Source organism: Mus caroli, chromosome 11 (genome assembly GCF_900094665.2).
Source record: "Mus caroli chromosome 11, CAROLI_EIJ_v1.1, whole genome shotgun sequence".
Classification (NCBI taxonomy): domain Eukaryota; kingdom Metazoa; phylum Chordata; class Mammalia; order Rodentia; family Muridae; genus Mus; species Mus caroli.
The window spans coordinates 85,258,833-85,330,921 of record NC_034580.1 but is presented as its reverse complement, the minus strand read 5'-3'; the positions used below and the strand labels follow the sequence as shown (position 1 = coordinate 85,330,921).

The 72,089-nt window shown below is 42.7% G+C and overlaps 1 protein-coding gene and 1 non-coding gene across 3 annotated transcripts; one reads left to right on the top strand and one right to left on the bottom strand.

Moving 5' to 3' along the window:
* The first annotated feature begins 44,118 nt into the window (after positions 1-44,118).
* Positions 44,119-44,307, top strand: LOC115032743. The gene has a single exon (XR_003838348.1). It is a non-coding gene; the product is annotated as a U2 spliceosomal RNA (small nuclear RNA).
* Positions 44,308-44,474: 167 nt separating this feature from the next.
* Positions 44,475-51,051, bottom strand: Tmem100 (transmembrane protein 100). 2 transcript variants are annotated; one of them, XM_029483188.1, is made up of 3 exons: positions 48,004-48,290; positions 47,672-47,809; positions 44,475-46,125 (listed from the first exon to the last, which is right to left on the bottom strand). In XM_029483188.1, the coding sequence occupies exon 3, from the start codon at positions 46,049-46,051 to the stop codon at positions 45,647-45,649; it is 405 nt and encodes a 134-aa protein (XP_029339048.1). In that variant the 5' UTR covers positions 46,052-46,125; positions 47,672-47,809; positions 48,004-48,290; the 3' UTR covers positions 44,475-45,646. The 2 variants fall into 2 exon arrangements, with proteins under 2 accessions (XP_029339048.1, XP_021034007.1); XM_021178348.1 differs by lacking the exon at positions 48,004-48,290 and adding an exon at positions 50,650-51,051 and having other exon boundaries at positions 44,906-46,125.
* Positions 51,052-72,089: the final 21,038 nt, after the last annotated feature.

Below are 72,089 nucleotides of genomic sequence, written 5' to 3'. Positions count from 1 at the left end.
TATTTGTAGAATGAAATAACAATTTCCTTACCTTTTCTAAACACAGGAAGCTGGTATCTATAGCTCCGTCATTACTGCTCAACATCTGATCTCACATACCTCTAGTCAGGCTGTGAGTTAAGAGATAAAGTCTCCTGGAACCCTGAGAACTTAGATCTTTGCATGACCTGGTGAAGGGGGTCAGGGTTCAGTGAACTGAATAGATAATCAAAGGAAGGAACTGACCTCTGGGTTCATAGACTTGGCTCTGCTGCATTTTATGTTATGCTGTGGGCCGTGTGAAGGTGAAGCCTAACCTAAGAATCTCCCCAAGTATTGATCTAAGACCTCCTTCTTTCTGCTTTCCCCAGGGTACCAGCATGCCTCAGTTTGTCCCTCTCCCCTACCTTTGTTCTGTCCGCTCTCTGACCTTCTTATCGTTGAAGGGCTACCCAGCCGCTCTCTCCCACCCCTACCCTTGGTTTCACATAGAACCCCACAGAATGGCTTCTGCTTTCCAAAACTCTCACAACTTGTTTTTTTTTCACCATAGGGAGGGAGAAGTTGTACATGCAGAGGACCAATGGGGTCGAAAAGTTGGGTGTCCTAAATGGTGATTACCAACTATATAATCTATAAATATTCTTTACTTACATTCTTCTCTCCTTCCGGTAGCTGTGAAACTAGAGGGAAACTCTGCTCCAGGGAGTTAAGAAAATTGAACGCAAGTAAATGCACCTCCAAATCCCTGAGACCAGGAGAGCAGCGAATGGACAGTAGCTGGCTCTGTTCTCCCAGCTGAAGCCTGTTTCCTTCGAAGCTTTTAGGTCTGAGTGATCCCCGTACTTAGACAGAAAGATGGACCTCAGATTTCCCATACTTGATGCTCATTCCTACTCCTCAAAAGGGCTCTGATGTTCAATGTCTAGTTTTAGGGCTGCTAGAATACCCTGAAGTCTAGTGAAGACCAATTATTTTATTTCTGGTTGGAAATAAATAAAAAATTGATATTTGAATGGGATGCAACTCTGAGAAATAATGATAAAACTGTAAGAATCATGGTTAGGAAAGAAACAGCCATGCTGCATCAGTATGTCGAATAGCGTAAAGAGAAATGCTGTGATTGCTTTATTTTAACCAGTTCTTTAAAGATGTATACTGCCTCTGCTTATACATAATTTTTGATCTAGTAGCTAGATCCAAGTGGCTCTCTCGTCCTTGAGTCTTTCTAAAGAGTAACGTGTGTTCTTTGCTTATTGGCACATTAGACATGTGGGTGCACTGGGAAAGAGGAGCCATTTGACAGATTTCTAAGGAAGTCAGGAATGCATCCCAAAACACAGAATCAAAAGAACAAGCCAAAAGAGCCCAAGTTTTCAACTGTTTAATTTTATCTTCTACTAGAAGAACAATGACCAAACAAACTCCCATATCCATGATCCTTAGACACAAGCAACATTAGTGTCTCTTGCCTCTACTCCAGCTTTGCACCAACATTCATTGTATCTATGCAGCAGACATTTATCATATGTGTGCCTTTGTGTGGATGTGTTTGGGAATTTTATGATCAAGTGTTGAGGCAAATGTTATTGGTGTCTTTATTATGGTCATAGATGTTTTTGCGTTTTGATATAAATAATTGATTTGGAATTTGCAATTTTGTCTTCCTACTATGTTTGGAAATGACACTTGCATAGAATGTATGGTACATGTTTTTGCCCAGAGGTAGGGCAATTCTGCTCTGAGGTCATAGCCCTCAGAGTCAAGCTACTCTCTCTGTGCCCCCTTGTTTCCTGAATGGTACCTTGCTAGATACCAGAACTATATTACCACTGAAGACAGAATTGCTGCTATCAAGAGTAAAGACTAAAGGTAGGGGTGGGAGAGATGTTTAAAAGAGCAGTTTCTATTCTTACAAAGGACCAGAGTTTGTCTTTTAACACCCACACTGTACAGTTTTCAACTCCTTCCTGGGTAGCTGCACATATGTGCATATATACACATAGTAACCTACACATATTCATAAGGAAAATTTTTCAAAAAATATAATAAAAGGAATGAATCTGAAGATCATTGTTTGCATTGGGCACAGAGTCTAGGAAACCATCCACAATAAAACATTTAGCAAAAGGATAGGGTCTATATACCAAGAGTCTTAAAATATACAAAAGAAAACAAAGCCATGCCATGTGTTGGAAACACAGAAATGGCCCACGTGAGGATTTTGTAGCTTTATTGGCCTGTTTATCTGAGTATTTGTATATGTTTTCCTCTGCTACCATGGATGGACCATTGTTTTAGAGTTCCTAAGCTTCTTAGAGTCCAACAAGTATGAGCTGTGATATAACTAATTAACCCTTCCGACACACCCTACAAGGATGTAGCTGAACCTCTCTGGTCTGCTAAATGCCATTCATGCTTTTAAAAAATTGATAGATTTTATATATATATATATATGTTACTTTTGTTAAACATATGAGTACAGCAGACCCCAGGCCCACATCTTTCTGCTTGCCTCTGCTAGAGCATCAGAGATGCTCCATTCAGGATGGTGAAAGGGGCTTGGTGACACTGTGGCAGTTGTATTCTTAGCCTTCAGGAGGCTTCAAGAGGACCTAACCATCAGGATGCAATTGAATCTTTATACAAACATTGGACCAGATACTCTGGCCCAAATACTTCTGGAGTTTGACAATGAATCCCTATGTTCACCCTGTTAGGAGACTTGGGCATCAGGGAATACTTAAGGTGTCAAACAGCACAGACAGAAGAGTTTGAAGAATAATTATCCATCAGAAAACTTGTCAACTTTGGGTAGGTTCTTCTTATTCAAAGAGTGGTAGGAAGTGGGTTTATGATAAAGAGATTAAAGATGTTTGTATTTGATGCTATCAGCTACCCCATAGCTACCAGCTACCACACAACTACCAGCTACCCCACAGCTAGCCCATCCTTACCCGGGCTGGTTCTCAAGCACCCTCTTCAATGTGCATCAAGGCAAAAAGGCACATTGCTGGAGCAACACAGTTTGAGAAGACCTCTCTTCAGGGAAAGCTAGACTCCTTTCTCTGCATTCTGGGTACAATGCAGCCAAGGCCTAACAGAGCAGACATTCCAGTTTCCTTAGCATAGCCATCCTGGTTGACTAAGACCACCCAAAACTCAAGTCATTTCTTTTTCTGTCATATCTTCTCATCCTTCTCCTCTCCTGCCAAATGTCTTCTTTCTTCCAGATAAGGACATGCACTCAATCCATGCTAATCTATTTACATAGCATCTTGTCTGGAGCACATGTTGATCTTTCCAGACTAGTCTCAAGTCTCCCTTCTTCACTATAGGTATCTCAAGAGCTGGCCTTAAGCTGGACTCTGAAGGACAGAGATAATGCAGTGGTTGGAACAATGGGGTAAGAAGAGGAAGGGATGAGTGTGGATGGATAGATGCCAGGACTGTAAGAGTTTTATCTGGAGCTGAACTTGTGTATTAGTCGTTATACTCAGATCTACACAATCCTGTTTACTGAATGCATCTGTTAGAGAGGAAGCTAGAGCTCAGAGGTGAGATGGCTTTTTCAAGGTCACATTAGTAGTTACTAAAAGCCAGGATCGGGTGGGTTTACAGTGACATCGGCAATTCCATGGCTCACATAAGTGCTGGGGAAAGACTCCCTAATCACATGCTTCTCTGGGGATCACTGTTGATACAGTCATGTCCCTACCCAAGTCTATTTGGCCTCTTCTCAAAGCTGCCTACAGCATCTCTTGCTGATGCCCCATTTTCTTTTGCAATAAAGAATCCTAGTTGGGAGTGGGGAAGCAGGGACTGACATTGGTGATGAGCTATGGTTCCCCCAAAGTGGGCTTGAGTACCTTTTATTATCCCTGTTGGTGAGGAAGGGACTACCACCCATGTGTTATGAGGGAGTCCAATACTGGAAAGATGAAAGTGCCAATTATTAGCCACAAGTACTGAACATCGGTCCGTGCTGTCTATACATGGGCAGGGGCACATAAGGAAACAGAGAACAGTGTGTAGAAGACCTGTTTATAGACTCAAAAGGGTGAGGTATCACAAGAGAGCATTCTGTTCTATCATCAAGATGTCTAGGCACAGCAACAAGAACAAAGGACATTTCCATTTATATTCTTGGACAATCATTTATGAAAAGTCTGAGTCTAAGAGTTGCTATAGGCTGGTGGACATTGGAGGACTCTGTTGATGTTTTCTAGAGATCTCAGCCAAACTGTCTGAAATAAAGTGTAGACTTCATTTTGTCTTTGGCTCCATTTTGTTCTCTTCTTTATCCAGTACAGAGTATGGAATGTAGGGGGCTGAGCATACTAGAGAAGCATTCGCCCAGAGAGCTGTAATAATCCCTTTTGGACAGGAACATTTTACTATTGAATGAATGAGTACTGCCATCACCACTAGCTTCATTCATGTCATCAAAGAGGTTGCCTTTCACCAGAAAGAGAAGTTCATTTCCTAAGAAAAATGACTTGCCTTAATTTTAAATTTTATTTTCAAATAGATATCATAGCAGAGACTTGCCACTTCTCCAACATTTTTAGCCATTCCTTATCTTACCGTAGTGGTAGAGTGGAGATCAGGGCTATAAATGAGTCTCCTCATGTAGATCTGGTCCATGACAAAGGAATAGAAATGCTCTAGAATGAAGTGGGACAAAAAATTTGAAGTTTAAAGATGAGGGAGAAAAATTAAAGAAAACAGTGAGGTCTTCCCACCAAAAATGAATCTCTAACTCCAGTTTCCTGTCTCTAGAGATTTAACTAGCATTGGAACAGATGCCCACTGTGTTTGATTCAGATCCACTAGTAGGATGCTCCATCAGGAGCAGACCTGGGGCCCAGGGCTGATGAGTCAGGGAGAAAGGGCTCTTCTTTTCAGAAGGAGGGATCTTTGATCTAGGACTGCCATCACAAACTCTTCACGAAATGACTTCACTTTTAGCTAAATATGGGTCATGCTCTCACCCTAGAGGGACTGTTGGGAGCATTGTGCTAACAGAAGAATTCAGTTTCTCCTGAATTGAGAAGAATTCTGTCTTCTGAGCATCTAAAATCTCCCCAGATCTGGACAACCTTCACAAGGAGTTCAGTTTTCTAAGTTTTGCTCCCACATGTACTCTGGGTCTTGACTCTTCTTTGTAAACCTCTAAGTCTACTTCAGTTTTCAATAGTTTGTCTTTGTTTTTCTAATTCACACATACACTGAAGAGAAAAGGAGGCCAATATTTCTTGACCCAGTGGATGGTGACTGTCAGTGAAACCAGGCACGGAGTTTGGAACCAGACATGGAAGGAGTCTGAAAAGAAGGGCAGCAGAGAATTGGCAGCCATAGTCCCAGGGGCAGATCTGAGCAGCTGTTCCCTGCTTCTGCTTGGGAAGACTACCAAGGGCTTCTTGCGTTATAAGCCTGATCAATCACTCAGTCTAGCATGTGTTATGAGGATGTAATCCTGCCATTGTATAACAATGCCAAAACAAGGGCTAACAAGAATTGAGGAACTGGGGAACCCTTTGAGCCCAGTGTCACTGATTTTACAGATAGGACTACAAGGTTCAGTGGGAGAAAGGCGCTCTGCCCAAGAACTGACAAAGTAGAAAGTGAGGATTAGGTCTCGGGCAACCTGAGATCTTGTTGGGGTTTGCATATGAAATGTCCCTGGATGACTTATGTATGTTGAAATCTTGGTCCCCAGCTGGTGGAACCAATCAGACAGATATCATTATCTCACAAAGGCTCTAACCTAATGAATGGATAAAATCGCTGATGGAGTTGTAATTTGATGGTGTTATTGGGAAATTCTAGAAAGGGCTGGTTGGAAACAATTTGCTCGGGATGAGATTTTTGTGACTGGTTCCTTCCTCAAAGGCTCTTTCACTACTGACCACTATGAAGGGACTACATTCTCTGTCACATGGGCCTGCCACCATAATGTTCTGCCTCCCCCTAGGCTCTAAAGCAATGGAGCAAGTCAAGTCAAACATGGACTGAGATCTCTGAAACTAGGAATCAAGTAAATATTTCTCCCCTTGAGTTGCTTGTTTTGGTTATTTTGTCACTAAAAGGCCGACTATGACAATGTTCCCTCTTTTTTTTTTTTTTTTCCTGTATTTGTTTTGAAACAGCTGAGGCTTTAAGTATGAAGAGTCAAAGTTTTCAAGATAAAATGAATACACCTTCAATTGCTGTTTTTGTTTGTTTGTTTGTTTTGTTTTGTTTTGTCTCTACGTATTCACTTTACAGCCCACTCACTGCCCTCCTTCTGGTCACCCCTTCCCACAATCCTTCCTCCTTCCCCACTTCCCCTTCTTCTCTGAGCAGGTGGGGAGCCCCTAGGAACCCCTCCCCCACCTGGCACTTCAAGTCTCTGTGAGGCTAGGCTCTTCCTCTCCCACTGAGGCCAGACAAGGCAGCCCAGCTAGAAGAACATATCCCGTATGCAGGCTTCAGCTTTTGGGATAGCCCCCGTTCCAGTTGTTCAGGACCCACATGGTGACTAAGCTGCACAACTGCTACATATGTGCAGGATCATGGTCTTTGGCTGGTGGTTCAGTCTCTGAGAGTCCCAAAGATCCAGGTTAGTGACTCTGTTGGTCTTCCTGTGGAGTTCCTATGCCCTTTGGGACCTACAATCCTTCCTCCTATTCTTCCATAAGAGTCCCCAAGCTCCATCCACTGTTTGGCTGTGGGTCTGTATCTGTCTGAGTTAACTGCTGAGTGGAGCCTCTCAGGGGACAAGATGCTCCTGTTGGCAAGCATGACAGATTATCATTAGCAGTGTCAGGGATTGGTGCTTGACCACGGGATGGGTCTCAAGATAGGAAGAAGGACACAAGTAAGGATGCTTGAGTCTCACTTGGAAGGAGGAATGGAACAGTCATGGAAGGCAGATGGAGGGAGGGAACTGGGTAGAAGAGGGGATCGGAAGGGGAGAGGGGTTCCGGGTCAGGTGTGGGTAGGAGCAGGGTCGGGTATGGTCCCTCTTTTTAAAGCCTGTCTTGGTGAGTCCACTAGCACCCTTTACTCTGATTCTCAACCCAGGGTCTCAGAGGGAAGAGGATTTGCTAAGGTCCTTGGGGATATGACTCAGGGCTACAACTCATGAACCGTGGAGGGATGCCTTCTTCCCTCTGACCAGGAGAACCCTCTATCTAGATCCTCATCAACAGGGAAAAAGGATTCAGCAAAGTCTTAACCCAACCTTTGCCAAAACTCACCTCTGAGATGATCAGTACACATTGAAAGAAAAATTGAGGGAGGGAAGAAGAGAGAACAGGAAAGTCGGGTTGGGGAAGGAAAGGGATGGAAGGGGAGAGAAACTGTTAAATAAGAAACAGAATTGACTGTACCAGAAACTCCTCATCTGAGCATTACTTGAAGTCACTGCATGTTCTAAGGAGTCAGAGACTAGGTTACTTTATGCAGGACTTCCATTTGCAATCTTCAAAATCAGGAGGACCCAGCCCTAGCCAGCCAAGTAGTAAGGCGGGGGTTCTCAACCTCCCTAATGCTGTGGCTTCCTCCCACTGTGGTGATCCCCAACCATTCAATCACTTTCATTGCTACATCATAACTGTAATTTTGAAACTGGTAGACATCATAATGTAAGTATCTGTGTTTTACAGTGGTCTTAGGTGAGCCCCATGAAAGGATGTTTGACTGTCCCCCCCAACACCCCCTCCCCCCACACACAAAAGGATTGTAACCCACAGGTTGAGAATCTCTGTGCTAAGGGACTATTCAGACCCTCCTTTCCTGCCCCTGGACAAACCCTTTCCTAAACACTCCATCAACTGTGCCAGCAATCCTGTTCCAAACCCCAACTGTGTTTGGGCTCAGAGAAAATGTTGCAGGCACGAATTTTCTATGGGGAATTTTTTCAGCCAGAAAGGCTGCAGCGTTTCTGCCTTCCAGCTTTTTACCCAGATGTATTTCTTAATGTGCTCCCTCCTGCCATGGGCTGCCTCCAGCTTTGATTCACAGAAGTCCCTGTGTGCCTTTGAACGTCAGATAGCTTCCAGAACTCGTCTCTGTGCTGCGACAGGGCAGCAGCATTCAGTAACAATGTCATGGGACCCCATGAACAAAAACAGCCACAGAGTTGACAGTTGTGACAGCGGCTACTTTTTTCTGATCTTTTCCACAGTTTACCCTCTGGCTCCAAAACACTTGCTATTTTGAAAGTTTGGACACCTCTGGAGCCTGTTTGTTGTTGTTGTTGTTGTTGTTGTTGGTGGTGGTGGTGGTGGTGGTGGTGGTTTGGTTTTTGTTTTTCTTCTTGTTGTTTTGTTTTTGTTTCCTGAAACTAGTGGTGGTCAGAGTCAAGGCATCCATTTGCTTAGGCTTGGAGGACCTCATGAGACAGGCAGATGGGCTTCCCAGAACGCAAGCGCCAGGGTTCAGAGGTCTCCGTTTGTTTGTGAAGATACAGCTCCTAGCCTATGACTTGGATTTCTTCCCCCACAGGAAAGGATTCACTGGGTGAGAAGCAGCAGCAGGAGTGGAAGGGCTGTTGGTGAATAAAGCTCTGCTTGGGAAATTCTTTATCTCTGACACAGGAGAGGGAGGTAGGCAACAGACTGGCTCAGGAGGACTCTGTGGAAAGCCTAATTGTTCAGTGTTTCATGCTCATGTGCTGCATTGTGGATTTCAAACGGCTGAAGTGCAGCTTGCTCTTCTCATTAAGCTCTCATTGAACCCCCCCTCCCAAATATTCCCTATCACGGGGACCAGGAACTCTCCCTACTTCCTTGCAAATGGTGTGGGTTCACATTCCCTGCCAGGTGGTGGAATTTGTCAAGTAAGCCTCACAATTGCTTCCCAAATCTTTGAAGTTATGTCAACAGCTCTTATTTTTCCTTCACAGTTAGAATTACAAGGTCAAATGACTTCTTGGGACTGTGTATTCTGAGTCCATGCTAGAAATGAGACACCACCAGCTATTTGCAGCTGGTCAATTAGGAGCGAGGATGAGATGGTCACTTTCTTTGGGGGGGGGGGATAGGATGCTCTGGTAGGTTGCTCATGCCCCAGAGGATGGCCTCATATCCATGTACATACAGTGTGGACTGCATATGTCTGGACTTTTGAGTAGTGATGATGATGGTGGTGATGGAGATGGTGATGGTGATGATGATGATGATATAGGATGAAGTCTAGTGGGAGACCAGTTGGAAGTCCCAGGTGAGGGTGTTAGAAAGAGGTAGTAGGGGCAGCTATGATTAAAATACATTGTCTGTGATGGTTTGTATATCCTTGGACCAGGGAGTGGCACCATCTGAAGGTGTGGCCTTGTTGGAATAGGTGTGACCTGGTTGGAATGGGTGTGTCACTGTGGGTGTGGGTATAAAATCCTCACCCTAGTTGCCTGGAAGTCAGTCTTCCACTAGCAGCCTTTGGATAAAGACATAGAACTCTCAGCTCCTCCTGCGCCATGCCTGCCTGGATACTGCCATGCTCCCACCTTGATGATAATGGACTGAACCTCTGAACCTGTAAGCCAGCCCCAATTAAATGTTGTTTTTTTTTTATAAGACTTGCCTTGGTCATAGTGTCTGTTCACAGCAGTAAAACCCTAACTAATACATTGTCTAAATTATGAAATTTTAAAAGAATAAATACAAATATAATTTTTTTTAAAAAATGAGAAAAATGAGACCTGGAGAGATGGTGCAACCATTAACAGCACTTGTTGCTTTTTCAGAGGACCCAGTTTGATACCCAGTAGCCACATGTTAGCTCAAAATCCTTCATAAATTCCAGTATCAGGGAATCTGATGCCTTCTCCTGACCTCCATGGGAACCAGACAAACATAAGGTGCACACACATTCATACATACATGCAGACAATACACTCATAAAATAAGTATTTTTAAATATTTTCATAATTAGTATAATATATCAACACATAATACACATGTTATAATATATAATATTAACATATCAATCTGATTAATCAATATATTTTCTAATAGATTATATTATAATACATATTTTATTTGATATTATAATATAGTTAATATATTAATGTAATATAGTGTTATTGTTATTATCATAACCATGACATGTAGTACTATCAAATATACAGATTTTCTAGTATGTGACCTGCCTTGAATGTCAGGATTGTGGAAAGACAGTAGACATGACTGTCCTCCTTTTGAAGTCTTTAATGATCCCTAGGCACAAGATTTTTGCTATATAATAGAAACTGAGTTCACTGAGAGCAATATCCTTGGATCCGAATGTGTACAGAGTGTTATCTGCGAAGAAAGTGACGTCTAGCAGCCCCTCCGTCACATTCCCTTCTTTCCTTCACTGCCATTTGAGCCACTTCCTCCCGCTGCTGCTGCTGCTGCTGCTGCTGCTGCTGCTGCTGCTGCTGCTGCTGCTGCTGCTGTCATCCAGCCTGTTTGGGTTTACTCTTCAAAGCATCTGGGAACTCGCCCTGCCCTGGAGCGACTCCTCCTCCGTGTGCCACTTTACTACAGTGTGTGGAAATAGCAGGCTACACACAATCCTGTGAGCTGCACCACGCCTGGGCTCCTAACTCAGCTCAGCTCAGGTTGCCAGCATCATTGCACCACACTCTGCGGTTCAGCTTCCCTTTCACAACGTCTGACACCCCTTCCAGTAACCTTCTCTCCTCTGCAGCTCCAGTTGCTCCCAGGCCCTCTCCACTCCCAGCTACCAAAGATAAACAAGAGTCCTTCCAGAAGAGCCTCAACCACTCAACAACAACAAAAAAGACAGGTTACCCCTCAAAGGAAATAATTCTTGATTTGGCAGACGCTGCATTTTGACCAAGTTCCCAGCCATAGAGTTTTTCTTCCAAGGCATGGACTCTAGGCATGGGGGGAGGGGGGTGGGTGGGTGGGGGAATCAAAGAAATAGACTGCTATTCAATCTTTCATTGACCACAATGCTCTCGCCTTTACAGTTTGTTTGTTTGTTGTTGTTTTGTTTTTTTCCATTTCACACTTACTCATTTTGTCTGTGGCACCTGTGTGGAGGTCAGAGGACAACTGTTCAGTTCTCTTTTTCCCACTCTGTACCCACTAAGCCATCCCACTGACCCATGGTGCCCTTTGTAGCATAGCTCTCTCACTGGGGAAATCGCTGTTTATCACCCACAAGTTCTCAACTTTTAACATACAGAGGACCCCAATTACCCAGCCTGTTTGAACGGCAGACTCCATCTTTGCATTGGAATAAAATCTAATCGAGTGTGGATTCATAATAGAACTGCATACAGATATAATAGCTTCCTCGATGAAGACACACGTGTGTACATACAGAATTTTGTCAAAAATGTTTCAGTTATTGGAATTCGAATAATTTATTTATTTGTTCTTTTTAAGATTTTTTTTCACACATACAACACCTTCTGATATGGTTTCCCCTGCCCCAGATCCTCCCCACCCAAATCCACACCTTTCCTTCTCATTATAAAATAATTACAAATTTTTAAAGCATACCTGTTATAACAACTAAATCATACAAAGGTCTTCCTGTTATAACAACTAAAGGGTCTAAAGTCAAATTGATAGCCTCCTGATAATTAACTGCTGCTTCTCAGGTCTCATGGTAGGAGTTCTCCTCCCATGCCATGGTGTACACCAACAAATGGGTAACCACCCTGTTTATCATCACGATGCAGTCGAGTACTCAGTCCTAAACAAAGCATAGATCCTACTCCATCTTAGACTCAGGAAGTGTCCTGGGGTCGGGGGAGCAGAAAGAATGGGGAGAAGGTATGAGCGGTGTTGTCTCGGGGGCACAGCAATTACAATTGCAATCTCACAGCAGACATGGCTGCCTGTTCTGGGTCTCGGTCAAAAGTCAGAGACCAAGGAAAGTTTCATTCTTCCACTCTTCCCAGCTGAGTTAGTGGCTACTGGTGGATTCTTGAGGATGGTCAAATATCGTCTGTAGTTGTGTACCAATTACCAAGTTCCTGTGGATAGTTGTAAATCCATGGTCAAACAGGCATCCCTGCCTAAATTCAGTGGCCACAAAGCCAAAGATATTAATGTGGGAAAGAGCTTTATAAGAAGAATGGGCAGGAGGAGGATGGGAGAGAGTGAGGAATGCCAGTAACTGGAATGCATTATACACTTACAGGTATTGTATAAGAGGAAATTTAATTAATAAAAACCCTATGAGGGACCTTCTCTAAGGTCAAGGCGATGAGTGTGACCCATCAGACATGCTATGGACAGAAAGCATCTCACAGTTCTACTTTCTGCACACATCTAATTCCCTCTTCTCAGAAGTTACAACTTTCAAACACTTCGTTATGCATCTCCAAAATTTAGCATAGGCAGTTTGGAACACTCAGTCCCTTTCCGGTAGACACTGAATTCATCTTCCCCTTCCATTCACACTCAGGGGATGGTAGAACGAGGAAAATCCTTGTCTTTGTGAAATTGTCAGGGTCATCATGATCTCATGAAGCACCAAATAGAAGCAAGACATTTCTTTGGGGGAAAACTACCAATCACAGAAGGTCTTAGGATGGCTGAGAACTGAAGGGAGCCACTGTCATTGAAGTTCAAAGAAGGGAGCCACTTTCAAAGTTCAACTAGGTGAAAGCTGTAGCATCTTGTCTGAAAACTAGGCCCATATGTATTTACCTGTGATTGAAGGAGAATCATGTGATCATATCCTAAAGCCCAGTCAGTCTGTGGGTTAGCCTAGCCTAGTCTCCCTCTTCCTTTCCCCGTTCATTGTGGAGAGAGGAAGTAGATGAGGGCAGGCAAACATGGCAGGCATCCTAAGTCAGAACTGTAATGAATGGGATAGAGGTCTCCTGGCACCTTGTCCCCTGCTTGGTTTAGTTGATTTATGATACGAGGACATTCTATCTAAACCAAGTTTACACGTGACTAAGAAGTAAGATACGGCATCAGCAAACGTGTTGACAACGTCCTGCAAAATCTTGGGAGGGACACTGAGCACAGCACGGCTAGCTACTGCAGTGTGTGACATGCTTGGTGGTTATTGGATCAGTGACCCGAACCCAGCAGTATATGTAAGTATAGAGAGATTCATTTTTAATAATGGGTCATGTTATGGAGGCCATCAAATTCAAATCCCCCAGTGTAGACCAGGAGACTGAAGATCCAGGCAATAGAGTCAAATTCTGAAGACTGTCTACCTGCTGAGATGCCTTCTAGAGCAAAGAAAATCAACTTTTGTTTTATTAAGACTATCAACTGAGTATCAGAAGCCTACCTGCATTGTAGAGGGCAAGCTGGCTTACACAAAGTCCATAGATTTCAATGTTAATATCATCGTAACAAAATTGCCTAACTCTCTGAATAATATTGACCAACCCACTTGATATATACAAATAAGCAGCATAATCATTGTGGTTTGGACCCACTTATCACTGTCTAGACTCAAATCACCAGCCAGTGGAAAGGTTTTAAGAGGGAGAGCATTTTCTAGAATGCAAATACACATTTTTATTATCTTTTGATGATTGAGCTGGAAGTGTATTATTTCTTTCTCTTTTTCTTTTGTGTCAGTAGCTTACCATGTAGTACAGGATGGACTAGAACTTACCATGTGACCCAAAGTGTCCTCAAACTTCCAATCCTCTTGCTTTGGCCTCCCATGTGATAAAATTATAGGCAGAGCCACCATGTCTGGCACAGAAATACACTGTTTCTGATGTTAGTGATTTGCTCATAAAATGTATGCAGGTTGCTGCAAGGTTACCCTGAAAGCAGCAATTTATGCTCAGATTATATCAGTCTCAAGACTTCCTGGGATTTTAAAAGATACCCAAATTTCAGAGCCCACAAAGAGTTATTAATCCTTTAAATATACATATATTGGGCAACATGTTCTGACCAACAACTGTGAGCCATTGAAGAAATAAACTCACTCTCGTGTCAAGGAATTTGTGGTCAATTCCGAAGAACAGACAAGGGGATAAACAACTTCCCATAGCTACTGTTTTGAAAGAGATTGGAACAGTGCACTGAAGAAATATTCTCAAGGATGCCTGCAACTGTGCAGCCCCTCCCCTCTTCACTTTCACTGAGAATCCTTGATGCCAAGGTGGACGGCTGAGGATCCCTTTGGCTAACTCTCCTTACATTGATTCAGCTTATCACAAGTTCCCTAATTACAGAATCCAGCCTCTCTCCAGTGACTTTATCAAAAGAAAATCACTTCAATGGTTTCCAGGTGCAATGCAGACTGGGGTGTGGGAAATTCTGGACTAGAATACAAACAGGGTAATAATTCAAATCAGTCACTTCATTTAGCAAGGGAAGCCATATGGTCTGCCTTGGGCCTTACGAAGCATATTTGCATAAATAAAAGCCCCACTTGGAGAAGAGAAACATCTGGGTACACGATGGATTTCTGAAATCAGGGCTCCATTAACAAGGTCACTGTGTTGTGCTATTATGTTAGCAATTATCACAGAGGAAGTTAGTCTGGGATTAGGACCAGATTTTCCAAAGCTGGACTTGTCGCTACCATGGAAGTAGACTTTCCTGTTGGTGATAGAAGGATTGACGTTTAACAGCAACCTTTTGTGCGACAGCGACGGGTCTGATTATTCTGAAGTCTGACCGAGCATTCGGGTTGATTAGACAGAAGCACAGCTGAGTGGGCGTTTCCATTTCTGATGCGGTAACTGTAGCTGCAAAGTGTGCCTCCTTACTTTTAACCTGTAACACCTCTGTGTTGTGCTTGCTAGCTAGAGTAGCATCTGCAGCCGAGGAAGCATCCTGGACTGTGTCAAGCATTTAAAATTAAACAGTATAGGCTAGTCATGGAAAAAGCCCAGTGCTAGCCTTATTCGACATATGCTAAAATGCTTCTTTGTGGCCAAGTGTGCTTTGTTTCCCCTGTGTCTTATACGCACCCATTGTGTGTGTGTGTGTGTGTGTGTGTGTGCGCACACGCGTGCATGCGCGTGCACTCGTTGGGGGGAAGCACACACGGACTCATATGTGCATGGGTGGATGTGCTCGCTTGTGAAGATCGGAGTTTGTTATCAGTTGTCTTATTCAATCACTTCTCCATCTTGTGGTTTGAGACAGGTGCTTCTCATTGAGCCTGGAGCTCATTAACTATGTATATTTTCTGGCCAGTGACACGTTGGGATTCGCCGTGCTCTGTCCCCAAGTACAAGCATCACAGATGCACACAATCCTTCTAGGTTTTTCCATAGGTCCTCATGCTTGCACAACCTTTTGCCAGGGCTCTCTTCCCATCCCAGAACTAAATACTTCTCACTTTCATGCAAGCCTCTCTTCCTGTGTTGAAGGGTAAGCAGCGGGGACATCTCCTCAGTCCCTGGTCTTCCTTGTTTTCTCTGAAAACTTCTGGCCCCACTTCAGATCAGAAAACAGAAGCAATGGCTAGATCGACTGAATATGGATGGTGATGACACACTGAATGGCACCCCACAACTTGAAATCTGATGAGCCAAATGGTTATTCTGCAGAAGGGAAGTCGTCTTGTTTCCAACAGGACCTAATATCTGGAGCAGCTCAAAATGGTTAGGAAGTTTAATATTGTTTACTTTTGAGCCAACAAATTAAAGTGCTGTTGAAAACAGTTCTATTCCTCAGAATTAGAACAGAGAAACAGAAAGTTATCCAACTAGGTCAACCTCCAATGACTATTTTGTCCTCACCTTATCAAATTGCCCTGGACCACAAAAGGAGAGTTAAAACAAACAAACAAACAAACAAACAAACAGTTAGCGTGGTAACATTAATTAGATAGACTTTTGATGTTATAAAAGTTTTTTTTGTAACACTTAAAGAAACACTCCAGGCTGGAGAGATGGTCTTTCAGAGGACCAGGGCTCGTTTCCCAGCATCCACACAATGGCTCACAATTCTCTGTACCTCTAGTCACAGGGTGGTCTGACACCCTCTTCTGGCCTCCATGGGAACTACATTCAGGCAAAAAACTCAGACACATAAAATTTTAAAAAATAATGAAAATAACAATTGAAAATGAGCCACTCAGATGCCATTTTGTTTCAAGCTGGATGGTAATGCACAAAACCCAAATGTGAGGCATATTTTAGAATAATTTGACAATGCACAAAAATTGGTGATAATTTTTTATTTATTTGTTTTTTTACATTGTAGGATATAGACAAACTTACAGTCAAATGGGGAGACATAAAATTTAGCAAGGGAAGATCTCAAGGTATGACTCCATGAGTGTTTACCGCTTTTTCCAGAGGATCTGAGTTCAGTTTTCAGCTAGCATCCCTGTGTAATTCCAGCTTCGGGAGACTCGGTGCCCTCTTCTGGACTCCATAAGGCACTTGCACACCTATGGTATGCACACACACACATGCATATACACGTATAAAATAAAATAAAAACATAAAATGATTGACAAGAAGCAGATGTCATGATCCTAGCATAATCAACATTCCCACCCCACCCCCCATGGTAGTCTAAGCTTAGAGAGACTATTAATAATTTTGCTCACAGGGCAAATGCTCTTTTGACCGATGATCTGATCAGTAACACAGGCTGCTGTCTGTGATCACATTAAAGCAGGCCTAGCTGTGCTGATGACTGTGTTGGACGCTTATCTTTGAGGTCTTTTGATAGCGCAAGAAGTAAGAAAAAGGATGGAACTAGAGTAGGAAGCTTTTTCATCAGCAGCGAGCCTCAGGGAAGTCTATGAGATGCCTGGGTTTGTTCAACAATATAGCTCTAGATGACATCTCTGAATGTTGTGGCATTGCACCTTTAATACCTAGATGTGTATTAGCCAACTAATCTTTAATGAAAATAATGTTTCCTTTAAAATGGCAAATGGATCACAGGTATAAATAAGAATAATGGCTAGTGCCTTAAAATCCTAATAGCATGATGTCTACCATTGCTCTATAGACACTTCACATCTGCTTTCTACTTCCTTTGATCATCTTGTTCTGTTTCCTTGATCTATCTATCTATCTATCTATCTATCTATCTATCTATCTATCTATTTGTTATGAGAACTCCACCTTACATTTCCTCTACAGCTATTAATTTTATCCTATCTCTTCATTATGAAATGTTTGAAATATATTCTTTATATTAATTTTAGTTGTATCTTTTTAAAAGTAGGCATTGCTCAACATTATGTTTGTTCATTTTTAAGTTGACACTATGCTTTTGCTGTGTATTAAAAAATACATTTATTTTTAAATAATTGTACTTCATAGAATGTTTGATTCTACTTAAAGAACAAACATCATCTCATATAGTTACAAATAGTTGCACCTTTTTAAAATCACTAAATTCTGTGTGTTTGATAATCCATCTGGCTCAGATCACTAACGACTTCCTATTTTCTAAATGTCCAAATTAATGGCTATCTCTATGCTTCACCAACACTGATCTTTAAGTCACCAACACTATCACAAACTCATGTTGAATCTTATATAATATTCCTTCCTGGATCCCCTACCCCTGACTCCTGTTGACTCCGTAGGAAAAATAAAGTTTACAGATGAAATAAAATGGAAGCAAGTGTGTAAAAGGTGAAATTGGAGCTACGTTGTGAGGGAGACACAGAGCAGGAGCCTATGTGTGTATCTGCTCTAGGGGACTCCACATGGGAACCCCCCAAAACACTTCTAAGTGATTTATGAGCAAGATTACCCTGTGCCCAGAAGCTACTATTCCAAGAGCCACAAAATACTCTACATATATCCACTTAATTTTTATAAGAACTCCATTGAGCACATTCATTTCATGTCAGCTTGGCACAAGCTAGAGTCATTTGGGAAGAGGGACTCTCAGTTGAGAAAGTGCCTCTGTAAGGTTGGCCTGTAGGTAAGATCGTTTTCTTAATTAGTGATTGGTGTGGGAGGACCCTCCCCCCCCCCCCCCCCCCCCCGCCCATTGTGCATGGAGCCACTCCTGAGCTGGTGGCCCTGCAGGCTATAAGAAAGCAGACTGAGCAAGCATTAGGAGCAAGTTAATAAGCAGCATCCCTCCATGACCTCTGCATCAACTCCTGCCTCCAGGTTCCTGCCCTGCTTGAGTTCCATCCTGACTTCATTTGATGATGGACTACAATATGGAAGTATAAGTGAAATAAACCGGTTTTCTCCCCAGGTTGCTTATTTGCTTTTGGTCATGGTATTTCATCACAACAACAGGAATGCTAACTAGAAACACCAAGATTTGGGTTTCATTTATCACTTCTTTACAAATGAGGAAATGAATAAAGAGATTAATTTAGATGACTTCATGGCCCAGTAGGTAGGAAAGCCAGATTTGGAAACCCAGGCCTCCTGATTTCAGGGCGATGGCTCTCACCCACATCCATAGAAATGCTTCCTTAAGGATTACCAAAGGGAAAAAGAGAGAAAGATGATTCATGGGAAACACAGATGACATACTGTGGAAAACACAATGCAGATCAGGCATGGTCCCAAGGGAAGCAGGGTTGGTTTGTACATTCAGTCCAATAGCTGAGGATTAAGGGAAAAAAACTATCTGTTCTCAATAGCATCACCCCATTACCCTGAATGACAGAGTACCCTGAGGCTACTCTGGGGTGAATGACACTTATTCTAGACCTAAAGAGGGACTAGACTCTGTTACAAGCCAAAAGTTGGCAAAAGATTGTAAGGAGAACTGCAATTCAAACTAAACTTGAAAGGGACTCTCAAGAATATCCGATCATTTGGAGACAGCTCTTTAAAGTGTTCCTGATGAGGCTCCTTGGGAAGAGAGAGAGGTCTACTCAGCACTGATGCAGCTTTCTTCACAGCCATTGAACACATGCAGAAGAGCAAAGAAGATGCTGTCAACACCTCATGGAGCAATGTGGAAGATTCCAACACAGAGCATGTTGCTGTAAACAGACCTTCCAAGCAACACAGAACAGACAGCGTGGGGTGAGCTCTCAGATCTCTCTCGGCTGCCCACACATTTGTCTCCCTGGCAAATGGTCCCAGCCTTTCTCGTGTTAGTCAGAAGAAGCCATGCAGGGAATTTAAAAGTCATCTGGATACTATGGGCCCTAGTAATCATCATCATCAATTATTCCTGTAATCATTTTATCCTATAGCAGAAGGAATTGAGGACCAGTGTCACTAAGATAAAACCCGATCACCAATGTGTTAAAACCCATTTGAAGCAAATGACATGGTGTGGAAAACCTGGGCTTTGCCCTCTAATGGTTCCCCTTGGGGATCTACAGCAAGTTCTCAATGAGGCTAGTATTTGCCCAGTGCCAATTTTATCTTATAAAGTGGGAGTCATAATCCCTCTTTCCCAGCTGTCATGATGATGAAAGTACTTAAATGCACATCATTTATAAGGTCTTTAGTTTGCTAAGATTCATTTTCCTAGCTATTAATGAATAATGTTCACTGGTAGCCAACTTTATCTATTATATGAAGGCTTTGACAATAAAACCTTTTAACAAAATTTTTTGGTCCTGAATGTTCCCTTTCTTATATCTTATCCTTTTCTTTTTTTAAAAAATATGTCTTTTATTTTCTAATAGTTTTTTTAAACCACTTCCTGTTCTCTTAGAACAGTGCAAATTTCCCGTGTCCACAGCTCTCTGCCTAGGTTTTTTTTTTTTTTTTTTTTTTCCCTTTGTGGGCCTTTCTCCGGGCAAACAGATGTGTTATACTTCTCTACACAGAAGAGAAATATCCTATTCCTTCACATTCTGCTTTAATTATTGTTATCTTCCGTGGCAGAATTTTCCCTGTCCAATTAATTTAAATATTAATACAAGAAGCCTGTGATTGGACTGGGAAAAGGGAGGCGGAGCTAAGAGTTGCAGAGACAGGGAGCAACACAGGAAAGAAGACCGGAGGAAGATGGAAGCTGAACAGGACGATTCAGATTCCGCGTGGCTTTAAATAGCCACAGGTAGCTATAATATCATATAGGGATAGAATAATTGTGATAAGTTGTCTAGTCTAAGTGGGCAGCTTGTATTATTATTAATTGGCTCTTAAATTATTGTGTGGGCCTCTTGTGAGTTAAGAATTTATTGATATATAAATCTGACTGATTAATTATAAGCTTCTAGAGTTTTGATTTACTGGGTTACTGGAATTTTGGACCACCGACCACAGGAGTTAGATGGCTGAGAAGAAAGAGCTCTGAGGCAGGAGAACCAGAGCTAGGAAGACCACACAGAGGCTAGTCTAGAGGCGGCAGGACCTCAGGCAGAGTGTAGTTGAGTGTAGCTCGGGAACTTGCAGATCTTTTTATTATTTCCAGCAACCATCTTCCACATCAAAGCAGAGCTAATAAAACTGTCCTATGAATGGCTTTCTCCATTTTGCCTCTGTCATTGCCATAGTCCACTGAGTCAGGACTGACAAAGTCCTCTGTGTTATATGATGCAGTGATACCTTCTCTGTCTTCATCCAGTCTCTCACCACATCCAGTTAAATTCTCTTCTATGCTCTCCTTTCTCCAGTTTACCCTCCACATCCTCCCCAATGACTGTCTTCTAATCTCTCTTATCACCTACCTTTCTGCCTAGACTCAAGTTTAGCTTGTCTCTGTACATGGTTAAAGTTCTTGGTCTATCTATCTATCTATCTATCTATCTATCTATCTATCTATCTATCTATCATCTATCTATCTACCTATTATCTAGCCATACATCATCCATCTATCCATCTATGTATCTATCCATCCACCCATTAATGTCTCTATGTGTGTATGTGTATATGATGTATGTATGTATGTATGTATTATCTGTGTATGTATGTATGTGTCTACCATCTATCTGTCTAATCTATCATCCATCTTATCTATCTACATATCTATTATCTATGTATCTATCATCTATGTATGTATGTGTCTATCTATCTATCTATCTATCTATCTATCTATCTATCATCTATCTATCTATCTGCCATCTATTGTCAGTGCCTCCACATTGATATTCCAATCTGCATCTCTACTTTTTGAATAAAATTACATCTTCACCGGCTGAGTGAGACCCTCTACTTCATTACCTGAGAAATAACTCAAGCTGAATATAATCAAACCGAACTTATCACTCCCTACTTCCACCTGTGCCTCCCCCAAGCCCCATCTCAGAAATAGCACTATCCAGTTGTCCAAGCTAAGAGACAGGCAGGTGTCTTTTATAGTCTGTCTTGCTCCAACATGTTCCTTCGGCTTTGCTTCAGACATACACCCACAATCCATTCTCATTTTTCCATGTCTACCATACCACATGTTCTCTGAATGGCAGTAAGTGTGATGTTATGAAGACTTTGATCAGATCCTATACTTTCCTGCTTCAACCTGACAGTGGTTCCAATGCACCCAAACTCTCCCACCCTCCATGATTTTCAAGGATATCCTGACATGACTTAGCTTCTTTATTTTGCTCTGGGTCTTCATGTCCCACCATTTGTTTCTTATATCTCAGCCACTCGTGTCTTAGGTTACAAATACAAGAAAATTGTTTCTGTCTGAAAGCTTCCACACAGCACCCTGCAACCGGCTCCTTATTGCCTGGTCAGAGAATATCCTTAACTCTTCATTTTAAAGTTTCTTGTCTTCTCTCCCCTCCATTTCACTTGTATATATCTTAGCTTGAATTTATCCACTTCACACATTGATACTTTAAATTTCCTTGCTCATTGTATTATTGCCCCCACCCTGCCGCCCATACAAGCCTCTTTAGAGCAGGCACCAGGAGCCCTACCTTACTAATAATAGATAGTAGAGTGCTCACTGAGAGCATGGATGGATAACTGAAGGGATGTGTACACTGAAGAGATACAGTTTGGAATACATTGGAGGCCATGTGATTACTTTTACAACTTTCAGTACAGAGAACTTTTTATTTTCAAAGATTTCTTTGTTTTATTTTTTTGTATGCTGCTGCTTAAGTGTATGTGTGCCCTGTGTGTGCTGATACCCATGAAGGCCACAAGAGAGCATTGAATCTCCTGGAACTGGAGTTCCAGCCAGTTCTCAACTGCCCAGTGTCTGTGTTGTGAACCAAACATTCTACTGGGATAGAGCACAAGCATGCTTTCAGAATGACCCAGATATGCCTACACTGACTTATCCACCACTCAACACAATAAGAAGCAAGAGTTCATTTCCAAGAGTTCCTGGTTCATTAGTGAATGGTTGGGTGAGTTCCAAATACTTGAAAGTTCCCTGGATGCTGGCACTGTTGCAAGATGGTCCAGTCACTGGCAGTACAGAAGCAACTACACTTGCTAACTGAATATCTATTCTATCCTGGGAGCCCTGCTCAGCATTCCTTTCATGTTATCTTCTTGAATTCTCTACTCTTCTGGTATCAGCTTCCTCAGACTACAGCTGAGTAAAACATCAAGTCAATTCAAGTAAATTGGGAGGACAAATCACAAAATGACAAGGGACAAATTGAGATTTCAAATCCTGTTTTCCCTCTAATACTGCAATTTTAAGAATTAAACAATTTTCTTCAGATTGTAATAGCAGAAATGGAACTAATAAATAGTCCCATACCTCTGGTGGCAATGACACTAAGCTCCTAAAACTGCTTCTAACTTTGTCCCAACACAAGGTGTCCCAGATATTACACAGAGAAAAAGCTTGAATGGGCACCAAGAGTGATCATTAAAAATGCTTCTGAATTTTAAAAAATGAGATGAATATTCAACAACATCCTCAGTTTTCCAACACTCAATGAATATTTATCAGAGAAATATCTACGTGTGATATCTGTTAGACTTTTTTGGGGGGTGGTGGTGGTGGTGAATGTGTCACAGAAAGATACTTCATTTTCTTGAGGTTTCATTTTGAAGAAAGGAGGCTACTTTTAACTCTTCAACACTTAGGCCTTCTACTTCTGTCTCCTTAACTGCAATGGAAGTTGTAACAATAATGTGATACGGAGTCAACTGAACAGTGGTGAGTGAAGGGTCCTCCAGAGACCTCCATGGAGCTAAGGCAGCAGTGGTGTAACTACACAGTGGCCCTTTGAGGTAGGTCATTTGTGGTTTGGATACAAGTATTATATCCCTTGTCTGGCTAAAATTTGCGAATATTCCACTTGATAGTGTAGAAGGTTGTTGCTTTTTAAAATAAAATACCAATAGTTCATTTTACCAAATGAAAACTAAGGACCCAGTCACTGAGGTGAAAGCCTGCTGGCTCAGAGAGACAGAGAAAGCACCCAGATGATCTTCCCACTGACTTCCCAGAAGGAAACAGCTCCCCCTGCTTCCCCATGCTGTCTCAAATACTCTTTGACTCAAAGATCCTCCTATCTGTAAGCCGGTTTCTAGTTCTGCTTCTTGACCTACTGTTGACTTTATTTAATCATGTTTAATCTGGATTAGAGGTGTGTGCTAGGGCTGAGCCACACCACAAGTTCTTTTACCACTTCCCAATCTGTGGTTCACAATGTGATCCAATATCCTGCATCAGAAAGTCTTGGTAAACAAGGTTTAGGAAGTGGTATTGACAGGTTTGGGGGGTGTCAGAGTATAAAGGTTAGAAGAAGGAAGGCAGGGGAGGAGGAGGGGGAGAGGGAGAAGAAGAGGGAAGAGAAGGAGGAGAATTAAGGGGAGTGGGAAACAGAGAAGAAGAAGGAAGAGGAGGAGGAGAAAGATCAACCACAACTTCCAGGCTTTGGTTCTAAGCCACTGGGTGATGTTGGTTTTGTTTAATAGAAAGGCTCACAGTAGAAGACATGAGGTTTAATTGTACTTTGTCTTGTTTATGGAAATTTTGGATATCCTAAAACAGAGCTGCCTTTGAGACACTGAAGGGTAATACTCACCAGGAAATTAAAGATATAGGGTGGGAACTCCAAATTGTTTATTAAAACTGACTATAAATAACAATATACCAGGAAACTGGAAAGATAATGTCTTCTGAGATGTGAATCACGGAATTCAAGAGCCATTTAAAAAGAGAAGTTTCACACTATTTAGACAAATCTGTGGGTTTGTTGTCTCTAGTTATAATGATGTTTCTTTTGTTGTCTAAGTTTCTTCCCTTGGAAGGAAAGATCTACCTAAAACCTAAAAGGAAGGAAAACTATAACATTCAAAGCATACCAAAGTATGCCTCCCCTGCCACACACACCACCTTCTCTCTTCAGTGCTTCTTCTGTCTCCTTTCAGTGTGAAAGCAGTCATTTCCTCCAAGGGGAGAAGGTGCCACAGAAATAGAATTAAATCCTACTGACACAACCCAATGCATTTCCTCTCTACTTGTGTGCAATCTCATTTCATTTCTGCTGTGACTGAGACCTCTGGGAAAGGGTCACACAGCTGGGGTCCATTTCAGCATCACTAAGCAGCACATGCTGTCATTTGATCAAACCCAGTGCTTTCTTTGAAATTTTGTGTTGTTTCCAAGGAGGAGGGTTTTCGTGTGTGTGTGTGTGTGTGTGTGTATGTGTGTGTGTGTGAAAATGTTCAAGGTGCCATGAACCTTGAGATTAAATAGAGTAGGTTTTTTTTTTCTTTTTAATATCAGCTTTGTAGCTCTCGACTGAGGAATCTTTATTTCTCCTCCTCTTCCTTCGTCTTCTTTCCATGACTGCCATTGCAGTTGCATTCAATAAGCGCTTTGACATAGGCATGACTGTGGGAGGTGGTGCTGTGGTGGGTGTCTGCCAATGGATATGCTTTGTCCTTGTGTAACAGAATCCTAGTTTCATTAAGGACTTTCTGTGTCCAACTCCTAGTTAGTGCTGTATCAGTCTCTTTGTTGGTAAGAATGCTCAACTACCAACAGTTTCATGTGGTTCATTCCAAATCCCTTCCTCTTGGTCTTTCAACTCAGGGCAGTGAGGAACTCCTTTTGGTCAACAGGATTGGACAGAGCCTGTGTGGAAGTGGCCCTCTTCCAAATGAAAAGGCAAGGCCCATTTGTCTTTCTAGGTATACAAATGGAGTTCCTGGGATAGCCACTCACATAGTTGTGAGAATATAAGGTATTGGAGAAGTAGCATAGACAGCTAGAAGGATAATTTCCTTATCAAATAAACCCTTGTAAGTTTTCTGTTGCTTGCCAGTTTTTTGAAGCCTTTTCTGATAACACTAGTTTCTTTTGCGAACTGTCACTTTGTCTTTACCTGTTTCCGTGACAACTGTCCTACTTTGTTCAACACTCCTGGGGCTTCCTCTTCTACCAAGCTTACTAGTAGAGCTCAGTGTGTGATGGTTATTTGATGCACAGAACCCAAGGAACAATCACAGCTGACTCTTGAATGTGTGCTGTGTGTGCAGATATCATGCTAAGCCCTTGGTACACAAGGTCTCACTTCACCTTAGCACTGAATTACATAGGGAAACAAGGTCATATGGTACATGTCTTGTACAAGAAAGAGAAACTGGAAAGAGGGTGTGAGCAGTGTGCTCAAGTTGCACATCCAATGGGATGGAAGGAAGAGGATGCTACTTCCTCACTCCTGTGCCTTCAACTTAACCCACTTCTCACACTACAGCCAATCCTAGTGAGGGCTGTTCATCTCATTCCTCTGTAACTCTACTGTACAATAGAGATTTCTCCCACCATCAATACAATAGCTACTATAGCCACAAAAGGTGATTGAAGACTTGAAATATGGTTCATCAATAAAGGGTCAGAGCTCTAAATTCCATTTAGTTGTTAATTTCAACTGAATATCCACGTGCGCCAAGCCACTACTGCAATGAAGTGGTTCCCATCATCAGTTTAGATGACTGCAGCCATAGGGCCCGCCCTGATCCCCTGCTCTAGCGACATCTATTGGTAGTCCTGCCGTAGTATTCTAGATTGGCAGTTTTCTCATATAACATTTACATCCGGAGAGGAGCTCATAAGAACTGCTGGATCAGCTTCAAACTCATTGCTGTAAGAAGGACAGCGTCTGGCTTTGGTGTGTCACGTGTGTCATGTCTTAAATGAGAAGTAAAATACCAAAGTTACCATGAAATGACATTAATGAATACGTGGCACTCTTGTGTGTTGCGAAGGGGTTATACGATCACATTTTCAGATGAGTGATACAGTTTGATGTACATGGATGCTTAAAAGCTGGGATAACAAGAGATGAAAGGCAAAACACTTCATAATAGTTTCCTGTTTCAAAGCTGAAAGGTCCCCTGTATCCTCTACTTCCAGCTGAGAGGTTAGCATTGCCTACAGCACACCACTGAGCTCCCAATGGGTGGTTAGCAGTTGGAGGGCTGCATGAGGAACACGAGAAAGGGTATAAGAAAACCATTAGAGTCAAATAGCTGGAGAAGCATACGTGCCTATAAACTTCCTTCCAATGACCAGACTAGATAGTCAGAAATGGTAAATGCCATTTTAACTTGACAGCCAGTGACCTGAAACTCCTTTGCCTGCAGAGCAAACTACTTCTGACTTGGCCACTGTGGCTCATTTTAATCTAACTAGCACTCTGAGAACACAACGTTTCTCCCCACATGTTGCATAAAGCTTCCTAAGAGAAGACATAATCACATTGACAGGAATAAAAAGGACTGGGGTTTACCTAAGTGGACAAAGTGAAGTCATTGGAAATTCAAAACAAACTATGAATCCAGGAGTCCAGAGTTGAGAAGGGAAATTTTATCTAATTCGAGCCAGTTGATGTCATCATAATCAGATATGTGACTAGCCAGGAGACCAGGGGAAACAGGGGAGTTGGAAGAACTCAGATGTTCTATCTTGCATTAGGCTCAGTCTTATGTGTGCAGGATGAGGTTAGCAAGAATAAATGGACATGTTTGAGCCTTAGCCAGAACCATTTCCTTGCAGAGACGGTTCTGAAGTCCCAAAGAGGGAGCCACCGTAAGTTTAACCCTCCGGCATCCTTCTGAGTCTCTCCCTCCCCCAGCCAGATTTTTCTGTGGCCTTCCAAGCTCACCCACAGCAGCGGTGACGTCTCCCAGACTTCCAGCTCATCTGTGTTCAGGAATGGGAGGGTCGGGGCCACTGACACACACCAGTATCCTGCAGCCTATTATTTCCTGCCTGCCCTGGCTCTCCTCCAAGACTCAACATGACAGGTGGATGAAGTTCACAAGAAAGCTCAGCGATGGGCCAGTTTTCCAGGAATGTTGCTATTAACTAGATTCACAAATTCCCTGCCACCCTAGACTGAATGGGAAGGCAGCCGAATGGGACTGAGTTGGCTTTTTCTTCCTTCCTTCCTTCCTTCCTCCCTTTCTTTCCTCTCTCTCTCTCTCTCTGTGTCTGTGTCTGTGTCTGTGTCTGTCTCTCTGTCTCTCTGTCTCTGTCTGTCTCTGTCTGTCTCTGTCTGTCTCTGTCTCTCTCTGTCTCTGTCTCTCTCTCTCTCTCTGTCTCTCTCCCCCTCCCACCCACCCCAGCCCACCCCGTCTCCTCCTTGGATCCTGCAATTGTTTTAATTAGTATGAACAACTCCTTACACAGGCTTCAAGATTTTCAAGTATGTTCATGAACCAAGTAAGGAACAAACATGCTTTTCTTGTGCCTGGGTTCCCAAACTGATGGCCCACCATTGAGGACTGGAAGTGGGGTGGTCAGTGTGTGTTGCTGCAGAGCCCAGGGTTGGAGGGGGCAGGGCTTGTGGAGCTTATTGACCTGAATAGGGAGGGCTTGGAGATTATAAAAATATCTGATCCTCTAATAGGCTCATTATTCATTCCCAAGATGAGTTGGTAGCATAAGTAAACTTGCAAATGCTTCTAGCCTACTGCCTGGAGCTGGTCCACTTAAAACAAACCCCAGGCCATTGTATATTACATGCTCCACACAACAGAGCACACCCTGTAGGTTTTTGGTGCTTCCCATTGTACTGAGAAGGTGAGACAGTGAACAGGAAGCTGGGAGAAGCCTAGTCCCCGCCCTCCCGAGCTCACCATCAAGAAAGGGAGACACACGTACATGAATGAAAACATATCCAGTGATGAATGTCATAGAAGTATGCATAAATACTGTGCCACTTCAAAGGAAGGAGACACAGGAAAAGACCCCAATCATAAGGAAGTGGAAGCTACACGTATCCTATTCTGGCTAAGCAGAACCTGGAGGATCCAGGCCTGGGTGACTGAGTTTTAAGTAGTAGATCTGCTAATAGAACAAGTGGTTAGCAATGTGACTTTGCATAAATGACAGTGCTAAGACCAGAGCTGATGTCTCTTTTATATGGAGGGCTCACTGGGTGGCAAGTGATCCCCCAGAGCTTGCCCTCGCCACTATAGTTGGCATTTTCAGAAGCCCATAGGAAGACTCAATGAAGTAGAAGCTTCTTGGAGGTAGGAGGACTGCGGAGGTTTTCCTTCCTCTCTTTTATTTCCTCCTAGATCCACAGATCCAATTCTCATTCAACATACTTTCTTCCCTCTGGTATCTTCATAGGTAAAAAAGATCTTCAGTGTCACTCTTGACAAGAATGCCCATCTGTCTCTTGACTCTAATGTTTTGTTTGGTAATTTATTTTCCTCGTTAATTGTCTAGATTCCTAGAGAAGTATGGAATTATACCTAAGGCCTGGAACCAGCTGGTAAAATTGAAAGGAGCCGTGAAGGGCCCCGAAATGCTGAGAAACAGCTGTAATGTATTACATTACAGGGGAGAACAGTCGTGGGAGGATGAGATGGAGAAGGAGGTCCTAGTTGACGTGTCCGGGGACCAGGGTTTCATCACCTAGTTCACAAACTCTACGACATTTTTTCCCCCATGCACCATATTAATCAATAGTTTTGAGCTTTACCTAAATACTTCTCCAGAGATTCTGAGCGGTATTATAATGGATGCATATATGAAGTAATAACTATATTACTTCCACATTGTAAAATGTAATAACAAAATTGCTGAAACAGTTGGCTTTCTCTCTCACCAGGTTATGATTTTTGAGATACAACCAAGTGTGCTGAAAACCTCTGTGTGGGTGAGGTGCTGGCTGCAGGTCTAATGGTAGGAATTTAATCTCTATAACCCAGGTGATAGGGAGTTCTTGCTCCTGCAAGTTCCCCAGCGACACCACCACACACACACATAGAGATAGAAGGACAGAGACAGACACAGACACAGAGACAGACAGACAGAAACACACACAGAGACAGACAGACAGACAATTTGTAGAACATGACCAGCAGTATCCAAAAAGTACTGTGACAGGATCCTTAAGCTTCCACTTGCTCAAAATCCACATGAATTTAATGGGAAATTCACCACTGATAGCTACTAATGTTGCAAAAAAAGATGATGGACAAGCTCGATACTTCACATCACCTGTATCATTACCAAAAATATTAAGTCCTACTCTGTCAAGATTTTACATTTAATAGATGATTTATTGCATAATTCCTACTTAATGATAAAATGGCATATAATAAGTTGCAAACTAATATGGCAATGAAAATATAGAGGTCAACAGACACATCAAATCACTTTTTAAAGTTTTAAAGTATCTGCATGTGTCCCCATGAGTGTATGCTCCGTGTGTATGGGGACCCACGGAGGTCAGAATAGTGCATCAGCCCCCTGAAGTCAAAGTTGTAGGTGACTGTGGGATGGCTGACATGGTGCACTGGGAACTGAACTCCAGTTATCCTGGAAGAACAGCCGGCACTCATAACCACTGAGCCATCTCTCCAGCCCTTAAATGTTACCACAGAAGTATAACCAGCAAAACTAGGAAACTAGGAAATATCTGCAGGACAAATAACCCAGACAAAAGATTTATTGGCTGTGTGGAAGATTTATTTTGTCTTTGGCTAAAACATATTTTTCACGATAATTGTTCAGTAGGATGACTATAAATGTTGCTAATATATTGTGTATGACAATGATTCTGGGAGAAGAAATACAGGATGCATTTGCTGTAAAGAAATAACACATGCTAGAATATATGAATATGATTATTTTAAACGTGAACACTGCAAAATGAGCATGTGCATTTAAACAGTACAGAGTTCCTCACACTCTGTGAAATTGTTATGTGTCAGTCAAAACACTTGATAATGTAACAAAAATTGTGAGGGAACCTGAGAAATTTGAACCATAAAAATTTGAGCCATTAAAAAAAACTCAGGGAGGCAGAAGCAGGTGGATTTCTGAGTTCGAGGCCAGCTGGGTCTACAGAGAGAGTTCGAGGACAGCCAGGGCTACACAGAGAAACCCTGTTTTGAAAAACAAAACAAAACAAACAAGCAAAAACAAAAACAAAAAACCCCCAAAACAACAACAGAAAAACCACTCAGAAATGGGGATAGGGATCAAATTAGATTACCCATAGATTGAATTATTAAAGATGAATAACAAGAACATAGAAATCCATTCTATTTTAGAAATATAATATGGTTGAAATCATCCAAATGAGAGGAATTTGAAAGTCAGACTCCTGATTATCCTTGTGACCTTTTCTGTTGCCATGACAAACACCATGATTAAAGCTAAATTGGGAGAGGAAAGAGTTTATTTCAGTTCACACTGCTAGGTCACAGTATCCCCAAGGGAAGTCAGGACAGAGACTGAAGCAGAAATCATAGAAGTATGTTTCTCACTGGCTAGTTCTCTGTTTTATGCTCAGCTAAGCTTTCTTACATAGCCCAGGACCACCTGCCCTAGGGGTGGGGCTGCCCACAGTGTGCTGGACCCTCCCATGCCAATTAATAGTCAAGACAACATTCCTGTGGACATGTTCATAAGTCAATCTGATAGAGGCATCTCTTAAATTGAGGGTCCCAGTTGACTCTATGTTGTGTCAAGTTGAGGATAAAAACTAACCAGAATATCAGATTTTATGTATTGGAAATCTTAATACCATAAAGCCATGATATAACTCTTCTCCAATTTTTAACAAGTATCCTGGAAGTTTCCAAACCGAATGTCCTATAAAGAGAAATTTGACAAAATTAGAGAGTGCCAACTATCTGAATGGAATAAATTAAAATAGAAGAAGTCACTGTGTCATTCACAGTTAAAGTGTTCGTGATAATTATCTACTGGTTGTTTAGAAATAGTTCTCCCAAATTTTAACAGCATCTGAGTATGACAATCATCCTGCAAGCAGTAGCCAGAATTCTTTCATGACTTGGACTTTGGAAGAGTTCTTTAACACTCACCTCTCGAACCAAGGGTCACTCCGTGATCACATAACCATCTTTGTGAATGCTTCCTTTCTAATCACAGAGGCACGAGAGACCCAGCCAGGCCTTTCAGGAAGGGAGACTTTAAGTTGGTATCAGTTGTTACTCCACCCCTTCCAGTAGGAAGCGATGTTATACTGGAAAGGGAGCAGAAAGGTGCCGGTCCGCCAAAGGGCTGGCATGTGGCATCAGAGGGCACAGACTACAGATACCCTTTTTCTGAAGGCCTTTTCAACTGACAAGAATCCTTTCGTTTTGGAACCGAGGAGTGGAAGGCAAAGCTCACTGCCTCATGAAGCACACAGACTGGAAATAGGAAGGTCCTGCTGCAACTCCATAAAACAGGGGCAGCCTCCATGAAAATCCCTACTAAAAGCTGTTTCTCTACGAGTGTCCTTGGGATAACAGACATAATTTGTATCTAGGCACAGCTCTGTAGCGCTGTCAACCCCAGAAAAAGGAGCCTTCCAGATGAATCTTTTGCTTATCATGAGAAATTGTGGGCTTCCAATCCACCTAGAGTCAGCTCATCTCAGGAAAGGTGGGTGATATGACTCCACCCTACCCCCACCCTCAAGCCCCATCCCCACCAACACAGAACGTTCTGATGTGCAGTCGCCTTACATCTCCTATACAGTCCAAAGAGACCTCGTTATATACCACTGCTAGCATATGGACTAGCCAGATGATCCCTGCTTGTATTATGATTTTTACAAAGACCCTGAGATTTAATGTCTCAGGACTTGTCCAAGGTCACTCAGCGCAGGGCTAGAACTAGAATCCTGGTTATCTTGTTCTAGACTTTGTGCACTTAAACACGCCCTCACATATCCTTATTTGCCTTGATGTAATCAACTTGCCTTTTAACTCACAATCTTCTCCTTCCATCAATATGTGGTGTGTGCGTGCGTGTGTGCATTTTCCCAATGGTACAACAGTGCCCCCCTGAAGAAACTCTTAATCTCCACCTAAACTGTACCAATTGAAGCGTTGCCTCAGCTTCAAGAATCTTATTCAACACGTTCTCCAGGAAGCCTTTCTGGATTTGTTCTCCATTCCACATTTATAGAAGTTGGATAACATTCTACTGTGAGAGCATTTGTAACACTCATATTTGTCTCCTTTGTGTGTGTGTGCATATGTGTGTGTGCATATGTGTGTGTGTGTGTGCATGTGTTTGTGTGAGAGAGAGTGTGTGTATGTGATATGTGTACTTCTTGCTCTGTTTATGTGCTTGAATGTGCAGCCTGATGACTACAAATGTATTTCCCCAATGCTCTCCGGCCTTCTTTGAGTCCCTCCCTGCACTTGAAGCCTATTGATTCAGCTAGACTGGCTGGCTCAAAAGCTTTGGGGGTTCCATTTACTCCCACGGTTCAAGTTCAGCCTAGCTTTTTGCTTAGGTTTTGGGAACAGGAACCTAGGCCTTTATGGGTAGCATGAGACATCTGCTTACTTGTAGCATTATAGTACTTTCATTGTAGCATTATAACCATGTAACCATTTACGTACTTGGTTTAAGAATCCTGTTATGTTGCTTTTTTAATCCAATAAACCCTTAACTTTGCATGTAGCACTGACTTAAAGGTGTCTGATTGAATGTGTATGATCTGAAGCATCCATAATTTAGTTTGCCTCTGTCAAAATACACTTAAAGGCAGGCACTAGAGGAAGTTAGATGATGTAAAGGGGCAATGTTGTAATTCACTCTTGCCTAATTAACTCCAAAACTTCTTGAGAACACATCATCATCGACGCCCTTGCTAAGTCTGTTTTTGTGCAAACTGAGCTGGTTGGAAATGAGTGGTCACTGTGTGTTTTAAACATCTTCACTTTGCACAGAGGTGGTGAAATGCCTAAGATGTAGATATGTTTCTTTGCAGGGTCACTCCCAACCTTTCTTGCCTTGTGTGATTCCAGATTGGATTGGGTGTGTGAGGGGGAAAGGGCAGCCCTTTAGGGAGATTAATAATATGGTCTGAAGGAGGAAGATCAAAGAACACTCTTGGCTGCAGACCACACAGTGGCCCTCTGATCTCTGTGCTCCAGGTCCCCCCTGTAATCTCACACGGCATTTTGTGCCCTTTCCTGGGTTCCGCACGCTTCTCCACTACTCTGTCCCTACCCCACGCTTGTTCCTCAGTGGCTCCTTCTCTTGCAAAATGACAGCTCTCTTGTTCAGCTGCAAACAACTCACTGCCTAGCCATCAGACAGCACCACCAAGGACATTTTTTTACAAACCCAGAAAGAAACTGATTTTCCCATTAGTACAAAGACCTCCAGGCGACATGTGTTTTAAACATTTTGTAAATTGTTTACTTAAGTGACTGACCCCGTTGGGCTTCTCCATGCAGTTTCTAATTTCTCTAACTCCTGACCAAGTCATAAATCTCATAAAAGTTTGCCTTTAAATCATCCATTTCATGCTCCCTGGGATTTACACCAAATATTCTAGTGGTGAGTGGGAGTTAGGGGTAGGGTGAACTCACACCAGGAGTGGTCATGAACTCTTCTGTGCAATTAGGGGTAAGTCCCATAGGCCTTATGATGCCACATTCTCCTGTTTCAGTTTATGTTTGGAAAGTCTCCTTAATTCTTTATTTTTTTGTAAAAAAAAAAATCTTTTTTTCTTCTGAAAGTTTTCCCTTAAATGTTTGCAGTGAAGTTAACTTTTCTCTTTAAGAGTATGGTAATCCCCTAAGTTGCTCCTCTGTCCCTCTGTCCTTCCTGTCTTCTTTACAGCCCACCTCTGCCCTTGTCTTTTCTTGACCTAGCTTGGTGAGACAGGTGTTGTCTACCTGTCTGGTGGATCTCAAGTGCCGTCCAGGGAGCAGCCCAAGAATCTTGGCCATTACCCTGCTGGATGCTCAGACTCCTTTCGTAACCATTTAAAAATATGCCATCGTAGCTTGAGTTCCAAGTTCAAGGGGTTTATTTTCACTGGCTGCTTCAGATATCACCGCTGCTCTCCAAATAGAAGCCAAAGTGGCAGCTCGTCTATGAAAAATGTGTGGTCATCCATATCTTTATCTTTCCACTTTGGCATTCCTTCCCCATCCCCCACTGACACTCCATCCATCCCCAATTGGAATCATATCTATCTGGGAACAACTACTGACTGAGGGGATCCGGAACTTTGTGCTGGTAAACACTTGGCTCGGGACATCTTCAGTAAACCTCTTGGACTCCAATGAATGACATAGTAAAGTAACGTATTTAGTCTTCATTCTGGAGACTTCCAGCCTGCTGTTGCTGTTCTCAAGGAGGAAGACAGGCTCAAACCCCCAGTGTTTGACTCAGAAGGACAGGGTGACTTGAATTGTCGGCCACAGGTGTTTTAGCCCTTGCAGGCTGTATGAGACTTTTTCTTAAGTCTGCTGTGCTGGTGGCCTTACCACTAGACTCACAGCTTGTCATGAACAAATCATGTCCTAAATACAATTCTGCTCAGAGGGGAGCTATTCTGCACCATGCTAACCCCTTGGAAGCTATTCTTGGAATGCCATCTCTTTTCCAAACCTTGTCTCATTGCATAGATGAGAAACTTCTTGTACTTACAGAGACATTTGAATAACTAGGAAAGGCAAGCTAAACCAAAGAGCCATGGGCTAGGTAGCACTAGGTAGCACTGTGAGGGCAGACTGATTAAAAAGATTGGCTTTAGAATTGTTTCACATTCCTCTCATGTGTTGCTCAGGAAAAGGTATTTCTTTAATCCACCTTCTAGATTATTTATGGTGCTGTGTGTTTCCTCTTAATTGTCGGTTGGGCAAAGCCTTTATATTGTAAGGAGACACCCTAGCATTTGTAGTGACCTTAGGCAAAGTGATTGACACTAGATCCCAGAGTCAGATGTCTCTAGTGACGCAACTTGTTCTCCCAGGAGCAGAAAAGCTTCCTGCCGAGATTAAGTTAGAACTGTGGAAGTGCTAAAATGTGTGCTTAGCCCTCCTCTGATGCAAACGCTGCTATTATAGAGCCTAGTTGCAGAGGAGTGTAGCAACACAATCCCTGCCTCCCAATGTCTCCTCTCCCTCTGGCATTGCTCTGTGCATGGACCAGATAACTTGAACTGCGGCAGACCATATCCATGCCTCCTCCAAACTTACAGTTGTTTGTGGGTTTTTATTTTTATTTTTTTAGGTTTTTGTCTGTCTGTCTGTCTGTCTGCTCTACCCCCACACTTTTCCCTTCTCAGTTTGTACAGCAATATGATCCCAGCTTATTTAGGGATAGCAATGTCTGAGTCTTCACTGCGGATTTGCAGCAGGTAAATCAAGCCGCAATCTATTCCACCCTGGCACTTTAAACATGAGCAGCCACCTGCTTGTTTTCCTGGATAGGAAGCTGAGGTGAGCAGACACGGTATTCTTTTTCTTTTTAGTGGATTCTCTTTCTTTCCATCTCCAATGGAAACAGCTGAGAAGCCAAGAGGAATGAGTGACAGATCACAGAATGATCCATTCTAGGTCAAAACAACACAATGGCTTTCTTAACTGCATGTATCCCCAGGGTCCTGGAGTCTGCTAAGTTTTAAGGTTCCTTGGCAAAAGGGCGTATCTAGATGGTGACTGCTTCCTTGGTATTTACATAGGGATTACCTTCAGTTACTACTGATACATTAATTTGCCGCTGTTAGACCACAACTAAAGCAAATAATGTCAAAACACACATAAGGCCATGGTCATAAAAATTCTGGAAAAGAATAGAGAAATAAATAAGGAATAAGCATTCCCATCACTTCTAAGATTAAGACTCCTCTAGGTGTTTATTTCAAATAACCATGCGCTCTTGGTTCCCATTCTATCTTGATCCCTAAAGTCCTGGAATCCAAACTGGGTGGTTAATATTCAGATTGGGAAACTGACTGTAAAGGGTCTTTACTGTTTTTACAAAGATTTATGCTGGGTACGCATCTTGTGCCCATTTGAATTTATAGTACTTGGTGTGTTTGGGATGCTGATCATGACCAGCTGACCTTGGACCGATGGGTCATTGAGTGAGTGAATGCCTAGATGGGAACTCAGTTCCAGGAGGTTGCTGGCCTGAACCAGCAGCTGAGCAGCAAAGTGCTACCAAAATCTGGTAAAGAATTTGTGTTTCCTAGCATTGTGTGTATGTGCATGTGTGCATATTCACATGTATGTTGGGGTACATATGAAGGTCAGAGGTCACTGAAAGCCAGTGTCTTCCTCAATTGCTTCCCTTCTTAGTTGGGCTCTACACCCTTTTTCCAGCTGATTGGCTCACCCAGAGATGTGCCTCAATAGAGACTTCCCTTAATACAGTCAAGACATTGGTCAAAATTAACGATCACACTGTGCCTTCACTGGCGGCTTGAAGGGGATTCACGTTCTGAACTTTGAGTTCCTTGCATAGAGAACTGAAGGAGGCTGAGAGTTAAAGCACCATTTTAGGTCCCATTTATATTTGCTAGCCGGAGAGGATAGCTTAATGTTTATAAGATACTGAAACGATGTTCAGTTTGTGAAACTCTGAGGTCCTGGCTGCAAATGTAAGGGATTCAGTAATTGTCTCCTTTGATGTTTCAGTTCAGGTTTCTCAGAACTGTTGCTGACCTCAGTCACTCTTTAGCTCCCACTCCTGGCCCTGCCCTGCTTGGATTCCACTTGGGACATTTATCTTAGGGTGAAGCAGGCGATGTTTACGATATCCCAAAGGGACATGTTGATAAATGACCGAGTTCTATGTTGAGAACCTGGGCCCTGTTGTGTTTGGGGATACATGCTGTCTTAGTTAGGGTTTTGTTGATGTGAAGAGACACCATGGCCATGGCACCTCTTAGAAAGGAAAACATTCTATTGGGGCTGGCTTACAGTTTCAGAAACTTAGCCCATTATCACTGTGCCATGAAGCATGGTGGCAGACATGGTGGAAGCAGAGGAGCTGAAAGATTTATATCCTGATCTTTAGGCAGTAGGAGAAAGGCTGTGTGCCACATTGGGCATAGCTTGAGCATATCAGACCTCCAAGCCTACCCCACAGTGGCATACTTCCTCCAACAAGGCCACACCTCTTAAGAGCACCACTCCCTATGAGCCAAGCATTCAAACACATGCGCGTATGGTGGCTATTCCTATTCAAACCACCACACATGAATATGTGTGTTTTTATACATATGTGCACGAGTATGGAGGCAAATAGATCACCTTGGGTGTTGTTCCTTAGATGCTGTCTCTATTATGTTTTTTTTTTTCCCCTGAACCAAGTCTCTTACCAGCCTGGTGATCACCAAGTAGATTAGGCTGGCTGGACAGGAGCCCCAAAGATGCTCCGTTAGCCCTGGGAGACGAGTTCTACCACATTTGACATTTAAAAAAAAAACATAATTATTGAGTAGGAAATCAAGCTCAGATCCTCACGTTGGCAAAGCAAGCCCTTTCCCTACTGAGCTCTCTCTCCAGTCCCATGCCCTACTCAGTGCTGGTGGTAGGAAGTCCATTAGTTCTCTTAGTCAGTGATTCGGCCTCCTGGTCTGCAAAGTGAAACAGCAGTGGAATCCACCTCACTTCACTGTTGTAGAGGTCAAATGAGAAGGCCAATGGAAATTCATGGAGCTTGGGGTGTTAGTGCAAGTCTGACCTCAGGCAGCTGTTAAGATCATGAATTCAGCTCTTAGGCTGTAGTCTGTTTGGCTGGTTTCCAGAGACCTTCTCTTAGTGCTTCAGCAAATCCCACCTTTCTCTTCTAGCCCCTAATGCATCATCTAATACTGATAGTGGACCAGCATCACATCTGATTTGCATCCACTCACTCACGTGGTGGTAGAGGAAGAGTCAGCTGATGCAACAATTTCCCAACATCTGTACAATGAAACATCTGGCACTGAAACTGAACACATACCCATCCTCGGATCCAGGAATCCATCTGTAGGTATATATCCAGAAATACATACCCATGTACTTCAAAAGTCACACAGAGGAAATCTCATAACAGTATACTATTTCTGTTTGTGCATAGAAAATTACCTCCAAAGATAGCATTAAACACGCGTTAAGTATTTATCATCTCTTTGTCGCTCACAGTGAGTGACTTAGCTGGATGTAAGGCCATTCCTTTCCTTAGGAGGGGTGAGTACAATGCACAGGGGCTACAATGTTTGTCAGTACACATTCCTTCTTTCAGTGAGATACTTATTATTTTTCTTATGTATGAAGAAGACAAGAGTAGAAGAGGTGCCTATGTCCCATGATAGTCACAATACAGTCCTAAGTAATTCTGTCTAGTAGGTTCTCTAATGAGGTTTTAGCTGAGCTGCCTATAGGAACACAGTTATTGGAAAGTTTTATGGGAGGAAAATCAACTCCTAAGCTCACTCAACTTTAGTTGCTGGTTGGAGCCTATGCTGGCTGGTTTTATCTGTCAACAGAATATAGCAAAGAATGCCTGGTAGAGAGTTTTAATGAGAAATTATCTAGTTCAGGTTGGGCTGTGGGGATGTCTGTGGGTAATGATGTTGATTGGTAGGAAGACCCAGTCCAGTGAGGGCGAAACTATTCCCTAGGCAGAGACCCTGAGTATAACACGGGAGAAAGCTAGGTGAAAGCAAGCAAACGGGGACGAGCATAGTCGCCCTTTCTCTTGGCTATGATTAGCTGTTTGAGTTCTTTGGGGTTTTTTTGTTTTTTGTTTTTCGTTTTTTGTTTTTTGTTTTTGTTTTTTGTTTGTTTGTGTGTGTGTGTTTTTTTGTTTGTTTGTTTGTTTTGGTGTTTCGAGACAGGGTCTCTGTGTAGCCCTGGCTGTCCTGGAACTCACTCTGTAGACCAGACTTGCCTCAAACTCAGAAATCCGCCTGCCTCTGCCTCTGCCTCCCAAGTGCTGGGATTAAAGGCATGTGCCACCACTGCCTGGCACTGTTTGAATTCTTAACATGACTTGTCTGACATGATGAATGGTGACCCATAACTATAAGCTAAATAAATTCCCTTTCCCCAAGTCCCTTTTTGTGAGGGTATTTGATCACGGCAATGGAAATGATGCTAGAAATGAAACAGACTTCAGTTCTTCCACACATGGCCTCTCTTGGTTCCTGGGTATCTTTATGGCTTCCCTCAAAGCAAGCTGAGAGGGTATGAGAGTGCACACAAAAGATGCAGGCACCTAAGGAAAAGTCTCAGTGTATTTTATGGCCCTGTCTTGGAAGTGACATATCACTTCAGCCACATTTTATTTGCTACAATAGGCTGGTCCTGGAAATAGTATGGGTAGAAAATCACATAAGCATGTGAATACCAAAGTTCAGGGATCACTGGGGCCATATTGGAGGCTAGCTACCAAACATTCTATCCCTAGTGAACAGTAACTAGAAACTCCTTGAGTATCTATCCACAACACAAAGGACCACTGTATAATCATTTTTGGATGACAGAATTCTATAGAGAAGTAGACATGACCCATATATAACTATGTACAGTAATATGTGTGCAGCATATCTCACAAATACATTATTAGAAAAAGACTAGTCACAAAATACATTAATTATTCCACTTATTCAATTTTTTTAAAGAAAATAAGACCTAACCAACAGAGATTGGAGAGGTGGCTCAGCAACCAAAAGCACCGGCTGTTCTTGCAGATCTGGGTTTGGTTCTCAGCACCCACACAGCAGCTGAAACACATCTGTAACTCCAGATCCAGGAGATCCAATGACTCTTGTGACCTCTGTGGGTTCCTGCATGCATGTGGTACATGTACAAATACTCAGACCCCATATGCACACAGAAAATAAAATTATTTTTAAATAACTAAGCAGGTAGTGTTGTTCTATTAGAGTTCAAAATAATGGTTCTTCCTGGAGACATAGTTCCTGGAAATGGATACAAGAGAACTTACAGGGATGGCAATATTTAAACAATATTTCTTTATCTTCATGTTAGTGTATATTAGTTTTCTCATCATTATGATCAAACACGTGGTAGAAGCAACTTAAGGGAGTAAGGATTTTTTTTGACTCTCAATTTTTGTTCAGCATGGCAGGGAGGTATCAGAGTTCTTAGCAGTGGATCATGAGACAGAGGGTCCTTCCATCTTGGTGGATCAGGAATCAAAGAACAGGCCAGGAACAGGGCTGGGTTATAACCCCCACAGCTTACTTCCAGTGAGACTTATGTCTGTCATCTAGGCCCTGTGTCCCAAAAGTTTCATAACCTCCCAAAATGCTGCTGCCAGCTGGGGACAGAGTGGGCACTGTGAGGGACATTTCACATTCCAGGCATAGCACAGTTCCACAGGTTTGGTTTATGGGAATTTACTGAGTACCACACCTCCCCACCTATCTATGATAATTTAATAAAAAGTATTAAATGGATGTAAGGATGTTTTTATTGCCTCCTGTTGTCATTTAAAGGAGAATGTGCCCCCTCCTTCACAGGCTCATAAATTTAAATACTTGGTCAACAGGGATTAGCACTATTTGAAAGGATTAGGAGGTCTGTTCTTGTTGGAGGAAGTATGTCACTAAGGGTAGCTTTTGAGTTTTCAAAAAGTCTGTTGCAAGCCCAGAGTCTCTTCCTGCTCGTGGTGGATCCAGATATAGAAGTCTCAGCTGCTTCTCTAGCAACTGAATGCATGCTGCCATGCTCCCCACGAAAAAAGACTAAACCTCTGAAACTGTAAGCAAGCCCCAATTAAATACTTTTATAAGAGTTGCCTTGGTCATGGTGTTTCTTCACAGCTATAAGACACCGGCTTAAGATACCTTCCTTACCTAAGGGGACATTTAGGGAATTATGTTGGTTATAGAGAATAATGAAGCCAGGAGCTATATATGAGTTTTGTATACTCCCCAAATTTACATGTGAAATCCCCAGTGTGATAGTATTTGGAAGTTTGGATTTTTGGAAGCAGATGGGCTCCTGGGGATTAATCCTCTAGGATGGGATTGTGACCCTGTAGAATCTCCTCTGAGGGTACATGGTGAGAGACCTGTTTATGAACTTAAGAGAGAATGATTTTATCAGACAGAAGCTCTGTCACTGACTTGTGCTTAGATTTTGGAGGCTCTAAAACGATGACAAATGCATTTCTGCATTCACAAGCCCTACAGTCTATGGCATTTTTGTTACAATATCTCCATAGGAAAGAGACACCATATTAACTGCAGTGGTGTGCCCTGACTTGGGGTTTTCATTTCTGTGGAGACACCATGACCAAAGCAACTCTTATAATGGAAATCATTCCTTTGGGGCTGGCTTACAGTTCAGAGGTTTAGCCCATTATCATCATGGTGGGTAGCATACTAGCATGCAGGCAGACATGGTGCTGGAGAGGAGCTTAGCATTCTACATCTGGATCCACAGGCAGCAGGAAGAGAATTGACTTGAGCTTTCGACCTCAAAGCCGCCCCCCCCACATACTTCCTCCAAAAGGCCACCCCCACTCCAACAAGGCCACACCTCCTAAGAGTGCCACTCTGTATGCACCAAGCATTCAAACACATTAGTTTATGGGGGCCACTCTTATTCAGACAACCACATGCCCACCACTCATTCATCCCAGTGCTAGGCCTCCCTGGCTGTGAGTCCCTGGGTCATCAAGCCTGTGCAGCAGAGTGGAGTCCTAGCCTCACAGTATGGTGACAAATGGCAGCTGGGCCTGGGTCCTGTTAACACAGAGCAAGTAGCAGAGTCAGGAGTGATGGTAATTCCTCATGGATACCAAAATGTAGGGACTTAGGCCCTTGGAATTCAAAACCACAAGGTTGAAAATATATATATACCTAGTGGCTCTCTGCTGATTTCTACCTCAGTCATCTTGTCAGTAGAGTGATAAGGATAAAAGTGAATCAAATGACAGACAGGTCCATAGGAGAGGGGCACCGAGGAAAACGTTTCTCTCTGCTGATCTATTCATTGACTTATTCTCCTAACACCATCCCCACCCCCACTCCATCCCTCCCACCCCCATTCCCATCCCCCCGACCCCCACTCCCACCCCGAACCTTGTGTGCGTAGGCTAGGTTTATTCATCTTTGGGGAAGAGACTTCCTCCAGATGACTTTGGGACTAGACAACCTGTGGATTGTGTCAAGGTTAAACAAAGTAACTAGTTAAGGACATTCAATCCAAACCAGTGGCTGCTTGATGCTTTACTACCTGTGGAGACCCTCAGAGAGGGAAGCTGCAGTCAGTATAAGGGATATTACAAGCAGCAGTTTCAAAACTCTATAGTACATTGTTTTTAAGATGTGTTGAATTTTTAGTGTGCGCATGTGTGTGTGTGTGGTGTGTGTCTGTGTATGTGTGTGAGTGTGAGTGTGTGTGTGAGAGACAGGGGGGCACATGTGTGGTTTCAGGTGAACACAGACTGTTCTTCTGCAAGTGCTGTTCAACCACTGAGTCATCCCTGAAGCCCCCATAATGCTTTATGGGGTAGGAAATAAAAACATTTCTTTATAAACTAACTTCATTCTGAAAAGGAAACTTATTTTCTCAAGATTTCCTCGTTTAGTTTAACAGGAGAGCTTATATAACCATTTCTTCCAAGTTCAAAATCCATGATCTTTTGCCTTTCTCCCTCTTTCTCTCTCTCTCTCTCCCCCAGCCTTCTGCTTCTCCTCATTCTTCCCTTCCCCTCCCTCCTGTAATTCCAGCACCCAGGAGGCTGAGACAGAAGGATTGCCACACATTTGAGGCTAGCCTGGGCTCTAGAGTGAGACCCTGCATATATACATACTTACACGCCAGCTTGCATCATATATGAGGGTACATTTAGCACACGCTTCCCTGTGTGTGATAGAACCATTTGTAAAGCCAGATGCTACTCGAGCATGGATGGCATGCTGCAATCATGATTGTAATTCAAGTCTTGTCTAGTTTCCTTATTAGAGTTGCCATTTGCGGTGGCTTTATAGGGATGAGACCCGGTGAATCCCCAAAGTCTCTCCATATTAGGAAATCTCCATTGTTTAAGAAAAACTTAGGGAAGTGGATGGAAAGGAGGCACTTAAGACATCTCTGTTCCTTTCAGCTAGGAACCATATGGCTATCTGCAGATTCTATCCCATTAGTTCAGCAGTTAAGTCATCCCATAGGATTTCTCTGGAGACTCGGGTAGCAGCATGAGGCCCCCTGGTGGCCAGAAATAATTCACGCGTTTGCTTTTCAATCATTTTGAAGGGCTGGGTAGGCACTTAGCTCAAGAACAGAGGACCATTTCTTAACCCTAACCTGCCTTTGCCATGAAGCTGGGGAATGCCGGGTAACATATTCTTGGGAAAGTTGAGAATCAAAACGTTTTCGCTCAAGATATAAGAATAGACTGTATTTCTGGATAAACCGCTCACTCTTCATTCTTGAGTTTATTTAACACCTCATTTGAGTATTTGTTGAATTTCTTCCCTGTGCAAGCTAATGCACCAGCCAGCACACTAGGTACAACATACTGTACAGATTTGTCTAAGATGGCTTGTAAGGGAAAAATAAACACGTTTATATCGCCCATGTAATGAGAAACTGAAATTGCCATAAACGATAAGAACCAGTAGCTGGGGAAAGCACAGTGTGTTCACAGAGGAGACAGGCTTCTGGGAGGAGGCAGCTTTGGAGCCAGAGTGTTGATGAGAAGCAAGATTTGGGTAGCCTGGGATGGAGAGGGGGATGTGAAAAATGGTGTCACCATTATAAGGGAGAGAGAAACGTCTGGGCAGACACGGAGGCAGGAAAACCAGAGCCTAATGCAGGTTGGTGGAGTTAGTCTGGCTGACTCATACGGCAGGTTTATTGGGTTGGGAGTGAAAGATGAGATGTGTTTAGAGCAGTCCAGAGAAGCTTTACCTTGCCCTGAGAAGTTTCTTTATACAGCAGTTTCTTTTTGCCTGTCATGGACTTAAAAACAAAGCCAAAAACCGTATCAAGACACAGCAGTCCCTGCCCTGCAGTGAGCCCTATTAATTCACTGGCATTCAATGTTATTAGAAACATTAAGGTGTTTCCAACTACAAAAGCAAGCAAGGACTGGGGAGTAGCCAATGTCAGATGGCTACTGGCAGACTTTAGGAAGTCCCTCAATAGAATCCCTTCCAATGATCGCTTCTCGGCCTTTTGGCTAAGATCAAGTGTAGAATCCCTTCCAATGAATGTAATACGATAGGTGCCTCCAGCCTCTGCAAATATTAAGGCTTCATCCTTAAACTGTCTTCTTACTCTGGTTGAGTGAAGTTTAAAGTACAATAATGAGAAATGATTCTTACTGGAGTATATAGAATATAGAATATAGAATTGGCTAGCTCAGAACCACAGTCTTATCTTATTTGTGCAGTACAATGACCAGTGGAATATGCAACCTGTACCAGATCATAATTAAGTCAACAAGAAGCACAATGCACATTTAATAGCACACTGTTAAATCTCCTACCCCAGGCACTGATTTCCTACTGGCATTTTTAGAAACCCTTAAGAACATATTAATATATTATGTATTAAGTGTTGCTGAACTGTAACATGAGATGAAAACAACAATCTTCCAGTAGAAGAAGAAATTTCCAGCTGAGAAACACACAACTGATAATTTACAAATGAGATGAGGGGAAGTGGACAATTCAGAATAGCAACAAAAGTAATAAAGACAAGGGTGAGAAAGATGGCACTGGGGCTAAGAGTGTGCTCTGTTCTTGCAGAGGACCCACATTCTGTTCCCAGGATCGATGCCAGGCAGCTTCCAACGACCTGTAACTCCAGTTCCAGGAGATCAGGTGCCTTCTGCTGGACTCCAAGGACACCTGCACTCATGGCACAAACCCCAGCACAGGAATATACATAATTCAAATAAAATAAATCTGAAAATAATAAGGACAGCAGAAACTAGCATTTAAGAAGTTTCAGCAGCCATGAGCATTTATTATTTTGAGTGAAATACACACTGAACTTTTGTATAAAAGCCATCAAAGGTGCTAGATTGGATTATTTCAATATTAATTTAACTGTCCCTGTGTCATCTGTGTTACCTACATTTCTGTTTTCTTCTGACAGGTCATTACAACCATCTACAATTGTCCATTGTTAAAATATAAAAAAATATTAGTCTATTCTTCAAAATAAAGTACCTCTAGTGATGTTACTGAAAGTGAAAATTCTTTTAAAAGGGGGGCCAAAGAATCAACTTATTGGAAAAAATATATATGTATATATATATATGTAACAGAACTTCTTAGGTACGTGGGAATGCCAAGCCAATGTAGGCTTTTTATAACACCACTTGCCAGGGCTCTCATTATTTGTCCATCCTTCCCTTGGGTACTTTCTAAAGTGAACCAACTGTTATTTAATGCTGTGCATCTCCCACGCTCCCTAAACGTTTAACAGGAAAAGCAAGCTGATTCCTCTGTGTTAGAAATAGCCCTTAGGATTAAGTTTGTCGTTAAAGATGAGTTATTCCCTACCAAGGGGAAACCGTCTTGACCCCTCATTTTCAGTCCTCTCTATGCCCTGTTTTTCATTTTGGTAGTTCATTCGAAAGTTGAGCTCATCCCCTACCGGGCTGGTTTCTGTATGAATGAGTTCACCGAGTTAGAGCAGTGTGGGCGGGTGAGCATTCGCGTTTGCTCGTACTCAGTCTTAAGCAAACAAGCACCTCTGATTCACCACAAGAGCGGTCTGACTCTCGCGTCTCTTGACTTTCTTGTTCCTTTGTCTCACCTTCCAGCACAAGGCACTGGAGGCTAGTAAAAACAGTCCGGAGGACAGAAGGACCAGGCCGAAGATGGAGATGATGGAACCATGGGAATTAAAGCTGTAAGCCACAGCGGTGACCACAATCCCAGTGATGAAGACTACCACGGCAAAGGGGATGATGCAGCGGTAGCAGGAGAGTTCGGCACCCCCAGTGGCGGCCATCAGTTGAACCTCGCTGACCAAGGGGACCGTGGTGATCACAACTTCCCTCTTGGGGTTTTTCTCCATTGTCACAGGTGTGGGAGATTTTGGAGTTCCCAGGTTCTCTTTTGTGGGTTCTTCGGTCATTTTTTTTTTCTTCTGTGGGATTTTTCTTATCTCGCTTCACAGGCTAGATTTGGAAAGCCTGGTCAGGATGCAAGCTGTGAAGAAGAAGGCAGGAGACATCAGCTAAGATGGCAGCACCAGCCCTGCAAATGGAAGCAGAAAGGTGGAGAGGCCCCTCCTGTCCCAGGTCACCCAGGAGCACAAGCCTCACTTATTCACATTCTCCATTTGTGGGGTCTTTCGCACTGAGTGAAAGAGAGGGTGAAACAGCTATGCCCAGAAAAGGAGAAAGATAGAAAGCAGGAAGCGCTCTGCAGTATTTCCTCGACCGTGGTGGTCTCCAAGTATCTTTTATAAGTGTTCTTCTTTTGCGGATTGCCTGTGTTTTCTCTAAGCCTGGAAAAGCTGAATCCTAATCCAAAGGTGGCTCATTCAAGAGGAGACTATGCTATAAACAGTTCCACAACTCTCAGCAGCGTGAACTCTTGCCAGTTTTGCGGGGCATGACATGCATTCTTTCCAAGCTATCACCCATTCACTGCTCATGAGAGCAACGTCAGGACCAACAGCAAGTGCATAAATGGCATGCTTCTCCATCGGCTGACTCCTTAAGCAGGGCGAACCATAGAGTGTGTGCTTGGGACCTTTCCAACCCCACCCTACCTCAAGTCCCACCCGTACTTCTGTAACTCTTACTCAGCTCAGAGACAGATGTGCAAGCTAGGGGGAAAAAAAAACTTAGGTGCCAATCACTTCAGGACTAAGGATTAGACTGTGTCAACAGACTACTACCCATCTAAAAAGGGAAAAATAAGAAAAAGACATTTTGACCCCTTTATAGGCTATAGCTATTTTTTTTTCTTTTTCAATGTTTCCGACAATAATTAACTATTCACCAACTATTAAGAGTATCTAGCTGTCATGTACAAATTTTCCATTTAAAATCAACAAGGAATTTCGTTATTCTGTATTTTATAAGAGGCTTACACAAATAAGCATAAATATCACACACACACACACACACACACATGTGGCCAATTCATTTTTCCTCAATGGTCTTCTGTATAAAACTTGCCCCTTTCTTAGCTGTTTTGAACTTGAAGGTTTTAGTACAAAACTCAAGATCAAAAGGCATCTGGTAGAAACCCCAGTTTGAGAAACCAGGAAGAAGGTTTTGTCTGAACCTCAGAGCTGTCACAGAGTCACTCGCTGACTAGCACCCAGGAGAGGCTGCACAGTCGCAAGGACTACAGATTTGTGGGACACTTTAAGATTGTTTGATTATATTAATCCTTTGAATGTATTAAGCCCTGACTGACAATAAACACAACACTAAATCAAAACAGACCAAAATGCCACTCACCAGGCAATGAAAGTACGAGAGGTCCACCTGATGTAACTTGCATATAATTTTTAGTCACCAACAAATTAACTATTATCCATGATTAATTAATAGGTAATGATTATTTATTAACCATTATCCAATTGTACCCTAAAATTATAGTGGCTAGGTCAGTGAAAGGATATTGGACATTTTATCCGGGGGGGAAAAAAAAGTTAAAATTAAAATCTCCCTCCCCTCAAAGCTGAGATCAGCACAACTTAAAATCAAAGATCTGTCCGGAAATTCACAACACATACCTCACAGAAAGGCAGTCCATTACCAGAGAGGCCACTTGACTTGGGAGAGAAGGATCTGCCAGCGTAGCTCCGTTCAACTTCTGGGAAAGAGCCTGTCACCCACTGGGCATTGGTAAAAGGACAGACCAGGGATTGCCTCTGGGGGACAGAACAGACATAAAAATACTTAACTGCAGACAAGGCTTTGGATCCTGGAACTCTTCTTTCCTGTCACCCCGGCTCCTCAGGGAGGCTTGCCCTCCCCTCCCCTCTCAATTAACTCCCTCTTCCTCTAGCATGTCCCTCCCTTCTTTTTCCTTTCTTCCTTCTTCTTTCTTCCTTCTTTTCCTCACCAGCAGATTCAGAGTTTTGGCATGCTCCAACTCTGCTCGGGGACATGATAATTCCGGATCATCACCTCAGAGTCCCCAGAGACTGGAGCCAGCCTCGGCTTTTCTTTCTCTCCCAGCATTTATTGAAGCAGGCTGCTCTGAGTTACTCATTTTTTCCCCAGCCAAACTCTAGATCTTCCTCCTCCTCCTCTGGCTTGCCCATCAGGCATTTTCATAAGAGAATCCCAGAGTCAGCACTGCGGACCTAGCTGACAGACAGAACTGATGGGGACAGACGCTCCTCAGAGGCAGGAACAGCTGTGGAGTTGTCAAACCTCTGAGCCCAGCCTCTAGACTAGCAGAAAGCCAATGCTCTAAGCTCTCACAGTTTTTTTGTTTTCTTTTTACTCATGTATGTGTGAGTTGGCCCCTCCCCTCGTTTGATGTTCCTTCATTTACAGAAGAGGGCGGGAAAGACTACAGTCCTGGTTAAGCTGGGAAACCCGGGTTATCTTGATTTAAGCAGGGATTGCTTACTGCTTGTTCTGGGTGATGAGTGGCTTTGGCAAACCTGAAATTGGCCACCACTGTCACCAGCAACATTGACTCTATAGACAAAGCACCTGTTATGGGTGTGGTATGATATTAAGGACTGACACACGTTAGTATTCTCATTCATTTGTAAATAAAGTTGTGGAGACATACAGAGGTAAATAAAATGACTAAGTTCACAAAGAAATAAACTCTCGCTGCTTCAGACCCCAGTTTTTCTCTAACTTGGAGATCGAGCCCAGAGTCTCATATGTACTCAGCAAGAACTTTATCGTTCAGCTATATTCCCAGCCCACTCTCCACCTTGACCTTTAAATCCCCCTGTCTCAGTTTCTTCAGTCGCTACAGTCACAGACCTTCACTACCAGGCCCACTGGACCTCAGTCATAAATAGGTGCAAGCTCACCCTCAGAGCTTATAAAATGTAGAGTCTGAATAAATCGATCCATAATAAGTCTGCCTATGCCAAGCCTTGCTGTTTCTGGTCCCATTTTAATCAATAATATATCTTAAATCTTCAAACACACATCTGGCACACCATTCTTTCGAATAATATACTGAAGGCTATGCCCCAGCATCATCAGTGACCTGATAGGCTTAGGCTGTCTTACAGAAAAGCCACTTGAAACTGTAAGGTATTTGAAAAGCATAAAACCTGGGGTGAAGAAGGTCAGTGGCAAAGCAAGAGCACTATGGCAAGCCTGCCCATATTTCTAAAGGTCATCCCTGGATTTCCTTCATCTGTGCAAGTCTTACCAATTCCTGGTACAGTCTACTCATTCGCATCACTGACAGAATAGCTTTGTCTTCCCATCTGAGGGATGCTTAGCTCTCTTTAGCCACTGGCTTGCCCCCTTGACCTCTCACCCTCCTAGCTTCTAAGGGTGACACAGAGAGACCAGGAGTCCTTTTCCTCCAATGTGAGCCAGAGCAAGTGCTCCTTGGTTCCAATTGATCACACTGAGAAGTTACCAAGACCTGAATCAGAGGTCCAACATGCTGGGTATAAGGGGTTCCTGTAGGCCAGCTGGAAGCCCAGACTGCCATCATCCTCACAGCTTCCAATGTGAGTCTTAGAGAAATGGAGTCTCACATATAACTAGTGACATCACTGGATGGTGAGATTGGGCATATTTTGGAACCAGGGTATTTCAGAAGATGGTGACCTAGGGTCTAGGCTACATCAAATAGAAACCCTCAAAGACAGCTGCTTCCCACTTGGGAACTCCTGCCTTTAGGGCAAGACCTCCCTAATTCCTAGCACAGGCCATTTTCTGTAAATTAAGCAAATCCCCAGTAGCAGCCAGGAAGTTCTGAACATCACCATATCCTAGTGGAAGATCATTTTCCCTTGCTTCCTAAGCCGAAGGTAAAGAAATGAACCTACAGGGGAGAGAGGCATCCCTTCCTATGGCGAGCCCCAGGATGAAGCAGTAAAGAGAGACACTGAACAGAGCTGTGCCTCCAGGGTGCAAGGCCACAGGTTTGCTGCTACTTCTAACTCTGAAGCTTCGGCCTTCTCATGGTTTCAGGTGTGCCGCCACTGTCCCAGCACAGTGTAAAGGCATCTGTCTAGGTAGGAAGATGCCAGTCTCCAAAATTAGACAACTCCTGATTTGAACTGGTAAATTTAAAGAAATGGAAAGCTCAGGGATTAGCCAGAAATTGTGCCAGGAAGAAAAGGGTAGAAGCACCAGGGCAACCGGGGGCACAAGCATCTTTAACCAACTTTATCTCTTAAGAAGAAATTCAAAAAGATTTTTCACAGCAACACATGCAAAAATGCCTTTGAATGTCCAGTCTTCCGCCCACAGGGTGCCTATCTGGTATTAAACACCCTGGGAAGCGACACCTGGCCCCACGTACAAATTTTCATTACAATGCATCCAGTCTCTTTTTCTGCAAGCTCTCGGTGCAGAAAAGTGAGGAAATCTCCCTGGTTCTTTTTTTTTTTTTTTTTTTTTTCAGCGCAGGGCTTGGGAAGGCTCAAGTTTGGAAAACTTTCCTGAAGACTTCCGAGTTCATGAATGGTAACCGTCCTCCCCCGGCGAACCCCGTCAAACAATCTACAAGCCTCTCCCAGATCTTTCAAAGAGCAAGGAAACCGAGCCTTACCTTTCTCAGCCAGAAGCGGACTGAGACAGCAGCAGCAAGCGGCGGCCAACAGCGAGGCCGACAGTGGGATGCAAATCACCATGCTAGGGACCGTACACAAAGTACTCAGCAAGATTTACAGACCATTAAGGGACCGGAGACAATTTGGTGAAAGGAAATTCCTTACTTGCTGTTGTATTTTACTCTACGTTTTCCTTTTCTTTTCTATTTTTTTTTCCGTGCCCACACCATCCACTGTAATTACAGGAGTGAATCCATCATAACCCAATTATTTAAAAAAGTCACTAAAAATCTCTCCTGTTTTCTTTCCCCCGTTTTAAATCCTTATGCAAGCATTCTTTTTTTAAGGTTTTTCTCTAACCTAGTCTTCGATATCACTCTTTTGTAGTGTGAAGCTGCAGAAAAGAACTCCTTTTCGGTCTTCTACATTAGCGGTGAAGGAGTAAGGGTAGGGGTGGGTGGAGAGGTGGGGGTGGGAGGAGGGATGGGGATGGGTAAAGGCAAGCCAAAGGGGAGTGGGATCCTCTGCAGATATGTCACCGTGGGGTTTGAGTGATAAGAAGAGTAATAGATAGCGGGGCACTGGTGGCACACGCCTTTAATCCCAGCACTTGGGAGGCAGAGGCAGGCAGATTTCTGAGTTCGAGGCCAGCCTGGTCTGCAGAGTGAGTTCCAGGACAGCCAGGGCTACACAGAGAAACCCTGTGTCGAAAAAAAAAAAAAAAAAGTTCACAAGAAGAGGAATAGATGATAAGAGATAAGGCTGTATGTAGTGCCTGGGTGGCCTGTCGCCATGAAGTCAAGTAAGCTGGTTCGCCAATGGATGTTCCTTATCTGAAGATGCCAGATTGCATGGGGTTGCTAACACACTGGACTGTCACATCTCAGAAGAACTGAGGCCACCAAGAACATCACAAACAACGCTGTGAGGAGATTGACTATGTCAGAGAGAATTCCCCCTTACTTAAAAAGCATCTTCCTCTTCCTTAGCAATAAGGAGCAGTTGCTTAGGGGGAGGGAGGGACCGCAGTGGAAGGAAGCAAGAAGGATGGCCAGTTCCAGGAGGAACAGGTCACTGGTGCAGTTCCCATCTGTGGGAGCCAACCCAGGCATTTCCACTCTGCCATTGAAGCGCGCTGGCGTTTTCTCTTTGGGGAGCACACTTGTGCTTCGCATTTGGGGAAGAACTGCCTTCACGTGTGTTTGATTATTCTCCCTCCCTCCCACTTTCATTTTGCTTTTGCTTGGTGTGGTCGAGCTGGCTAGTTTCCAGCATCCCGGAAGATGCCAGTTCCTCGGGCTCCTCTCTGTCCAATCACCACATGAAGATCTCTGTCATCACAAAGGCCCGTTGAGTTCAGTGAAATTCGGGAAGCTGGCCAGCTTTTCTCCTAGCTAATTCTTTTTTTTTTTTTTTTTTAAGGGTGTGTCAACAGTTTTACTCTGAAATCAGGGGCATTTTGGAAAGTGATCTGTGCTTTTGTGTGCTTTGGGGATAACAACTCTTGCTATTTCCCCTCCCAAATATGCTCTAGGCAGTTTTCTTTAAGTAGAAAGATCTAACAGTAGTAAGAGGAAGAAGAAAAAAAATGTGCTTTAGATACAAACATGTCTTTACTATTTGCTGGTCAAGTTCCAGGCACTGGAATCTCCTAAGATCCACATGTGGAGAGAAAGAACAGCTTGGAGCTCTTAGTTGCCTGTCCTGGCCCCTGTTGGCTAGCACTTTGTTCGGCCTTACCTCTAGAACCAACTCCCCCATTCGGAGTGGACCTACCCAGTCCACCGAATGAAGAGGAACGGAGCACATGAATGTTCATAAGCATCTATCACACACTACCCAGGCCACATCTCCGGGACTGCTGTTTGTGTTTCCCTGTGCAAGATTCTGAGACTTGGCACTGTGTGATACTTTAGCGGATCTATACTACTAGGGAAAGTGGTTGAACCAAGCCATAACTCCAGGAGCCTCTACCTGTGCCCATCCATTGGCTATTGGTTTTGACTGCTTAAGATTCTACAAGTAGTTCTCATTTGGGGAGGGGGGAGGTACAGGGTGGCATACTATCATTCAGTTTACTTTTGAGCAAGTACCCTGGAAAGAAACTTAATGGTTGAATTGTGTGTTGTATTCCCTAGGATTCTGAGCATTGAGACAGAACTGTGTTATCAAGCAGATTTTAGTGTGTTTGAAACCAAGATTGATACAGGCTGGTAGGTATCCTGTGAGAGAGCCTCCGGAAGATGCTAGAGCGGTAGGGATATTCCAGGGGTCTCCAAGACCATTCTTCTTTCTTCATGGTTGAAATTGATTGTACTGCTTTTGGAGGCCAGGGTCTTAGTAAAGACTGTAGCTGAGCAGACAGAGAAGCAAAGCTAAAAACGAGATCTCATCTTGGAGCTAAGTCTGTAACGGGAAAGGCACAGGGACACCAAGGCAGACACTCAGCCTTAGAGAGCATTGCAAGCTGCTACACATTCCCCCAGAGAGAACGGATCAATTCTGGACTAGGTGTGTGTGCTGCAGAGGTGAGTGAGGACAGGGCGGTTCGTGCTGGACAAGCATTTGGCACTATAAGGAACGGATGTGATTCTGGGTAGAGGGAGGAATCCCTATTACACCAACACAACTTTGAAGAATCTAAATCTTCTGCATAGAATGGGGAGTAGCTTGCATGGCTTAGGTGGAAAACATCCAGAGTGGGGTTGGAAATGGTTCATGGTCATATTTGGGACTGAATGATGCACTTTGGAGTCTATTTAGAGAGCAGGGTAGCTTTGAACAGTACACCACAGTCATCTCTGTATAGTCAAGAGTGACCTGCACTATTCCGTTGAAATATTCTGAAGAAAGTCATATAGGGGAGGGGAGCCTGGGAGAGTAGGCAGAATTTCTGATACTGGGACCTCAACACTAGGAAGAGTGGACAAGCAGGAGCTAGGAAGATTGCGAAGATCAGCAAAATCTGGCAATGGATTTTATGTAGGACTGGCTATCAGGAGAGGGAGAGGAGTTTATAAGACCACATGATTCATGGTTTCATGAGATTGTTGGCAGAAATGTGCAGGAACAAAGCCCAGGTAGTTGATATACATTTGATTTCATTACTTATACTGTTTTCGTGGACTGATTATTTCCTTTATACAAACAATACAAGGGGGTGGGGTGCAAGAAATATTCTGTCATCCATAGAAAGATGTGCAGGGCCTTGTTAGACTACACCCACCTTGTGGACTACACCCACCGCTCGATTGCCCCCAAGCCTGTCTTCCTCACACCAGTCCCGTATTCAGACTCTTTCCACAGCTCATGAAGCGTCTCTGCTCACTGAGAATAAATTCTTGGGCTTGGCAGTGATTGTGTTGCCAGTAAAAACAGGCAATCATCTTCCCACGGGGCCTCTGCAGAAGTTCGCCGATGACTGAGGGTAGAAGCAGCTCACAAAACCTTTTGAACACATTCTGATCCACTTAAGGAGTCTTTGATGTCCGTGACGTGGGTGGGCAGGAGGAAAGAGAGTAGTTTGCCCAGCTGAACTGAATTCAAAATAGAACTGTTTATGAACTGATCTTATGGAACAAAGCAGGGCGAGCTGATCACTGGCTTTTTTCTTTAGGCTGACAAAAAAAATTAAAGTCTTGTTTTATAAAGACAGCCATACATTGTCTCTTTCTTGTTTAGTTAAGTAAACTCTACAGGAAAAGATGATAGTCTTTGTTAAAAGAGACAAGTGTGGAACTTGGTAAAAACCAAGGATCCCAAGAGAGTGCATGGCCCCAGAAGGAGAACAAGATGTTTCTTTGACCATGACTCAGAGTGGGAAACCCAAAACTCCAAATTCCAATTGACCGCTTACACTCAGTCAGTAATTTTGCCATCCGGACGTTTGAAGGATGTCCAATTGGATGGTCTCAGTATTCTCAGGGGTACCACCTCTTTCCCCTGATTTATTCCTTGTTATTTATCTTCTCAGATCATTTTACTGGGAAAAAAAACCTTGTTTGCTGCCCTGGTAGAACTCAGTCATTTCCCCCTCCTAGGGTCCCAGCATAAGGGTTTGGCTCACTTCCACAACAAAACTAGCATTTCTGACTCTCCCTGCATGCTGTGCAATGAAAATAGCCACAAACTGGTCATCAGGAAACTTGGATTTGCATCTTCTTTCTGCTTTATGGCAGCGAGCAGGGGAACCCCAACTGCTGAAGTTCCATTTGTGACATCCTAAGCAAACTCTTTCAAAAATTCTTTCCTTTCCTTTTTCTAAGTGTACCTGGGCTCAGTACATCAGAACTGAGAGCAGACAATTTGGAGAGAAAGCTAAAGCTGCCACACAAGCCACCAGGGCAGCTGTAGGAAACCTCATTAAAAAATAAAAAAATAAAAAATCTGCAGTGCATTATCTGTCTGCAGATCCACTGACCTTGTACTGTGAACTATCCATTTATTTCCACTCAGGAGTCTGGTTCAGGGACTGACTACAGTACAAGCATTTCTTTGGTTCTGTGAGAAATTTGAGGTTCGCAAGTGCTTGCTCCCCGATTGGCAATCTTGCTGACCATGAGTCGACACAATAAGCTGTGCATGGACTTTTGAGCCACAGAACGAGCTGCAAAATCAAATCAAAGCAAAAGTCAAGCTCCAGGGGCCAGAAGGCAGACTAACAGAGCCTCACCCTGCTGTGACTGACGTGACGTAAGTCAGAGACCTCGGTTCACAGTTTTATGTGACAGGGACACATGTGTAGCCAAGTCTAGGGAGGAGGGGTAGGAAAGCCCAAGGGTGAAACTCACTGGGAACAGGAAGCTGTCCTCCCTGCACCAACAAGGCTCTTGGACAGAGGAGCTTCACCGGCTTTGTAGAAGCAGCCGGGCTCCCAGTGAGCTGCCACGAGGGTGTGTGCTGGTCACTGTGAGTGCGTGTTTTCTTACTGATTCATTTCTCCCTGCCCACAGGAGCCAGAAAGGAGACAGCATGCTATTGTATGGCTCTGCTCCATGCATTAGATCCCTTTATGGTACATAGCCATGTTTAACTGTGTTACTGCTTTTAGGATACTAGAGGAGTGCGTGTGTGTGTGTGTGTGTGTATTCAATGTGTGTTGAGAAGCCATGAACCTGCAAGTCTTTGTTCATATAAAGTTTGTAGTCTTTTGTTCCCACTAATAGACCAAGTTAAACATGTGTGTGAACTTATCCACAGCATTCCCTTGGTGAAAACCTACACACTCTCCCCTTTTCTTTCTTTCTTTTTAAAATTAATTAATTTATTTACATTAAACACTGCTGTCTCTTGATACCCCCCCCCACATACACACAGAGACACTCCCGCCATCCCCCTGCCCCTTCTCCTCTGAGACACTAGACTCCCCTGGGTATTCCCCGACCCTGGCGCATCAAGTCTCTGCCAGGCTAGGTGCATCCTTTCTTACTGAGACCAGACAAGGAAGCCCTTTGGGATACTACAGTCAGGCTATGGAATTTGGGGAGAACTTCTGCTCCAGTTGTTGGTGGGCCCACATGGAGACTGAGATGCGTGTCTGCTACATATGGACCAGGGCCTTGTTCAAGCCCATGCATGTTCTTTGTTGTTGTTGGCTCCATCTCTGAGAGCTCCCAGGGGTCCAGGTTAGTAAATTCTATCAGTCTTTCTGTGGAGTTCCTATCCCCTCCAAGGTCTTGAATCCTTCCCCCAACTCTTCCATAGGAATCCCTGACCCCTGTCCAATGTTTAGCTGTGGTTATCTGTATCTGGTTCCGTCAGCTGCTTGGTAGAGCCTTTCAGAGGACAGTGATGCTAGGCACTTGTCTGCAAGCATAACAGAATATCATCAATAGTGTTAGAGACTGATGCTTGCCCATGTGATGGGTTTCAAGCTGGGCTCGTTATTGGTTGGCCATTCCTTCAGTCTTTGTTCCTTCTTTGTCCCTGCATTTCTTTGAGACAAATTTTGGGTTGAAGGTTTTGTAGGTGGGTTGGCGTTCTTAGCCTTCCACTGTGGGTCCTGCATGACTACAGGAGGTAGCCTCTTCAGGTTCCATGTCCCCACTGTTAGACAACTTGGTTAAGGTCCCAGGCATTGACTCCTGGGAGCCTCTCTTATCTCAGGTCTCTGGGACTTCCTAAAGATTCCCCTTACTCCCTCACCCCTGAATGCTGCAGATTTCCATTCATTCTCCTGGTCCTCTGGGTCTCTCTCCTGTCTTCCTTTCTTTAGCTTAAAATAATGTTCCTTTGGCTCCTTTGTCAAAGTGCCTGCTGTTTAAGCTGGAAAGCCTGAGTTTGGATCCCAGCACTAATGAAAAAAAAAACAAAAACAAAAATAAAAAACAAACAAACAACAACAACAACAACAAAAAACAAAACGGAGTAGCCCTCTGCTGGGTAGGCAGAGACAGAATTCCTGAAGATTGCTAGCCAGTCCATCTTAGGAGTCCGTGAGCTCCATGTCCAGTGGAAGACTGTCTCAGAAAACAAGGTGGAAAGTCATGTCTGAAGACACCCAACACCAGAGTTCATGCCTCCCTGTGCATGCACAGTGTGCATAGGTGCACCTACACACAAACACATTAACACATACATCACTTAAAACACACACACACACAACATACTTCTTTTAGGCCGGGGTTAGGCCTTGTTTCCTGTGTGAGATGAAACATCTTATTATAAACCATTGTTTATTATTATTTTTGTATTGTGTTGATTTTTATATTTTTTTACAAGCCAAATGAAGGTTTAGCTTGAAGGACACATTTTTATCTTTTTGTTGTTTATCATTTCTAACCTCTACCAAACACAATTAAATATTTTTCTCACAGCATTGAAATGGTTCTGTTCTATCCCTAAATTATTTCTCTTGCATTCAAAACAAGGCTTGTGTTTGTTTAATTTTTTTCTATCTTGCAGATTAATTGGATTTTATTCATTCATTCATTCATTCATTTTTTACTAAAACTCCCATTAAGAAAAGCGCTCATTTCTTAAAGCACTAACATTTTCTAGTTGAGAATTTTGGAGAACCTGCACCACAGAAGTCCCCACATGTTGATTTACTTGCATCGTTCGTTCGCCCGTGGCTCACATTGTTTCTGTGAGCTCTGGCAGCCTGGGTGTGCTGGCCTATGCACTGCTGAGGAAAACCAGCGATCTGTAAAGACTTGGCTCAGTAAAAGAGTAGTGAGAGGTGAAGTCCAGGGAACTGTGGTCTTGGAAACAGGCACAGGGTATCAAATTTTTCTTTTCCTGAACAAATATTATTTTAAATCGGTCAGCTCTCATTCTGATCACAATTGTTTTCTTAAAATCTTTATTTTATATTGAAGTTTGTGTGTGTGTGTGTGTGTGTGTGTGTAGAAGCACAGGTGTCTGAAGAGTCTGGAAGAAAGCGTCAGATGTCCTATAACTGTACTTACTGGGGTTGTGAGCCACTCAATATGGTTTCTGAGAACTGAACTCTGGGAGAGAAAAAAACACTTAACCTTGGAACCAGAGGTCTGAATTACAAAGATTAAATACTATTAATTAAAAATATGTGGGCTTAAATCTTTGGTTTCTAATAGTATTGAAATTCTATTCATATGAATATTAGTTCATGTTGTATGGATTTTTTTTTAGTGGGACCAGCATGCTGCTTATATATAAGGATGTCTAGTCATTAAAGAACCAATATAGCAAAGCCATTCTACATACATGCAGGCCAGTCCACAAGCCTCTCTGTCACACTCCATAAGCTCCCAACCTTCCTCCTTTACCTTTAAGAGAAAGATCTGGTTAACAGTGCGGATGACATAAACCAATAAAGATGAAAACACTAAAAAGGGGGAGGTAGCAGAGGTTTCGTCCGTGTTTCTGAACTCTCTGGGTGTTTTCTTAATCCAGACCTTACATCATGCTCAAGAACGACGTCAGAATGTAAGTTTAATTAAGAGGTCATGCATGTGAGTCAGTCAGATGTAGAATGAGCTCGGAAAGCAACACCTACTGAAAAGGGTCACTGAAGACCTGCCTGTATTTAAGAAATGGCAGTCATGGAGCACGAGTCCTTGTTAGGATGGATTCATTCATTTCCATTAAAACCATCATATATATACACATACATACATATATATACATATGTATATGTATATATATATTTCAGAATTAAATCAATTAACAATATACTATTAAATTGGATTTTTTTCAATATGCATTTTCTATGTAAGCTTTTACTTGAATATTTCATTTTTACTATTGTTTGTTTGTTTGTTTGTTTATTATGAGTCAGGGAATCCCATTGTTTAGCTCTTGTTATCTTAGAACTCAACACGGAGCCGAGGTTGCTCTCAACTCACAGCGCTCCACCTGCTCCTTCCCTCTCTGTGCTGGCATTAAACGTGAGTAACACTACATTAAGCCCAAATACTTTCTCTTTGGTCCATTGATCTTAATAACTCATTTGTTATCCTTTTAAAAAATCCTTATAAAGACTGAATTCTATATATACCGCGGCAGTATACAAAGTGTACATCAATACCTGGCAGAAAAGAGGTAGATGGCTATTTACTCACGGATGGTTACTTATTATTAGTCTCCAGGTAACATTCTGTCGGAACTTAGGCAATAAATGATGATAAAACGGTAAGCAGTCTTATGCCTTATGAATTTCATGTGATGATTAGAGAAAAATAATAATTACCTATGTTTCGAATCCTTTCACCGCGCTACACACTTTCTCTCTTTGCCTCTATCTTGCGCCCTCTACCGACGGCAAATAGGAATTGTATATGCAAATGTAAATCAAGATCACCCTGTGATGAAAGTTATCACATGTAAACTATCTAAAAACAAACAAACAAATAAACAAAAAGCCATGGTATATTCTCTTTGAAAACAATCATAATGTTAAAAATGAAATAATATCGATAAGGAAAAGCAAACAATCACACTAATAACCCCTTCAATAGAACTATCAACATTTATTATGTTTTCATACTTTTAAAAATATATATGAATGTTATTATTCTTTAAAAATACATGCTGATCTAGACATAGTTGTGTATTCTTTCAACCTGGGAGATAGAGCCAGGCAGATCTCTGTAAATTTAAGGCTAGTCTGGTCTACATAATGAGACCCTGTCTCAACAAAATATATAGTAAAGATATAAAATATATGCTGTGGACAGCTAGGAAGATATCTTACAGGATAAATGGTGTAGGATAAGGGAACAGAAGAAAATCTCTGGGGATCCCTGGATAAAGATGCATATTTTAAACAATGATGATTATGTATGTTTTTATTCTAAAATATGTACATATCCAGTGAGAAGAGCTAAACACACATCTCTTTTACACAGAGAAAATAACCAATAATAATTTTTCTTGATCCTAATTCCCATGATATGTGTGAATAGCTACAGGTAGCTGCGCATGGTAAATCATGTCTGTAACCCTAGAATTTAGGAGATGGAAGACAGAAGATTGGGAATTCATGGTTCGCCTGTCCTACTTAGCAGAACTATATGGAAATAAAAATAATAACAAAACAAACCTAACAAAAAACCACAGTACCAGAAATATGACTTGGTGGCTAAGAGCATATATTGCTCTTGCAGTAAACCCGAATTAGATTTCTAGCACCCTCTCCAGTTGACTCACAACTGCCTGAACTCTAGCTCCAGGGGATCCCACATCTTCTTCTGGCCTATGTGGACTCCTTCATTCACAAGCACAAACCTATACACAGACACATACATTTACACATACATGTAATTTAAAGGACAAAACAAACAAACAACCTGAAGATACACATTAGTAAGACTTTCTTTTTAATAAATTTTTTCTTTTCTATATTTACTCTTTCTTCTTTAGTGCAGCAAGTATACAGAACACACGTCTTCTCTTGCTGCATAAAGAAACCAAGCCAGATCTTGATGGCTTAAAAGCTCTGAGGTGTAATTTAGGCAGAGCACTGTGGAGACAGCTAATCTCTCTGTAGGCAGTGTTGTGTCAAGCGAACGTGGAGGAGTGGGCTAAAGGGCTCTGGGATGGTTGATCTTCACAGTCAGCTAAACTGATCTGGAACCAACCTAAAGGACAAGTCTCCGGACAGACCTGTAAGGGATTTTCTTCATCAAGTTATTTGAAGTGGGAAGACCCATCCTGAATGTGAGTATCACCTTCTGGTGATGGCCCAGATAACAGGAGGTGAAAGAAAGAGGCATGGCTTTGTGTCTGTGTGCCTTTGCTCTCACTGACACGTTCAGGTCCTCTGCCACTGCTGCTGCTAAAGCTGCCACCACCACTGCAGCAGCTGCTGCTGCCGCCACTGCTGCTTCTCTTGCTCCTACTGCTGCTGTAGTCCTTCACTGGTATCAGAGCTCAGACTCTTTAGGCTTCCAATGTGAACTGAAGGCTAGAGGCTCTCCAGGATTTCCCCATGACCTTCAGAACCAGATTGCAAAGACTGAAGCACCCAGCCTTGTAGAATGAGCAGCCACTGGGTTCTCAGCCTCTTGAGTGTAAAGGCAGCCTTTGTTGGGCTGCCCAGCCCATATTGTGTAAGCTAATGAACTTTAGTAAACATTAGCATATATTTGTTCTGTTCTCTTCCTTTAGAGAAGTTTTACCAATACATACTCCTGTTCAAAAGAACTGTTTTCATACCTGAAAAACTGATACTGGCTCTCGGGGAGCTTAGCTAAAGCTGGCCCTATAGACTTTGAACCCTTCCTAGACACCCTCATTATAGACTGTCTTCTTGACACGGTTGTCTAAGTTCAGAGAGCTAGCTCTGACAGAAACAAGAAGCTCTGGGCCATCAGTTATGGCTCAGTCTTAGAGCTCACAGGATATCACTACCTTGCTGTGCATGCTACAGGCGAGCTCTTCCATTGAGCTACACTCCCATTACTGCCCCACCACACACCCAGTACATTGAGATAGGTCTTGTTCAGGCTGGCTTTGAATTTTTTATCCTACTGCTTCAATGTTTCAAGTGGCTGGAATTGCAAGCATCTGCCATTATCCCTGGCAGAGCGTTACGTTTGATATAGTCAGAAGATTGTGGGAACTTAGATTCCACTTCTTCATGGGAAGAGGGTTAAGGTCATATCATAAATGATTATGGGAGAGTATGTCGTTATTAGAAAGTAAAGATAGTATCCCTTAAAGTTACTAAAGAAGGAAAATATATTCACCTCTCTAATTAAGCTTTGTGACTATGAGAAATACCTAGAAATGGGAATATATTTAAATAAATAAATAAATAAATAAATAAATAAATAAATATATCTAAATAGGAATAGATCTAAATTCTGTTTCCATATATCTGGAGACATGCTGCTGAGTCGCACGTATTAAACAGAGGCAGTGACAATGGGGCTAGTGAAATGACTCATGGCTAAAGGTGGGTTTTGACAAATCTGATGCTTAGTTCAGTCTTTGGCTCCCACATGGTGGAAGAAGAGAAGCAGTGTCTGCTAGCTGTCCTTGGGTCTTCACAGGGATGCCTTAGCACACGTGTGTCCAAACAAAATTAGTTGATTCATGTAGCAACAATGAACTAAAACAAGAACTAGAGGCATGACACGTAAGTCAGTGTTGCCAGTGAGATAATGCACGTTTAAGAACCAAATGTAGTCACTGACACATATTTAGTAATCAATAGATGCCTGTTTAAGAAAACAAACTAAAGATGTGGGGATACCACTGCAGTACTCTTCCAGAAGTTCTGGCACACTGGTTCTCAGATCTGTTCTTAAAAGACGCCTTTCTCCTTCCTAAACTCTTTTTCATAACCTCATAATAGAAAATTAATAGAAGATGAGCACAGGAAAGGAAGGTGATTGGTACAGACAATAGAAACGCTTTAGTAAAAGGCTCAGGGATGGTGCAGAGGAGAAGGAAGGAATGGAAGAGTAGGTAGAGGGGTGGAGTGCATGCAACGCTGCTGCCTCCCTCCTGGGCATGAGATACAAGCGCACCCTTGAGCTCTCACAGATTGTACTTGCACAAAAGCAGCATGAGATAGGATCCACTGATATCCCATCACAAGGTGGGGAGAAGATCAAATCACCTCCTTTTCTTGGGGATTTATTGACAGTTAATTCTATAAACGTCTATAATGCTAGAAGGGACTCACGAGGCCACTAGTAAGTTGCCCAAAACCCTTTTCCAGGATCCTGTAAGTCACCTTACATAAATTTACACACACACACACACACACACACACACACACACACACACACACACACAGACAGACAGAGAGAGAGAGAGAGAGAGAGAGAGAGAGAGAGAGAGAGAGAGAGCATCTTAAGAGTACAAGGGTGACTGGCTGGGAAAAGAAGGGGTCCACTGGAGGGGTAGGAGGGCAGGAGGTTGTCTTGCCCATACTAAGCAAGCACTGCACCCCTAGGCTTTGTCCCCAGTCAAGCTCATTATTTAATGGAGGAAGCATATGCTGCACTAGTTACAGAGAGGGATGAGCACCCATTCGCCTTTATGAGCACTCACTCATTCGCCTTTGTTTTCCCACTGCTTCTGCTGGGATGCAGGCCTAATCACAAGGAACAACACTTTTTTTTTGGTAAGGAAGAAAAGGAAACATTTCTACTGTTACCTTACAATATACTAAGTAATCCTTTATTAAAATAATGACCAAAAATTGACTGAGGAGACAGAGCCTATGGCAGGACTAAAGGTATGTTAAGAGTTCAAGGAAAGGAGGTGTGGATTAGAAGACAGCATGGGTGACGTTCAGGAAGTGCAGAAACGCTGGACAGATCTGAGAATCTAAAGGTAATAAAGGAGACCTTGAAGATGATGAGGATAAAGATGCAGGCAGGCAAAGTCTGAGAACACAGGATGAGAAGACACTGAAGGGTTGTGTGATGGCTAGTGTTTTTCAACTTGTTACAGTCTAGAATCACTTGGGAAGCACCTCACTGAGGTACTGTCTAGATCAGAAACCACCTGTGGGGATGTCTGTAGGGGGTTTTCTTGATTCTATTAACTATGTAGGAACACTCAGCCCACCATAGGCGGCACCATTCCTTAGACTTAAGATCCTAGCAATGGAGGAAGTGAGCAAAGCTCAGACAGTCGTGCATTCTTTCTCTCTCTACTCTTGACTATGAATATGACCTGTGATGTCTAGTTCCTGGCTTGACTTCCCCACAAGGAGGGACTGTGACCTAGAATTGTAAGCCAAACAAACCTCATTTTCCCCTTAAAATTGCATTTGCCAGGTTATTTTATTAGCGCAACAGAAACAAAACGATAGCGAGTTGCAAGGACACAATGTGGCATGATATACTTAGCATTTTAAGCTAACTCTCCCCAGTCTCTGGGTGAGGAATGGATCCAGCAAGGAGATGATCAGAGGCAAAAGTCGAGGGGACCTGTCGAGGTGGCCTTACTTTTAGTGTGGCCAGAACAGACAAAGAAACACGAGTGAATTAAAGCCACAGAGGAAGTGGGAAGGGTACAGACTATTAATGCATCAACAGTGAGTTTGAAAGACAGATAAGAGAGTTACTGAGAGACAGAGAAGAGAGTCCACACATTCAAATAAACTTTACTTGTCCTAAGAAGACACAGCCCGGGCAAGACAGCAATCAGTGGGGACCCTCATGAAATCTCTTCCCAGACATACTGCTGAGTTGAGTTCACCCAGAGCGTGACCTACATTCCCAGAGGAAGATAGCCAGGCACTGTCTCAAAATTAAAGCCTGTTTTATTAAAGAGAGGACTTGAAGCATACAAGGAAAGGCTGGTATTCGTGCTGATTAACATGCATGTGATTTTTGCCTTCATAATCTCAGCCCCAGTGAAACTCTACACCTCGGGCTGAGAAGTTCCCTGCGTTGAACTTGGTCAGATCCCTCAGGGTGATTAGGAAGCGGAAGGGACTTGGTAATACAATACAGCCAGTCTGCCTCTGGAATCCCCTTCCTGGAAGGTAGGTGGATGATGACTTTATTCCCTGAATCTCTTCCAGGATTCAGATAAGTCGGGCTCTTCCAGCGGTCAGTTTCATTGACTGTTTCATGTACCTACTTGTATTATTAGTAAAAGCTGCAAAGCCTTTTCTCCAGACACCTACTGTGTGCTTCTGTTTTATATGTAGCCTCAGGTTAACTATACTAGGAGTGTTTCATGATTAAAGTAATTGAATTGAAGGACTTTCTCCCAATCCTTGCATCTCAGTTTTCTTACCTGTGAAGTGAAAGCTGTAGTCTGGATAATCTTTAACTGCTGCGTCCTGAAGATAGAAGTCTCTGTGACTGAAGCTTTCTATTCTCCAGCAACCCTTAAGACCTTCAAGAAATGCAATTTTAAGAGATATGAGATGCTGCCTTGAGTTCATTCTTCTATTAAGGTGTCTACTTCTTTTTATTAACATAAAAACATCTGAAGGAATAAAAATACAATCTGCCAGAATAGGGAAGCCATTATTCAGTTTGAAAGTTTGTACTTTAATTGCTGTGGTAACTCATGACTGAGCACAAGAAGCCCTTGTAGATACAATCTAGTTAGAAGACTCTGGATCCTTTGTAGGTGACCTAGGAATAAGAGAGTGAGCTCTAAAGTGGATTAGCAGACTTCGCCTTGCTATGTGGTCACCTCTCAAAACCTCAGTTGATTCTTGTAGAACCCAAAGGCTCTAATGGACTGGCCTCATGGGAATTAAACACACTTTCCATAACTTCTGGTTCATAAAGAGTAACTTGGCATGGTTGAACTGTGGTTGACTGGTTTATGGAACTTACTATATATGCTTTGGAGATCAGGCACATCAGGCTGGCCCTCTTTTTTGAAATGTGTGGTGCATGCACATATTTTGTATTCGTGGATGCTCATGTGTGTAAGAGCCAGAGGACAATTTCAGGAATCACCCTCAGGATCACTGTCTCCCTGATCTAGGAAGGAGTCTCTCATTGGCCTGGAGGTCACAAATTAAGCTAGACCAGCTAGTCAGTGAACCTCCGAGATCCTCCTGTTTCTACCTCCTCAGCTCTGGAATTAGAAGTGGGTGCCAACGATGCTGGGAGTTTTACATGGCACCAAGAATAGATCTCAGGTCTCTTTTGCCCATGTAGCCAGCAAGCTCTTTACAGAGTGAGCTATCTCCTCAGTGTTGACTCTCTTAAGCTTCTCCATTGCTCTATGATGATAAAACTTTTGAGTAACTTAGAAGCCCAACCTACTATCCATTGTGCAAAACTTGGTGAGCATTTGAAGACACAAAGCAATCTATCTGAATCAGTTGGCTTTCTGTTGTAACAAAACAGCCTGCCAACGTATCTCATTAAAAAAGGGAAGGATTGTTTTAGTCCCTGGTTTTAGAGGTTTCAGTTCATGATTACTTGGACCCGTGGCTTTCGGCAGTACATTATGGTGGAAGCATATGGGGAAACCTGTTCACATGATGAAAGATGAGAAACAAAGAGGAAGAAAAAGGGGGCCGGGTTTCCAATAGCCCCTCCAGGGCATGCTTTCGAGCATGAAATTTCCTTCCAGGAGGCCCTACATTCAAAAGGTTCTACCACCAGGTGGAATCATACATTGGATATCGAACATTTAAGATACAGATTTGTAGGGAATGTTTGGGATCCAAACCTCGGCATAATTGTACAAGGTGAATCTACCAGGAAAGAGCTGTTTGGGAGGGGAACCAGGGCTTCAATTTTTCTGGGGACACACAACTGATTCAGGGTTAGGACTATTTGTTCATCTTTCAAAGTACTTGACTTTAGTTTCCAGCACCTATTTGGTGATTCATGGCTGTTTGTAAGTCCATTTGCAGTGAACACAAAGGCCTCTTCTGGCCACCGTGGGCACTGCATACATGCAGTAAGCATACATACAGACAGACAAAACACATGTACACATAAAATAAAAACAAATGAATCTTTAAAAAGGAATTTCTGATGTGTTGACTTTTACCTCACAGAGCTCTCTGGGGTGTGTTTTCTAGCTCATCTATTTGGTGACTCCTTAGGATAGGCATTATTTTTATATCACAGAGTAAGCCTGCTAAAAATTTCAATGCAGTTTTCCTATTCCTTAAAGTAATCAGGTCCTAGATCTCCTGACCACAGCTCTGTTTAGGGATCCACTTAGCAAATCAGCGCTGCATGGGAACAATGTCCTAGGGGGAAGTGAGAAGGGTTGATTCCCCACTCAGATCTTTTCTCTGAGATACCAAGTAATCCAGTCATTTCTCAGCTGCTGGATGAGAATGGTTTCCACCAGTGAATACAAAAACAGAAGCAAAACCACAACTGAAAAACTAAACCATAACCAAAAAACCAAACCAAACCAAACCCCTTTCGTCTTATAAAAGCGCTTCATCTCTAGACCACTTCTCTGAATTTCAGAACTGGTGTCACACATCCCAGGAACACACTTTCTGAGTTTCCTCCCAGATCTCACCAGATTTATAGTTTAAATTGATCACACTGGTCATCCTGATGTGTTGAGCATCTGAACCAATGAATACAGTTTTCATCAACTGTCATCCGAGAGGAAATAAAACCCTCCTTGGGTATCTAAGCAGGAAGAAATCTGATATTGGAAATCGATTGCTGGCTAGTATTCTGTTTCTGCAGTCCTCAGTTTTAAGAGCAAACTTTCCACCATCTTCATGAGATCAGCTGTACGTCCAGGGAATGATCTATCAAGATGAAGCTTGCGGACTGTTGGCATTCACTCAAAGATGGAGAAGGAGCAGAGAGGGTCATTGGACCCTAAATTCAGTATCTCTCAGTATCCTGGCATTTGTGTCAACTTTGTCCCAACTGCACATGGGGCCGTGGCTGAGGAGGGCACTAAAGGATGTAGTCTGGAGAAGGTTAACTGAGGGGTCTCCATCTATATGATGCCTTGGGAAACTGGGTGTGGTCCTCCTCTTAGCATTATCCATGCTGCTGCTTGTAACACTCACTTCAAGCTATGCATGATACTAATAAGGTCATTGAGTCCCCAGATTTTTGTTGGGACTGTCTAAGGAATGGGTAGACATTGTTTAGCTCATAGAGGAACTTTTCTGACAGCTGTAGTAAATGCAGGTATATTTATTTACTCATTCATTCATTCATTCATTCACTAATTTATTTTTATGAAGCCAACCTGAGGTTTACTGGAATTTAATGAAGGTTTAGACAAGAGTGTTACTAGACAGAAAAAAACCCAGGGCAAGAGTAAGAAAACCCAAATATTGTGTGTGTGTGTGTGTGTGTTTCTCAAAAGAGAGCCAAGCTTAAATATCGGCATAACAGCCTTGTGTTAGATTTGGGCTATGCCTGCAGTTGTATATCAGGGGGCTTCAGAGGATCTCAAGTGGGCTCATAGGGTGGTTTCTGAGATGTTCTGGAAAACTGGTAAGAGAAAACCCTGAGTCACAGAATTCCATAAGGAAACTAAGACACGCTTTTGTTGTAAACAAAGTTTAGAGTCTTATTTAGGAGACTGTAAACTTCAGGTTTGCATCTAGGGGAGGGGTAAGATCCTACTTAGAGGTCATATTTGTTCAGGTTTTATGTCTGCTTCATTGCTATTTTAGCATTCTTATTTTAAATATCTCCATATAAGAGAAATATTGTTTCAATGGAAGCAAACTTCATGGCCAATTTTATTAATTGTGATGGAATTCTTTAATTTAATTAATTAATTTAACTTCTTTCAAGTGTGTGTGTGTGCATGCCATAGGACCTGTGTGAAGGTCCAATCTCTTCTGTCACTTTGTGGGATCTGTGGATTGAGTTCGGTTTCAGGCCTGTGTTCTTGTGGTTCTAACTGCTGAGACTCACCAGCCCTGTGCTGGAACTCATGACTCTCAATTAGCAGGAGATTCCCACCAGATCGAGGAGGAAGAGGAGGGGGAAAAGAAGGAAGAGGAGAAGGAAGAGGAAAAGAAGGGGAAGGAAAAGTAAGAGAACTTTTCTTTTCCCATGTTGTCTTAATTTTCTCTGCCTTTCTCTCCTGCCTCAGTTTACCCCTTGGTGACTTTGATTTCTTCATCTTAAGAGTTGATGATGGCTAATGATCCACTTTCTGCAGCTACTTGTCTGTTAATCAGGGGCATACATCCTGCCTATCCAAGATCAAAAGTCTCAACTTGTATTATACAAGGGGGCATGGGAAGGTCCAAAGATCCGGGAGATTAAAGGATCATTATTGGATTGCATATCTAGAAGACAGGATGCCATCAATCGGGACACCAGACTCTACAGGTAACACAGCATTCTGCAGATTGCTCCACTCACCCGCAGATTAGCACCCACAGCAGCAGGATCCCCCTTTGCATGCAGTGCCTAAAAGCCACGAAACCTAGCAAGTGGGGATTAACTCATTACTCTCTCCTTGGCTGTGATGGCCCATCCTCTTAAACTTTTTAACCACATGGACTGGGACCCACATAAACCCACGTTCTCCCTTATGTTGATTTTGTTGGGGTATTTTATCCTGGAATAAGGAGAAGAAACAAAGAAGTCCAGAAAAACATATTGCTGGATTTCCCCCTAAGGTTAGTATTAGAATAGTTTCAAACGTATCAAAATGTTGGAGGGACAGAACAACAAGACACCTGGATGCCCTTGCTCGAAGTTCATCTTCTGTTTATATTTACTGCTTTTTAAGCGATACATTTGGATGCAAATTATGGGGAACATAGTACTTATCGCCTGAGAATTGCAGCCTGCATTTCCCAATATTGAAAGCCACATTCTCTCAACAGCAGCAGCATTTCTATGCTTAAAAGATATCAAGGATAATTCTGTAATAATATCATCGGAAAGCTTCATATTCAAATATCCCTTATCACCACTCTGAGGTCAAACTCAGAAACAGAGAGAGAAAACCTGAGTTGGAGGCTCAAGAAGATGTGGTAAGGGAAGGTCTCACTAGCAGAGTGGCATTTGGTCACTCCCAGGACCCTTCCCACTTCTATAGTCCCTCCCCCAAGTTGCTCTCTGATTGACTAATGTCGATAGAGCTTTGCAATTCTGTAATCCAACTAAAATTTATATATAACACATATAGTTGTTATTTCTTTTGAGTTTTGGAGCAGTTTCAGTTCATTATTATTTTTTTAAGTGGAGTAGATATTTTGACAGATTTTCTACTTTCTCTATTTGATTAGTGTCTTACAATTGGTTACAGGTTAAACATTTGACAAAAACAAAAACAAAAACAAAAAACAAAACAAACAAACAAACAAAACCCCAATGTTTAGATGATGCTGTCAACCTCTCATTGTGTAATTTCAGAGAACCATAATAATAGCTGTCCTATTATTCAGGATACTACTGATCTTTGATCAGGTATGGGGAGATGACCACATTTCTCCATAGAGTTACGCATTCCTGTGTGCACGTCTTAAGTAATCTGTGGGCAGTCCTTTGAGGCGATTGATATAATAACCTCCAATGTTTCATATGACAGCTTAGCCTCTGTTGAAGATCCTTTCCTAAGTCGAACAAAACATTGAGGGTGAGATATGGGAATTTTTCTAACTATTTCACTTCTATTTCATCTAAAAGAGATGGAGTCTTTCCCCTCTCTGCTGCCACTCATTTCTCCTCCACATCTTTCTTCTCTAATCAATAGGCATAGATCTTTTGTTTGAGAGAATGCATACATGTGTGGGAACAGGTGTTTGTGGAGGTGTGTTTGCATGTTGAGTGTCTGTCGGTATGCACGTATGTGGGTAGGTTAAAGGTCAAACTCAGATGTTGCTCCTCAGGAACCATCCATCTCTTAAAAGTTACTATTCATTTCTAGAGTTGTGTGTTTGTATGATGTGTGTACATGCCGTGACATGCATGTGGGTGTCAGTTGGTGTACATATATGTAAGCCAATCAGTTCTCTCCTCGTATTGTGGATTCTTGTCACTGAATTCAGGTCCTCAGAACTTCTATTTGCAGAGTGATGTTGCTGGCCCCACCTTGTTTATTAAGATGGAGTTTCTCACTGGGACCTGGGGCCTGCTGACGATAGGCTAGGGAGGCATCTATCCATGCCTTGCTAGTGCTGGGATCTCAAGTGTACTTCACCAGTCCATGTTTGTTGAGTGGATGCTGGGGATAGAACTCAGGTCTTTATGCTTTTGTGGCAAGCAATGTCACAATGGAGCCAATCTCCTCAGACCCACCATTTTCTTTTAAATCTTCGCTCATAATCTATTGTTGTCTTTATTCTTTCTTGATGTCACATTTCCCAGAATTTGGCCAGTGGATAGTCCCACAAGCCAGCTCCTGTATCTTTTTGACATGACTTCAAGTGCTCTCTGAACATCCCCTTAGTTTCAGGTACACAGGTTTATAAATTCTGTATTTGAACCTATAATCAGCTGGTGTTCCAAGTATTTAGCAGAGATGGCATATAGAAGCCAAGATCTGGGTCACTGAGTGTGCTTACTGGTACAGAGAATTAGAGGAGACACAAGTCTTTAGGGTACTACGTGATTTTAATGGATAATTTTAATGCATGCATGCATGTACACAGAGTTTTGGTTTTGTAGGTTGTGTGTGTATGTGTGCGTGTGTGTTTCAGACACTGCTGGGAGTTAAAACTGGGTTGTCATACATTTTAGGAAAATACTTTGCAACTTGAGTTAAATTCCCAGCTCGATACATTCATCATTTAAGGTTTCATTGCTGAGTAGTACTTCACTGATGGACATAACAAAAATGTGTTTTATCTGATCGCTCACTGAAGAACATCTTGATTATTTCTAATTATCTGCCCACGTAAGCATTGCTAGGAGCCTCTGGGCCTGGAGAAGGTAGTGGTGGAGGCACAGAGTGGGACTCTGGTGATGGTTTTAAAGTCTGAGGGTCTCAGGATGTTCCAGTTCCCTAACTGTAATGAAATTCTGATGAAATGTCTAAAAAGTCCTAAAAACTTTCTTGCTCTTTCTGAGAGTAAAAGATTGCTGCTGGCTTAGGTGATTAACAGCTGTAGCCTAACAGGGGAGGATTAAGCAAAGTGGCCTCCTTTTGCTCTATCAGCAGGAACTGCTCAGTTCTAACTTTCAGTCAGAAGTAGCAGGAAGAAAAAGGGGACACTTAGAAAAGTGATTATAGCATTTAGTACTAAGTTGTAAAGGTTTCCTATGAAAGCTATCTAAGGAGAAAGGCAGAAAGATTCTAAGTGGGGAAAAGGAAAAATTCTTCTGGGGGGGTGTGAAGGAAAATTTCTCTGTTTCTCATCTCTTTGTCTTCAGTACTTATACATCTTTCAGAATACATGATCACATGTTACAAAGTTCATCACAAGTTCACACAGAAAATCAAATCATAAATTGAAATAGAAGTTTACAGCAGAGAATGTTTGCATGCATATCCATTAAGAGTGATTATCTAGCTAAACATTCATCACCTGCCTCAGCTCCACAGGTTCACTGAAGGTTTGAAATCATCACTAAGTTATTAGTGGAGTTTTGTGTAGATAAACCCAGTC

Excerpts from the sequence above, each read along its gene's own strand:
- Tmem100 (XM_021178348.1), bottom strand. The coding sequence starts at position 46,051 with ATGACCGAAGAACCCACAAAAGAGAACCTGGGAACTCCAAAATCTCCC.